Source organism: Geotrypetes seraphini, chromosome 1 (assembly GCF_902459505.1).
Source record: "Geotrypetes seraphini chromosome 1, aGeoSer1.1, whole genome shotgun sequence".
Taxonomy (NCBI): domain Eukaryota; kingdom Metazoa; phylum Chordata; class Amphibia; order Gymnophiona; family Dermophiidae; genus Geotrypetes; species Geotrypetes seraphini.
Window position 1 is genome coordinate 326,962,438 of NC_047084.1, and position 72,089 is coordinate 327,034,526.

At 42.3% G+C, this 72,089-nt stretch overlaps 1 long non-coding RNA gene across 1 annotated transcript; it reads left to right on the forward strand.

Annotated features, from left to right (window-relative positions):
• The first annotated feature begins 17,273 nt into the window (after positions 1–17,273).
• Positions 17,274–56,716, forward strand: LOC117369174. Its single transcript, XR_004541096.1, has 3 exons — positions 17,274–17,316; positions 53,417–53,513; positions 56,262–56,716. It is a non-coding gene; the product is annotated as an uncharacterized LOC117369174 (long non-coding RNA).
• Positions 56,717–72,089: the final 15,373 nt, after the last annotated feature.

The window sequence follows — 72,089 nt, forward strand, 5'->3', positions numbered from 1 at the left end:
ATGACTTATTTACGATTTTGACCAAGGTCCTAGAATGGTTGGTGTTCTTTGCACTACAGGATTTTGAAGATGAAACAGAGATCTTAGAGCAGGGGTGTCCAACCTCGGTCGTCACCAGCATTGGGTTTTCAGGATTTCCCCCCAAATATGCATGAGTTCTATTTGCATACAGTGGAAATAGTGCGTGCAAATAGATCTCATGCAAATTTATTGGGGAAATCCTGAAAACCCGACTGGATTGAGACCCTCGAAGACCAACGTTGGACAACCCTGCCCTAGAGGATATCCAGTCATATTTTAAATGGAAATATAGCATAGATTTGGTACTTATGTCCTTATAGGATGAGATGTGCCATTATTTGGAAATGAGGGGTGATACTTTCACTAGATCTAGTTTCTGCTTTTTACTTAATGAACTGCTCCCAAAATGATGGACTGGGTCAGGAACTGATTGAGTAGAAAGCAACAGAGGATAGTGGTCAATGGAGATCGTTCTGAGGAAAGGGATGTTACTAGTGGTGTGCCTCAAGGTTCAGTTATTGGGCCTGTTCTTTTTAACATTTTTTAAGTGATATTGCTGAAGTGCTGTCTGATAAGATTTGCCTCTTTGCAGATGATACCAAAATCTACAATAGAGTAGACACCCCTGATGGTGTGGTTAACATGAGGAAGGACCTAGTGAAGCTTGAGGAATGATCCAGAATTTGGCAGCTAAGATTTAATGCTAAGAAATGCAAGGTCATGCATTTGGGTCGCAAAAACCCAAAGGAACGGTACAGTTTAGGGGGTGAAGAATTTATGTGCATGACAGAGGAGTGGGACTTGAGTGTGATTGTATGTGATGATCTTAAGGTGACCAAACAGGTTGAAAAGGTCACGGCGAAAACTAGAAGGATGCTAGGTTGTATAGGGAGAGGTAAGGCCAGTAGGAAAAAGGAGGTATTGCACCTGTATAAGACTCTGGTGAGACCTCATTTAGAATATTGTGTACAATTCTGGAGGCTGAACCTTCAAAAAGATATAAAAAGGATGGAGTCAGTCCAGAGGAAGGCTACTAAAATGGTTTGTGGTCTTCATCATAAGTGTATGGGGACAAACTTAAAGATCTCAATCTGTATACTTTGGAGGAAAGGCGGGAGAGGGGATATATGATAAAGATGTTTAAATATCTACATTGCATAAATACATATGAGGTGAGTCTCTTTCAATTGAAAGGAAACTCAAGAGTGAGAGGGCATAGGATGAAGTTAAGAGGTGATAGGCTCAGGAGTAATCTAAGGAAATACATTTTTATAGAAAGGGTGGTAGATGTGTAGAATAATCTCCTGATAGAGATGGTGGAGGAAAAGACTGTATCTGAATTCAAGAAAGTATGGGTCAGGCACGTGGGATCTCTTAGGAGGAGGAGGAGATGGTGGATGCTGTGGATAGGCACCCTGGATGGGCCATTTGGTTCTTATCTGCTGCCATAATTCTCTGTTTCTCCCTTTTATTGTTGCATTGTAGGAGAAATGGTGTAACTGGATTAGCCTTGAAGTGGATTAGTTCTTTTTGGACATGACAGACAAGTAAAAGGAATAGTATCCTGGATTTCCCTGGGCTCTTGTCAATCCCCATTTCCTTTAATATATTTTAATGCCCATTAGGCTTCCTGATTAAAAACTGGGTGTGATAGACTTTGTTTATGCAGATGATGTACAATTATTTTTTCTCTTGGGTAGAAAGAGTTGAGGTGATTACTGAGCAACTGAAACTAATTTTACAGGCTACTGAACACTGGTTATCTAGGAATGGTACTAAATAAACAAGACTGAAATTTTAGTGGTAGTGGTGGGAGGGAAGCCTCCTTAGTTCCCTTGTTGCTTTCTCTTCACTGGGATGCTTCCATAGTGTCCTTGGAGGTGAATGATTTTGTATGGAGGAGGAATCAGGCCTTTATGAGTGAGGTGCACAGTCAGATCTGTATATTTTAAACTAAAAACTCTTCACTGGTTAAAGCTCTATTTAATTATGGAACTATTTACATTGGTAATGCAGCTATGAATTAGGAGTCACGACCTAGGGAAAGGATCTAGGTGTCATTGTTGAAGATGCATTGAAACCCTCAGCTCATTGTGCAGCAGCAGCTAAAGAAAATAATAGAATGTTAGGAATTATCAAGAAAGGAATGGAAAACACAGATGAGAGACTTACAATGCCTTTGTATCTCTCCATGATGTACTGTACGTGCCTGCACCTTGAATACTGTGTGCAGTTCTAGTCACCGCATCTCAAAAAAAGGTATAGCAAACTTACAAAAAGGTACAGAGAAGGGCAACAAAAATTCTAAAAGGGATGGGACAACTTCCCTATGAAGAAAGACTATAGCAGCTAGGGTTCTGTAGTCTGGAGATGAGATCGCTCATGGGAAATAGGATAGAAGTCTATAAAATACTGAGTTTCAGAAGAACACATAGATGTGAATCTCTTGTTTACGCTTTCCAAACATACTAAGACTAGGGGGCATTCAATGAAGCTGCTAATTGCAGATCTAAATCAAACCAGAGAAAATATTTAATAATTCTGGACTTCGTTGCCAGAGAATGTGGAGAAAGCAGTTAGCTTAGCAGGGTTTAAAAATGTTTGGATAATTTCCTAAAAGAGAAGTCCATAAGCCATTATTAAGATGGACTTGGGAAAATCTACTGTTTATACCTAGGTTAAGCAGAATAAAATGACCTGGGTTGGCCACTATTGGAAATAGAATACTGGACTTGATGTACCTTCAGTCTGCCCCAGTATGACAACTCTTACGTTCTTATGTCCTTTATCTAGGATTGGTCAGATTAGTCCAGAAAGTGATTTCTAGATTTTTTTGGGGGGTGGGGGGAGGGGTAACACAGACAGCAGCAGCATATCCACTACAATCCCATTCATGATTTAAAATACCGTGCATGGTATTTAGAGCCAGTGGAGGGGGGGGGGGGGTTACTGGAAGTCCCATCATTATAAATATTGCAGTACACTCAGTGGAAGTACAGAGGTCCGGTGCTATTTGGAGACTCTGGTGGGCTATACCCTCCCCTCACAGATAGAAGGGATTCTTTTTTTTGGCTAAGGGTCATCTGGGCGGGCTTTCTGCGGGCGATAGTTTGCTTATCCATAAGGGCTATATTGTGGGGAAGAAGTGCATCCTGAATCATTGTCTTCAGGACTTCCCGGAGAATCCCCACCCACCATCTGATATTGGCGCAATAAATTTCATCTTTTAATGGTATGGGAATCTTTGTCAGTTCAGTTTTCTTGTTCCAGGAGTAAGCTTTTTTTGACCGTTTGAGCCTCTTATTTGGATACTTTACCCCCTATGATCAAAAGCCAAGTGGTCAATAGATTGTGGAAGCCAGTGTTTCCTTTATTGCCAGTGGGTTGAGGGTGGGTTTTGTTTTGGGGGGTGAGTGGCGGTTGGTGGGAGGTGACAGTGTTAGGGTAGGGGTGGGGCTTTTACCGGGGTGAGGAACAGCTGGGTCCAGGCTATAAGAACACAAGCCTGGACTCCACTTGTTTCTGTGGTTCTATTTGTTGGTTGTTTTGTATTCGCTATATATTGGAAAATGCTATATCTGCTCTTTTGCGTGTATTTTGTCTTTTGAATAAAAAGTTACATAATAAAAAGATTCAATAAATGAATGAAAAGAAACGCTGCTGATATCTTGTCAAAGTAACGGACAGTTATAATGGAGGAACATGGTGTAAATGGGTTTGGATTATTACTAATATACTGAATTTATTAAGCTTATATGTGGGAATTTTGAACTGTTATCGGTGAAATTTTAATTCTGATAATAGTGCAGTAACACAATTTTCTTGTTGTACGTGAAAGCTTTGTATGATGAAACATATCGGCGAGAGTCCCCAGCCGGCAGTAACTTTATAACAAACTTGAATACTTATCTTTCATTAAGGTTGATAAATGCAAGTCTTAAAGCAAGTTGATAATGGAAATATAAAATATAAAACAGGAGAATTAAATGCATTAAATGGATCAATGATGATCTGGTTGCAGTTTCTCTAAATAAAGCTTTGCAAAATATGACACTTAAATGTACAGATGTTGATATCTGCACGTGTAAGCCAAAAAACTGTGTTTCTGGATGTGTAGAGTATTACACATGTACCGTATTTTCACGTAGATAACGCGCACCCGTGTAAAACGCGCACACGGGTATAGCGCGCGGGAAACCCAAATATATGTTTTAAAAAATTGTATACCGCGCACACCCGTATACTGCACATGCTGCCCGACTCTCCCGTCGCCGCCCGACTCTCCTTTCGCCCGCCCCGACTCTCCTTTCGCCCGCCCCGACTCTCCTCTCCCCCTTGAAGTCCTGTCCCCACTCTGAAAGCCTGATGCCCCCCCTGACGTCCGATTCACCCCCCCCCCCCGCAGGACCGCTCGCACCCCCACCCCGAAGGACTGCTCGCACCCCCACCCTGAAGGACCGCTCGCACGTACCCGACTCCCCGACACGATCGGGGCAAGAGGGAGATCAAGCCTTCTTGCCCCAGCCAACCGCGGCACCCCCGACATGATCGGGGCAAGAGGGAGCTCAAGCCCTCTTGCCCCCCCGACTCCCCGACATGATCGGGGCAAAATGGAGCCCAAGCCCTCTTGCCCCGCCGACTCCCCAACTCCCCGACAATATCGGGCCAGGAGGGAGCCCAACCCCCTACCCCCACCCCCACCCCGCACTACATTACGGGCAGGAGGGATCCCAGGCCCTCCTGCCCTCGAAGCAAACCCCCCTCCCCCCAACGACCGCCCCCCCCAAGAACCTCCGACCACCCCCCCAGCTGACCCGCCAACCCCCTGGCCGACCCCCACGACACCCCCACCCCCCTTCCCCGTACCTTTGTGTTGTTGGCCGGACAGACAGGAGCCAAACCCGCCTGTCCGGCAGGCAGCCAACGATGGAATGAGGCCGAATTGGCCCATCCGTCCCAAAGCTCCGCCTACTGGTGGGGGCCTAAGGCGCCTGGGCCAATCAGAATAGGCCCAGCCTTAGGTCCCTCCTGGGGGTGGGGCCTGAGGCACATGGGCCCAACCCGACCATGTGCCCAAGGCCCTGCTCTCAGGAGGGACCTAAGGCTCCCGTGCCTATTCTAATTGGCCCAGGCGCCTTAGGCCCCACCAGTAGGCGGAGCTTTGGGACGGATGGGCCAATCCGGCCTCATTCCGTCGTTGGCTGCCTGCCGGACAGGCGGGTTTGGCTCCCGTCTGTCTGGCCAACTTCACAAAGGTACGGGAAAGGAGTGTGGGGGTGTCGTGGGGGTCGGCCAGGGGGGTCGCGGGTCGGCTGGGGGGGCGGTCAGAGGTTCTTGGGGGGAGCGGTCGTTGGGGGGAGGGGGGTTTGCTTTGAGGGCAGGAGGGCCTGGGATCCCTCCTGCCTGTAATGTAGTGCGGGGTGGGGGTAGGGGGTCGCCAGGGCCAGGAGGACTTGGGCTCCCTCCTGGCCCGATATTGTCGGGGAGTTGGGGAGTCGGCGGGCAAGAGAGCTTGGGCTCCCTTTTGCCCCGATCGTGTCAGGGAGTCGGGGGGGCAAGAGGACTTGAGCTCCCTCTTGCCCCATCGGTCCTTCGGGGTGGGGGTGCGGGTGCGGGTGCGTGCATGTGTGCGGGTGCGTGCGAGCGGTCCTTCGGGGTGGGGGTGCGAGCGGTCCTGCGGGGGGGGGGGTGAATCAGACGTCGGGGGGAAACTATGTAAAAAAAATTTTGTACAACGCGCTCACGCGTATAATGCGCAAGGTTATGCACGGTTTGTAAAATTGTGTATAACGCGCGCGTTATATGCGTGAAAATACAGTACTCCTGTGTATCTTTATATATAATTTCAAAAAATCTCTGGGCCAGATATTCAGGCCGGATATTCAATGTCAGGCCATTTCCAGTGACCGGCATTGAATATCCAGTCTATTTTAAGTCACTATAAACTTAGCTGGCTAAATCAATATTAAGCACTGACTGGCTAAGTTTATAGCAGTCAAAGATAAAGCAGCTATTTAAGCGGTCTGATTTGGCCATTAAACTTAGCTGACCAGCCCTTTAAAAGTCATGTGACATAAATGGCTATCTGCTAGCTATTAAGTGCTAATATTTAGCAGCCATCTTGTGTCCTTCTAACCAGTTGGGAGCCATTGCTGGCCAGTTAAATAGTGTTGAATATCAGGCAGTCTATGTGTAAAAATATACAGGCCAAAATCTTTGTTCATTTTCTTAGATATTTTTTTGTGCAAGATTGTTTTTTCACTTGCAGATATTTGTGGTGGTTGGTTCTTTTAACTTTTTTTTTTGTTTTGAAGGCAGTATTGCACAAGCATGTGCCCTATTGTTCAGTGTGTACCCTATTACTTAAAAGTATACACTACTGCTGAACAGTGATCATTATTATGTATTAGTGTACTTATTCATAAATTGTGTGCATTATTGAGCAATAGTAAATGCTTTTGTGCAATTATGCATACTATTAGCATCGCAGGGAAAAAACAAGCTAAATTTTGGATTTAAAAAAAATTTAATTTAGAAGTTAAAATCTACATGACACACCCTAGGAAATGTCATTTCAAATAAATTTGCATCCTGTCCATTGAACAATTCTTTCGTGAAATGTCTAGGACTCTGTGGATGTCCCTGCTTGGATAGTTCATTTTCTGTGAATAGGCCCAATGGAAAATAGATCTTTAAACAAGATTACTGTATTTCCCCATGTATAGGCTGCTCCATTATATAGGCCGCAGAAAATGCCAATTTATGTTTTGAAACTCTTAGATAAGCCGCCCCAATAGATAAGCCGCGGAGTTACTGTAGTAGCTGAACTTTTAAAAAATCATCCCCCATACCTTTTTTAATCCCCCTTATGGTAAATACCTCCTTCACTGGACCACTGCCAGGTGCCTCCAATCTCGCTGTGCAGGGCAGGAGCGATGTTTTTGATCTCAAGTCTGGCCCCGTGCTGCTTCCTGAATGACTTCCATCATGAGAACTGACGGCACTATTCAGGAAGCAGCGCGGGGCAAGGCTTGAGATCCTTTGCTGGTGAACTTCGTGGGGGGGGCTTCGCGGGATGGGGGATTTTCCGGCAGAAGGGGCTGGGCATCCTCTTGTCGGTGAACTTCAGGGGGGGGCTATGCAGGGTGGGGGATTTTCCGGCAGGAGGATGCCACTTCGGGGGGGCGCTATGCAGGGTGGGGGGATCTTGCGGCAGGAGGGGTTGGCACCTTCCTGCTGGCGATTGTCGGGGGGGATGGAGATCCCCTGCCGCGATAAGTGTAGCGGCCATGCCTAAAATAAACCCGGTTCTGTAATCGTCTATAACATGGTTGTCGGTTACAGAATTGGGTTTATTTTAGGTGGCCTTAGGCCCGATTCTGTATTAGATGCCCATCGAATTTTGAAACTGGGCGTCCCAAACAGAATCCGGGCCTAAATGCTAAGGCACCCATTATATTCTATGGCGCCTTAGCATTTAGTGCGCGCTAAATTGATTAGCTCGCTTTGGTAAAAGGATCCCTATGTCAGAGATTACATGTTTAGCTTTTATATCTGGAATAGTTTCTCAGGGAGATCAGAGTTTAAAAATTGTTTCATGATCATAAACCTGGTTAAGAAAGTATTGACATTGACATAAAATACATTATCTGCAGGATTAGATGAAAGAGATTAGTTTCTGTTGATTTTGATGTTGAAAATTATTGTATTATAGATTGTTTTCTCATTTAGAACCAGATGTGGAACCAAAATGTTTGGATCACAAAGTAATAAAATATAATCTAATTTGTCATTTGAATTAAAATAATATTTGAGGCCTTTGGATTTCATAAAAGCATTTCTTTACTAAACAATGGATTTCTTTTTGAATCACTACAGATTAGGATATTTTTTTCATAGACTTCTGTCAATCTATGGCACATTACCTACAATGAGTTAAATTCAAGAAAGCTTGAGACAAAGTACACAGAATCTCTGAGGGAGAACAAGGGATAGTATATTGCATGGATTGCATGAAAGGCCCTCTTTTACAAAGGAGTGCTAATCATTTTAGCGCTGATTTAGTGCACGCTAAATCAACACGTGTCCTGCTAACACATCCATAGGATAACATGCACGTGTTAGAGTTTAGTGCGTGTTTAACGTGCGCTAAAAAGCTTAGTGCACCTTTGTAAAGAGGGGGTAAGGGGGGAATTCAAGAAAGGGTGCTAAGCGTGTTTGCCCACATAATAGCATTAGTGTGCGCTAAGCACTAAAGATGACCATAGGAATATAATGCAGCCGAACTCCCAGTTCCTACTTCAAACTTAATCTTGTTCTTTATATATCTTCAGAGACCTCAGCGATACCACCCTTATCGGCTCAAAATTTTATTGCTGATAGAGATTTAAATATCTAATCGTCAAGTTAAAATTTCATGAAATCAGCTTATATATATATATAGAAAAGATAGAAAAGTCTTCTCTCACTTATCTTCAAATATATTGTGGCAAGAGACTTCAGTAGAACTTCAGTGAATTATATTCAAATCAGGGATCAAGTCACTGACATGACTCATGTTTCGTAGAAGCTGCTGTTTCAAGGTGGAATCCCCTCTTCTTACTGTCCATCACATCTTTAACCTAATTTAGTGGTTAGCGTGCAGCAACACACTTAGCACCCTTCCTTGAATTCCACCCTAAATAAGCCACATTCAGAATGTGGGAGTTAGGCTGACTCCCATAGTCGGTGCTGAGTCTGGACATTCAATGCTGGGCCATCTTTGATGACTGGCATTGAATTTCCGGTTTATTTTTGGCTGCTAAAATCATACCCAGCTAAATCAATATTCAGCGCTGGCCAGCTAAGTTTATAATGTTCAAAGATAGATCAGCTATATACGTGGCCAGCTATTGCTTTGGACAGCTGACTAACCCCCTCGTTTATGAAACTACGATAGTAGTTTCTAGCGCGGCGAGCCGTACTGAATGGCCGGCGCTGCTTCCGACGCTCATGGGAACTCAATGAGCATTGGGAGCAGCGCAGGCCTTTCAGCGCGGCTCCCTCATGCTAGAAACTGCTATCGCAGTTTCGTAAAAGGAGGCCCTAGTCTTGTGACATAGCCAGCTATGCGCCAATATTCAGCTGCTATCTTAGGCTGAATATAAGTACTTAGTTGGCTTGACAATATCTAACCAGCTAGAAACTGTTCCTAGCCAGTTAAACAGAGCTGAACATCATGCGGACTGTCTATCTGCCTTCATTTATCAATGTTCTATAATGGCACTACAACTGGTTCCCATGATAAAAGGTAGCAAACATTTACCCAGGAGTCTATGATGATCAATACCAGAGGCTCCTTTTATGAAGCCTCATTAGCAATTCCCATGCAGCAAATATGATTAAGCATTGTAAATGGAGCCCTACATTTTTTGTAAACATTTATATTCTGTAAGAAATAATGTATGAACATAATTTTAAATTTCAAATGTATGCATTTAAAGTTTATTATATAGAAAAGGAAAATGAGCATTGTACTTCAAGTGATACTGGATCACACTAAAAAACACATGCCACACTGCAATACACTATTTTGAAAAGTGCAGGGGTACTGGAGGCAATTTTAGAAACCTTACATAGCAATTCTACATGTAAATGTCAGCATTTACATGTGTGGATAGCATACATAGGGCTCCTTTTACTAAGCTGCGATAGCGTTTTTAGAGCGCGCAGAATTTTAGCGTGCGCTAAGCCCACGCTATGCGGCTAGAACTAACGCCAGCTCAATGCTGGCATTAGCGTCTAGCGCACGCGGCAATTCTGCACGCGGTAAGCATGCGCTAAAACCACTATCTCAGCTTAGTGAAAGGAGCCCAACGTGTCAGCTACCTGTTCATTTGGACCTAATTTCTACAGCTGTAATTGAGGGGGATAATGTGCTTATGATAACTTCAAAAATTCAAAACAGTTACTGTAGTAGGTTTTGTAACTGACTTCTACTTTATAAATATGTGTCAAGTTATGGTGGCTCTGCATTCTGACCTTCAGAAAGCATTTCTAGAATTGAGTGGTCAGGAGGACTGGAGAGGGTAGATGTGGTTCCTCTTTGCAAGAGCAGAAATTAAGGAGGATGTTGGGAACCACAGGCTAGTTAGTCTGACCTCTTTGGTAAATAAATGATTAGAAATACATCTAAAAAGGAGAATAGTGAGATTTCTGGAATCCAATGGACTGCAGGACCTGAGGCAGGATAGTTTTACTAGAGGCAGGTCTTTTCAGACAAATCTAATTAATTTCTCTGATTAGATGACCAGAGAGTTACATCAAGGGAGCACACTAGATGTGATGTACTTAAATATTAACAAAGTCTTTATCACAATACCACATAGATTACTTATAAATAAATTAAGAATCCTCAGTATGGGCCCTAAAGTGACAAACTGGGTGACAGAGGCTAGTGGTAAATAGAGCTCACTCTGATGAAAAAGATGTTACCAGTGGTGTGCCATTCTTGCTAACATCTTTGTAAGTGATATAATAATAATAATAATAATTTATTCTTATATACCGCCATACCCAGCGAGTTCTAGGCGGTTTACATCAGTTAGATTAGGATCCGCGTTGACAGCAGATTTACATCAATTTATCGGCTATATAACAAATTTAACCGAACTTGATAGAGGAGGGGGGGGAATGGGGGAGGTCGGGAAAGGAGCAGCTATCGTAGAGGAGGGTAAGATCAAGGGGCGAATTGGGGGGGCGAAGAGTAAAGAAGAATGGGGTTCCTTAGGGGTCATGTTCACTAAAAAGGTAAGTTTTAAGTGATTTTCTGAAGCCGAGGTAAGTGGGGGCCTCGAGAATCATTTGGGCAAGCCATATTGCAGAAGGCTGTCTGGTATGGGTTGCCTCTTTGTGGAAGTCACCAAAATCTACAATAGGGTAGACACTCTTGATGGTGCGGATAACATGAGGAGGGACCTAGCAAGTTCTGAAAAATGGTCAAGAATTTGGCAGCTAAAACGTAACACAAAAATAAAATTGCAGGATCATACATTTGGGTTACAAAAACCCAGGGGTGAGGTACATTTTAAGGAGTGAAATACTTTTGCTTATGAAAGAGGAGTGATATTATGGAGGAGGCCAAAAGGGTAGAAAAGGCTTTGGTGAAAGCCAGAAGGATGTTTGGGAGAATAGGAAGAGGAATAGCAAGGAGGAAAAAAGAGGTGATCATGCCTCTACATAAGTCTCTGGTGAGATCTCATTTAGAGTACTGAAGACCACACCTTCAAAAAGATATAAACAGGATGGTCATTCCAGAGGGCTGCTATTAAAATGGTCAGTTGGTTTTGACTTAAAGCATATGGGGACAGACTTAAAGATCTCAATATGCATACTTTAGATTAGAAGAAAGTCAGGAAAAGATGAGATATGATAAGAATCCATGGCTTAAATACACAAGAAGCTGTTCTCTTTCAAAAGAAAGTTAGGCTATGAGGGTCATAAAATGAAGGTGTAGAAGAACAGACTCAGGAGGGATCTAGGGAAATACATCTTCACTTTAAAGGTGGTGAATTCATGGAACAGCCTCAGTGTGGCAGTGGTGGAGACAGACTGTATCCAAATTCAATCAAGCTTGGGACAAATACACAGGACCTCTAAGGGAGAGGAAAGGATAGTAGATGGCATGAATGGGCATATTGGATAGGTCATATGGTCTTTTTCTGCCTTAATTTTTCTGTTTCTGTGCTTTTGCAAAATCCAGCACTTATACATTTGTTTGCTGCCACAGTAGATATGTATATTGCAAGATTGGCTTGTACATGAGTATTATATGTGGAAAACTTTATATGATGCCTCTATTTTTTTTAAGTGTGTTTCTTTGTGAAATCAATGCTTCCACTGTACATGCTGAAAAATGTGTGTGAATTTACCATGTCCTTATATGTAGTTTACAAAAGGCTCCACACTCAGAGGCTTAAGTCAAATAGTAGGGGAATTGTGAGCATCCACCCTGATGTATATTTCCTTATGCAAAATGAAGCTCTGTGAATATTAAAAAGCAAAAATGGGAATTCAGGCAGTCATAGCATTAGTTTTCATGAAAGCAAGAAGCTTCAACTACTATACAACACAGCTGCAAGACTAATTCTCAAAAGGAACCGATACGAGAAGGCAAGTCCACTATTAGAGCAACTACACTGGCTGACGATGAAAAGAACAATCCAGTTCAGGATCGCTTTGTGGACCATGCAGGCTTATCTATGGAGAGAATTCGGAGGGACTCACTTCTGACATTAAAGTCCCACATTCCTTCTTCAACTCATGTGCTATGAACACTACAAACTATCTATCCCATCTCCTCGACAAATATGGCAAAAGAAGATATTTGAAGCTACCTTTGAATATCAAGGAACCCTCATTTGGAACAAACTGCAAATACACCTAAGATAACAAACCAACTACCTTGAATTCCGGAAGAAACTAAAGACTTACCTCTTTTCACTATAGTCATTTTCTTACCCATCTTCTCTGCTTTCTAAACCAATGCTTCTCTTAACAATGCAACTTAAAATCCTACATCCTAAATCAATACTCCCCTTAACAATGTAACTTAAGAACTAGATCTAAATCTTATTGTAAACCACATAGATTCCTTGCAGAAAATTGTGGTATATAAGACACTGTATTGTATTGAATCGTCAAAGTCTTTGTAATCTATTATCGTTGTACAGTATGGTATGAGTTTTAAATAAGCAGCAATATCTCAATTTCCATAATTCATCAACAGATGGCAGCACTGACATGCTCACTGACATGGTGAGATGTCTTCATGAAGAGGCTGTTTTGTTATTGCTTGTGAAATGGAAGCATACGATGACCACTCGGTGGGATTTAAGCAACATGCCAAAATTTCTGACCATTGAAGGAGTTCCTCCAATTAAAATGCATCACCACATGCTGGTTGTTTATGGTGATAAGCCTGTTGATGTGAGTGCAGTGCCTTGCTGGGCCAAAATATGTAAAGACTATAGACTAGGAAGGACTTGTATGATCAAAAACAAAAAGGTTGACCTGTGTTAACAATGGATAACTCTAACAAAACAAAGGTTGACAAATTCATACAGGACAATCAAAGCATTACATTGCAACTCTGAAAATTTTGAAAGAATGATTACAAAAAGTTTGGAAGATATGTAGTTATTTTGCAACAGCTTTCAAAAAAACATTCATCATTAGCAAAATATGTGGCGACAATATAGAAAAGTAAATATATGTAATAAAAAAAATGTCAAGTACTATTTCCATTTATTATACAACAGTTATGGGGGTGGAGGCATGACTTTTATTTAAGCCTCATATCACTTAGGGAGGTGCCTATGGAAAATTCCTCTGCACCAGAGCATGTTATATCCAAATTAAATGAGTATAAAACATATACAATGTTTTAGTATTTTACAAATAATAATTTCTGACACAATCTTGTATTTATCACTCTAAAGAGAACATGCTTATCTTCATTTCATGGTCTATTCAAATCGATCAGCTTGATATCTCTCTTGGCAACTATAAACTTAGAAATGGCAATAAGGTTAATACAAGGTTTTCTAATCCTAATTTTGTAGACTCATGATCTGAATCCTAGTCATCCTTGTGCCCCTTTTAACTAGAAGAATCACTATCAATCTCTGTCAGTGGCTCCATTGGGCTTTGTCCTTTCTTTCCAATCTTTCAGTGATGTGGTAGTTGGCATAAATTTTCTTTTTTATAAATCTCCATTTAAAATGTTATACTGCAAGATTTTTTTCTGAAAATATAAAGGATTCTACTTTCAAAGGAGTTTTGCTATAGATACAGAAGGGTCTCTGTATTATTGTACCCCCATCCCAAGACAGTTTTTACTGGCCACAAGGCGATTGCAAGGTTGTAGATTTGCCCTGTAAAACCCTAAACGGGGGTGGAATAGAAATAAAACAAACTAACCTCATCCTGCAGTTTCTAAAACATGAGGAGGAAATAAACTAAGATTTAAGGAAAATAGTTAAGTATAATATTTGCTTTTCTTGTGTAAAATTCAAATGTATTGGTAATCAAAATAATCACAAAGTGTAAGAAATAGTTACAATAACAATTTTAACTTTGTGTTCTATGTTTCTTTACAGTAAACACTAAATTGTCAGAACTACTAATCACCTTTAGTCAAGACAGATCATTTCAAGTTTCAAGTTTATATAGTACTAGCTGATGCCCCGGCGTTGCACGGGTATTTAATTATAGCAATAACACTGTAAATGGAATCAAATAAAGATACTTTAAAGTGGTGAATGAAATTATTTTTTAACAGCTTTATAAAAAGTACAATATTCAAATTATAATGTGAAATATTTGACAAAATGAATACAATACAACTAACACAAAACTTGATTATAAACAACATTTTTAGTTTCACCTCCAGGAGCAAGAACATATAAATTCTTGGGTGAACCCACCCTTGAGCAAGCAACATAGAGTTGTCCATGGGAAAAACAGGGGGATCTTAAATGCACTCCACAGTCTGTAATAGTCTGTCCCTGTGATTTGTTGATTGTGATAGAGAATGCAAGTCTCACTGGAATTTGCAATCTCTTAAACTGAAAAGGAAGATCTGTTGGAATAAGTGGCATCCAAAAGTTCCAGTATTGATTAAAACAACTCAATATGTGGAAACTCAGGTTGAAAAGAAACTCCATGCAGTTGTTTCCCGGTTCAGAATGGAACCTGTGTTCCTAGTTCAGCATATGTGAGTACTCATGTAATGTAATAACATTATGAACTGAGGTGCATGAAGGAAACAGTTACAAACACAGTTAGAACATACAAACTCTATATGTATGGTGTCCGTGGTAGAATAGAAACGATGTCCCTAGTGGTTATAGTGTCATAGAAAGTGTTTTATAGTTGGAATTACGGTGAGAATGGCAGCTTTTTACATCCTTTCCATTGACATGAATGGGTGAAATCTGATTTTCTGTTTGTAGCTCCGCCCACGTGTGCAGGTGGGCAGCGAGACCCCCAGAACATATCACCCCAGGTAGTGAGGGATCTGCATACCAAGTTGCGTTCAAATCGGTCAAGCCGTTTTTGAATTACTGTGAGAATGGCAGCTTTTTACATTTTTTCCATTGACATGAATGGGTGAAATATGATGTTATGTTTGTTGCTCCGCCCACGTGTGCTGGTGGGCTGCGAGACCCTCAGAACATATCACCCCAGGTAGTTGGAATTACTGTGAGAAAGGCAGCTTTTTACATTTTTTCCATTGACATGAATGGGTGAAATCTGATTTTCTGTTTGTAGCTCCGCCCACATGTGCAGGTGGGCCACGAGACCCCCAGAACATATCACCCCAGGTAGTGAGGGATCTGCATACCAAGTTTCGTTCAAATCGGTCAAGCCGTTGTTGAATTACTGTGAGAATGGCAGCTTTTTACATTTTTTCCATTGACATGAATGGGTGAAATCTGATGTTCTGTTTGTAGATCCTCCCACGTGTGCAGGTGGGCCGCGAGACCCCCAGAACATATCACCCCAGATAGTGAGGGATCTGCATACCAAGTTTCGTTAAAATCGGTCAAGCCGGTTTTGAATTACTGTGAGAATGGCAGCTTTTTACATTTTTTCCATTGACATGAATGGGTGAAATCTGATTTTCTGTTCGTAGCTCCGCCCACGTGTGCAGGTGGGCCGCGAGACCCCCAGAACATATCACCCCAGGTAGTGAGGGATCTGCATACCAAGTTTCGTTCAAATCGGTCAAGCCGTTTTTGAATTACTGTGAGAATGGCAGCTTTTTACATTTTTTCCATTGACATGAATGGGTGAAATATGATGTTATGTTTGTAGCTCCGCCCACGTGTGCTGGTGGGTCGTGAGACCCCCAGAACATATCACCCCAGGTAGTTGGAATTACTGTGAGAAAGGCAGCTTTTTACATTTTTTCCATTGACATGAATGGGTGAAATCTGATTTTCTGTTTGTAGCTCCGCCCACATGTGCAGGTGGGCCGCGAGACCCCCAGAACATATCACCCCAGGTAGTGAGGGATCTGCATACCAAGTTTCGTTCAAATTGGTCAAGCCATTTTTGATTTACTGTGAGAATGGCAGCTGTTTACATTTTTTCCATTGACATGAATGGGTGAAATCTGATGTTCTGTTTGTAGCTCCGCCCACGTGTGTAGGTGGGCCGCGAGACCCCCAGAACATATCACCCCAGGTAGTTGGAATTACTGTGAGAATGGCAGCTTTTTACATTTTTTCCATTGACATGAATGGGTGAAATCTGATGTTCTGTTTGTAGCTCCGCCCAGGTGTGCAGGTGGGCTGCGAGACCCCCAGAACATATCACCCCAGGTAGTGAGGGATCTGCATACCAAGTTTCGTTCAAATCGGTCAAGCCGTTTTTGAATTACTGTGAGAATGGCAGCTTTTTACATTTTTTCCATTGACATGAATGGGTGAAATCTGATTTTATGTATGTAGCTCCGCCCACATGTGCAGGTGGGCCGCGAGACCCCCAGAACATATCATCCCAGGTAGTGAGGGATCTGCATACCAAGTTTCGTTCAAATCGGTCAAGCCGTTTTTGAATTACTGTGAGAATGGCAGCTTTTTACATTTTTTCCATTGACATGAATGGGTGAAATCTGATTTTATGTATGTAGCTCCGCCCACATGTGCAGGTGGGCCGCGAGACCCCCAGAACATATCATCCCAGGTAGTGAGGGATCTGCATACCAAGTTTTGTTCAAATCGGTCAAGCCGTTTTTGCGTGATCGCGGCACATACACACATACACACACACACAAACATAAATACCTCCGATTTTATATATATAGATTTTGATTACTTCGCATAGTCCAAATCCAAATGCGATTTACACAAGTTTCCAAAGTTATGTAAAACGTTAAAAACTAACAGACATAATATACATTACCAATACAATGGTATATGTAAGGAGGGAAAGGGTTAACAACAATAAACATAAATACAATTCTAAAAAAAACTAAAAGTATAAATAAAACCAGGGGAGGGTTAAGACACAAAAGGTTTGGGAACAAATACCCGCTTTATTCTATTAGATCGTCTTCCTGAACCTATTGAAGGCTATGACAAATCTATTGGAAAGCGTCTTTGAATAGCCACCTCTTTAGGAGACTTTTACATTTTAGCACTGAACTCAATGTGAAAATGATACCATTAAAAGTGATTCTTTCTGTTGGTTTTCTTCTTTTTCAGGTGCAGCTGAAGATGGAGGTAATTAACAGGACGTCCAGCCTAGGTAAGTATCCCCCTTTTCTCTCTTCTTCTGTCTTGTGTGAGTAGGGTACCTGCTTGATTGTAGTTCTTAATTGATGCCTACTGACCTATATTTAATAAATCATTAAAACAAAACCCTATATCTTCCTAAAGAAAATACTGAAAATATATATCTTTTCAATATAGCTGTTCTACTGACCCTAACTAATTAAAAATAAACAATTAGGGAACCCTAAACTGAACCACCCTCAGCAAGTACAAAAAGAATCCCAATATTTCTTTTAAATACAATCTCAGGTATTAAATAAGACTGTTCTAATTAATTCAATAGACAGTCTAAGGGCTCCTTTTACAAAGGTGCGCTAGGGTTTTTAGCGCATGCACAAAATTACCGCGCGCTATAGCATGTGGTAGCCAAAAATCTACCGCCTCCTAAAAAGGCGTTAAGGCCCTAGCGCCCCTTTATAAAAGGAGCCCTAAGTATTCAGCCTTTCAAATGAATTAATATTTTCAAATTTAAAAAGGCTTTTCAGGCTTCTGTATATACCACCAAATATATAAATATATATATATATATTTCCTTATAACAGAAGGAAGGGAGAAGCCAAGTCACCTTGGCCCTTTTAATATTTGGAACAATACAAAGAATACCCCCTTAAAAGGCTCTTGATCAGAAGCTGAGTAGCTTTTACTTCAGGCTAAGAAAAAGAACTTAACATATAAGAGCTTCCTTTAACAGACAATGAAAAGATTACTTAAAGGTCTGTTAAATTATATGGTTTCAATTTTAATGGAAACTGAAATCATTGATCAAAACCTCCATACAGACCAGCAGCTTCACAAAAACTCAATTCAGTAGATAAGCTTTTAAATTCGCACTCACACACTCAGAGCCAAATAACCCCGTGAGCTCTGTATTGTTTAACTACACAAAATCTCAAAATTCAAGTTTTACCTACAAAATATAACTTTGACTAAGGCAGTTTTTCCAGTACACAGCTGCCTCTCACAAAGTCTCCCTCCCCAACAGCCTCAACTTTCAGCTCTAGACTCTTTTTTTTTTTTTTAATAAATCTTTATTAATTTTCAAAACTAGTACAAAGTACCATAAATTATACATACATCTGTTACAAAATAAGCACTTAAATTCCATCCATAATAAAGAAGATAATAAATATCCCTCCCCTCCCATCCAACAATTTGATCGCTCTAGAATCTTAAGCCACAGTAAAAACAAATACATAAACTTATTTTCTTTTGTTCCCTACAAATACGTAAACTTATTTTCTTTTGTTCTTATTTTAATTTTCCCCATGAGCCCCAGGATTCATATATTTTTACCCCTAAGGGGTTACATTACATCACAATAAAGTTAAACAATTCCCACAAAAAACAATCTTATTTAAGCAATAGTTTCAAAGTTTTCATGATTGATACTAAGAATTGGGTATGCAAAATAATGACAATATAATGCAATAATTATATAATGTACCTAATTTAGAATGTGCATTGAAAGAATGACAATAACATTGGTTATACCTATCTTTACTTGATCTACAGTTACTCTTTGAGTGTCCCATATGGGAACCAGTAGGCATGCCCTAATCTACCTGCTGATATCCTATTAAATCAGCCTGTGTACTTACACACACTTCGACTGTCCTGCCAAGATGCTGTTAGGTGAACTGGAGACTAACTAATTGATTCCTAAATTCTCCAAAAGGAGGGAAACCATGGACATCCGTGATCTTTATACTAGGCAGGTCATTTCTTCCTAGCCTACCTTCCTAGTAAGGAAAGGAAGTTGTGAGGCTCTCATTTTCTCTTTGTCAGCAGTTAAGGAAGTTGAGAGCTGGTGTGGAACCTTTCTTCCAGATAAGGAAGAGGGCCACTTGAAGGACCCTAAACTTTCCTACGTCACCTTATATAGAGAGGAAGAAGAGACCAAATAGGTCTGCGCCTTCTTTCTAGAAAAAGAGACCAAGCAAGCCTAACAGGCCTCTATTGCTCTCTCATTACAAGGAGAGATTGTGAGTTAAACTGATAAATTACGAGTTTATCTAAAAGTAAGCTAAGCACTAGAGCAGACCAAATGTCTCTCTTTGTCTATTTTTCCATATATTTAAAAAAGAAAATCAAGCAGTGCATGTTCAGAGCCAACCACCCTCAAATTCTATAAAGTCCATCTAAAGTTAGGCGTCCATGTCCATGCACCTACATAGACACCAAACTTAATTGATTAATGGGCACATAGTGGGGAATGTGCGACACAGTGGTTAAAGCTACAGCCTCAGTACCTTGAGGTTGTGGGTTCTTCAAATCCCATGCTGCTCCTTGTGACCATGGGCAAGTCACTTAAGCCCAAATTCTATAAGCAGCGGCTAAAGTTAGGCGTCGACTTTGGAGGCGCCTAACTAGATAGGCGTCTATCTAAATTGAATAAGCATCTCAATTAAGCGTTTTAATCAGCATTGATTGAAACATAGGCGCCTATCAAGAAAGCGCGATTCTGTAACAAGGTGCCTATAAAAATTTAGGCGCCCTTCAAAAAACTAGGCACTATGCATGTTAGGCGTGGGCGTGGATCCATGTTAGGCGCCTTGTTGCAGAATCGCTGCGTGATTCACTAAACAGCACCCAATTGTGCTTCAATCGCACTGAATGATGCCTAATTAGCGCCTAACTTTTAGGCGCTGCTTATAGAATTTGGGCTTTAATATACAGGCAATGTGAGAGACAATATCTAATCAATACCAAAAAATACTCTCTTCACTTATAAATTCTTCTTCTATGTCTTAGAATAATGAAAATATAAGTGAGATAGCATGATCACTATTTTTATGTTAGAGCCACAACGTTCCTATGCTTTAACAAAATGGAGGGAAAGCCTCAGATCCCAGTTTGCTGCCAGCTATTTGACTCAGCCTGCAAACATAAATGGGACAATCCTCATTGGTTTAAAAACCTCCAGCCTCCTATTTGATATCTTTACTTGTCTTAAATCTCAATTCTGGACAGTTTATGTTTTGTTAAATAATATTTTTTTAAAGTACTTAGCTTTTCATGCTAGAGTGCCAACTGTTCCCTGTTCACTAGTCAGCTGTCCGTTGCCAATGTAGGCTGCCCACATTTCGCTTTTGCTGCGGCAGGGCATTGGGCAAGAAATCAAACAAACTGGTGAAAAGAAAACATTATATAAGCTGTCTATTCTTTTTTTAATTAGAACACTCTATTCCACTTACATCAGGGGTCCCCAAAGTCCCTCCTTGAGGGCCGAATCCAGTCGGGTTTTCAGAGGAAGTGATAGGACAGGGTACGGTATTGGAGTTCAAGAAGGGATTGGACAATTTTCTGAAGGAAAAGGGGATAGAATGGTATAGATAGAGGGCTAGTATACAGGTCCTGGACCTGATGGTCCGCCGTATGAGCAGACTGCTGGGCATGATGGACCTCAGGTTTGACCCAGCAGAGGCACGGCTTATGTTCTTATTTCCCCAATGAATATGCATGAGATCTATGTGCATGCACTGCTTTCAATGTATATTCATTGGGGAAATCCTGAAAACCTGACTGGATTCGGCCCTCAAGGAGGGACTTTGGGGACCCCTGACATACATAAACGCTACTTACTTTTAGGGCTCCTTTTACTAAGCTGCGATAGTGGTTTTAGCACGTGCTTAGCGTGCGCAGAATTACCGCACACGCTAGACGCTAATGCCAGCACTGAGCCGGAGTTAGTTCTAGCCGCATAGCGTGGGTTTAGCGCGTGCTAAAATTCTGCATGCGCTAAAAACGCTATCGCAGCTTAGTAAAAGGAGCCCTTAGTCGGCAGCTACTTCTCTCTGTTCACAACTCTAATGGCCGCGGACTGAAGCAGCCTCTTTATGAATGGAATAGTGACATCACTCAACTTTCTTTTTTTTTTTTAATTCTTTATTTTCATTTTATAGTATTGACATAATATTAGTCAAAATAAGAAAATAATACAACTCAGTTCAAACATTAAAATGAGACAATAGGTAATAATGACAATATACAGTTGAAATACAAGAGCAAAACAAATTTTTTTCTTTCTCATACGGCAAAAACATTAGACCCAAAGTGAATTTTTACTGGTTTGTATCATTAGACCTCAATCAAAGGGGGAGAAAGCTTTACAATGGCTGAAATCTTTATCAAATAATACAAAGGAAATAAAAGATGGTAGCAGAAGAGAACTAAACCCAAAAACCTTATACTTGAGCTTTTTTTTTTTTTTAAAAAAAAATTCTTTATTTTCTCAACTTTCTTAACTTTATCTAACCAAGACATGCACAACAAAGTGCTGAGAATGTCATTCAGTCATTATGCTTACAACACTTAGGGCTCCATAGAACTTGTGTTAGTATTTTTCATTTAGCGCGTGGTTTGCACGCGCTAATCTTTAGCATGCACTAAAAATGCTAGTGCACCTTAGTAAAAGGAGCCCTTAATCCCCCGTTGCCCCAGATACATTAGATAGAATGTGAGCCTGCCAGGACAGATAAGGAAAAAATGCTTGAGTATCTAAATGTAAACCACTTAGGCTATAAGTGGTATATAAATAATAAAATAAATAAATAATTGGTGCCAATAATTGGCAATTCACAACTTATAATTGATATTAATCGGATTTAATTGAAAGTTAGGTGCCTAGCACAAAATGGTAGGTGCCTAGTCGAAAGTGCCTACCTAAATATTGGCATGGCTAGGGGCAGATCGTGGGGGTGTTTTGGGGTTAGGCTTCTGTTTTTTTTACTTAGGTATCATTATGCACATGACTTGGATGTATACATTTAGGCTAAGAAAACCCTGATGCATTAATAGGGTGCGCCTAAAAGTTACTATGCCTAGTAATGCCTAGCATCACTTCAGCAGTACTATGCATGATTCTTTATTGTGCACCTAACTTTTATAGAATCACAAAGCGCCACACTAGGCGGCACTGATTTTTTTAGATTTTTTTGTGGAAGATGCCCACAGTGCATGAAAGGGGTTCAGCACAGGATTTAACTTGCATGGTACACAGGAGAACACTGCATGGTAATGAGATAATTAGGCATTCTGTGGAATGTGAGAAATTCATTGCTAGGTCTGAGAAAGTGTAGAAGGGTTAGTTAAGAGGATCTTATGCCATTGGCAAAAAATAAATAAATAAATAAAATGGGGGTTTTAGCTGTCGGAAAAAAACAACAGTTTAGACATGTCAGTAACTGTGTTATTGGGGGGGGGGGTTTCTGGAAGTGGCAGAGGACAGCAGGGACAGGAGGGAATGGGCATCCCTCCTGACGCATCATTGCCATGCCGGGGTGGGGGGGGTGGAATCGCATTGGCAGGAGGGAGTAGGCATCCCTCCTGCTATTTTTGCTGCTGTGGTAGTGGTGTGTGTGTGTGTGGGGGGGGGGGGGGTTGATGCCCTAACAGCAGTGATAGGAGGCTGCTTCCACTGTCACGGATGTTAGGGCTCCGTGCATTGGTCAATCGCTCATTGAGCGATTGATCTGTCGAGTTTGTATGCAAATGATTTGCACCTCTCTGCAAATCATTTGCATGCAAACTTGGTAGTGCATTGATTGCTAGTTCAGAATCAGCCAACAGCGATCCAGTTGGTATTACCGACTATCTTTAGTACATCTAGGCCTTAGTCTTATTCATGTATACAAATGAAACAATATGATGTTTCTCGCAGGATCCTACACTCAACCTTTTAAGCAGACTAGGGGTGTTTCCCTTTTGATTATTTGACTCCACCCCCTGGATGACATTAACTCCATGTCATCCCCCATCCCCTGTTGATAACCAAAAAGAAACAACACAAAAACAAAGAAAAACAGTGCTGGCTCCTAAGCTCTTCCCAGCACTACTGTATTACTTCTGCATTGTTGTAACAGTTTCTGCTCATACTGACAGACCGTCTTTTGACTATCTCTGCTTGTATAACTGTGGATCAGCAAGGATTTCTTCATCTACTCCAGGCAGACTTCCCTTCTTCATCTGGCTGTGAGCTCAGGCTAGTCCGTTCATGTCTCCTCCCCCCCCCCCCTTCTCTTCAAATCCACCTGCTTTTATCTAGGAATTGAGAAAATTCTGGAGCAACTCCTTCCAGGGACCCACCCCTGATTACTTCAGAAATCCTCTGCTGGGACCTCCTTCTCCCTGAGGTGACGAAAAGGTTCTATTTCCTCTTTCCCCCAAGGAAATTAGAGAATGATGTGGAGAAAAGATTTGTCAACTCCTATAACTTTCTCACTTATATTCAAGCAACGATTTACTTATGCCACAATTTAATTGAAAGTTTCATGCACATCACATCTGAATGAGGGAAGAGCCCTCAGAACCCCCTGCGTAATAATGTCAATTACTGCACTAGAAAGGGAAAAGATCTTCACCGGCTCTTGAGCCCCTTCCTACCTACAGCAGACACAGTAAATGTTTCAAAATGGTGTCAGAAAAGTCAAAACTACTTAGCTGACGGAAGTTAGGCTAGCTGTCGTTTCGCTAGACAAGCTGTGTCAGGGCTCCAGACAGCATAGCAGCGTACTGATTCACACGCTTGCTCAGACAGAGAGGCTGAGAAAAGATTTGTCCCCATCCCCATGAACTTTGATCCTGTCCCATCCCTGCATATCCCCCCCCCCCCATCCCCACCCCATTCCCGTGAGCTCTGTCCCTGTCCCCACGAACTCTGCCCTCATCCATACAAAAATTCAAATGTGTAACCAATGGACTTTCCTGCTCTCTAAAATTTCAATACTTCAATACTTTTCTCTGCCTATATAGTGGGTCCTCAAACCTGATTGGCTGGGACTTGACGTAAATAAGGCAGGAAATTTTTTTGGTCACCTATTTGAATATTGCGGGATTTCAAATTGGTGACCAACAATAGGTGACCAACAGACTTTCTGTCTCATTCACCTCAAGCCCCAGCAAATGTTTTGAGAAAGCTTAAGAGAACATACACATTTTCCATACACAGAGCTTAATCAATTTTGCATTTTATGAAACTTGACAAAACAGTTAAATTTAACCATTCAGGTGCATATCTGCAAACATGTGTGAAATGAAAATGTTTCCTTTACACATAGATTTTTTTTTTAGAAGCCATCCTGAAAATAAGGCAGTGGAATCCTGCGAAAAAACAGTTCTTTGGGTTATTTCTTTAACACAGATGAGTGCAATGCATTTCACTAATCTGTGTTTTAGAAATAACTCATTCAACCCTTTATGTGTGTCCAGATTGCAGGTTCCCCGCCATGTGGCTTTGGTGGATGGAAAAAGCACAGGTCAGATACTAACTGCCTTTCTTTCACCCGCAGCCATCCAGCCACATCATTTTCAGCAGGGTGGGGGGAGGGAGAGAAATGGGCAGAAGGAAGGAAAGAAACATTTTTAATTAAAAAAGCCACCTTACTATAAGGGATGGTCAATAATTTATCTACCTTAGCATGAAAGAAAGTAGCAAGCATGTTGAAACAAGTTTGTACATGTTGTGATATGTCTCAAGGTCCTCATGAACAGTTGCGGCTCAGTGCGAGTCTAGCATTCCAAGAAACAGGATGTCAGGAAGAGTCATCGTGCGAATCAAGTAAGAAACTGTCAGATTTGGAGCACCGTTCAGTGATAATATTTCTCACAAAAGAAGGGAAAAAGCCAAAGGAGATTCATGAACATATGACTGCAGTTTTTGGTGAGTCTGCCTCATCATCCTACAAAGTAGAATTATGGAGCAAGCAGTTTAAGTAGGGTAGAGAATCCACTGAAGATGACCCTCACACTGGACGGCCTGTGGAAGCATCCGAGAATTTGCTTTTTTAGCTGCTGTTCTACAATGAGCTGAGGGTTTCAACGTATCCTCAACAATGACACCTAGATCCTTTTCCTGGGCAGTGACTCCTACCATAGAACCCTGCATCATATAGCTATAGTTTAGATTCCTCTTTTGTAAACCACAAAGTTCTGCACGTCACTTTTGTAGCGGTATAATAAGTGAATAAATTATATGAAAATAAAATTGTTTATAAAATAAAAATATGCTTTATTATAAATCATCTTTCAGGAGTCATGTGATGTGTTGAGCTGAGCAGGACATGATTTGCTCGAGCTCCGGGGCCCCGGGATCCTTCCCACCTCGCCTAGCCTCACCTAGCGTCAATATTGAGTCCTCGGGCTCGGATCGGTGTATGGACAGGTTTGTCCAGCACGTTAGCCAGGCGATGAGTGGGAGGACCACCATAAAAGAAAAGGATAGAGAACCACGGTCTTCCAAAGTTGACTCCAAGATGGCGGCAGCGGAGTCGGGATCCACGCTGCTCCTCTCTGATGCGCTCATTGAGATCTTATTGGCATCGGTGGTCCTTGCGCTGGACTCGCGTTTTGAGCACCTGTCTGGGCAGCTTACCTCACTGGAAGCCCTGCTCACCGAGACCACCAGGCGCACGGGAGAGCTCGAGACGCAGGTGGCGCTAGTGGAGGAAGCGCACACAACATCGGCAGCCGACCTCCTGTCTCTTAAAGACCAATTACGGAGCCAGGCAGAGAAGATTGAGGACCTGGAGAACCGATCGTGGCGTGATAATCTGCGGTTGATTGGTCTCCCTGAGTCGGTACATGATTCTCGCCTTTTGTCTACTCTTGAATCCTGGCTGAATACTGAGTTTCCTTTGCCGCCTGGAGTGGGGCCCTTGCGTCTCGATCGGGCATACCGCTTGGGCAGGCGCTCGGAGGATCACACCCGCGCCCGAGTCACTATCATAAAAGTGCACAATTCTGCGCACAAAGCTGAGCTGCTGAGATCTTATAAGCAGAAGCATAACACTCTCACCTATGAGGGAACTCCGCTCCAAATATTTCAGGACTACTCGCCTGCTTTGCAAGCACGACGGCGGAGTTTCTCCAGGGTGGGTTCTGCACTCTTCAATTGCAAACAGTGTTTTATGTTGCAGTACCCGGCACACTTGAAGATCTGGACGAATGCCGGGTGGAAGAGTTACTCTACGGTGGAAGACGCTCATGCCTTTTTGGATGCATTGCCCGTTGAGCCTGGTCCCTCCTCGGCAACCTGATTTTGTTTGACTGTGGGTGCTTTGACTTTTGCGGTGTCTTATTTGGAGCTTGGCTTTTGGCTCTTGCACCTGCAGTGTGCATGTTCCCCTTTTCCTTGGGACTGCTATCTTTGAATTTGCTGTTTATTCCTTTAGATAGTGTGATTGTTGGGGTTAGGGGTGTTTGGGGATTGTATGATTGGCTGTGGATGGCTGGGCATAGGTAGCTCTTAGAGGTGTGTGAGTGGTGTGGTTGGTGGAGTTCGTGAGTGTGTGGGGTTTTCTGATTTGAGTCAGGTTGGGGAGTGTTGGGTGGGGTGGGGGGGGTCTGGGGCCCTGCTCACATCTGATCGTGATTTCCTCTCTCGGTCCCGCTTTTGTGGGATGGGGTGTGAGTTTGTGGAGGGGAGTATGAGGGGTTGGGTTTGGGGGGTGGGTTGGTTCTCCTCTCACTGTTTTCTTGGTACAGTTTCTGGGGTTTTGTTGTTCTGCTTACTTTTTATGGGGACTTTGGGACTCCCTTTGTGTTTTCTCCTTCTTTGGGGTACTCCTCTACAACATTTTTGGGGAGATGGCTTCTTGGCCCTCTCCCCCTTCCTGCTCAGTGGTGTGTGAGTATATGGGGCTGGGGGGGCTTTATCTTCAGGCAGTGTGTTCTTTATATGCTAATCCACGGGCTTCCTTGCTTGTAAATGGCACTCACACAGATTCTTTTCCCATTTTTTGAGGCATGCGCCAGGGCTGTCCTCTTTCTCCACTACTCTTTTTGCTCTTTTTGGAACCGTTGCTCTGTACTTTACGCCTTTTTGATGAGGTGCAAGGTCTCCGGGTTGCGGGAGAGTCTTTGAAAACATTGGCTTTTGCAGATGATATGTTTTTGATCCTCACTGATCCTGAGGTTTCCTTACCCCGTGCGTTGGATCTCATTTCTGAATTTGGCTTCCACTCCGTCCTCTCTTTGAATTTAGGCAAGTTCATGGCCTTGCCCTCTTGTATGGCGGTTCGCACTGCTTGGAGGGGGACGTTTCCCCTGAGATGGGCGGAGTCAGAGTTAAAATACTTAGGGGTCCGTATCCCTCTTGATCTTTCCCGATTATATTCTTTGAATGTGGACCCCTTATTTTCTACATTTGGGAACTGGCTACAGTTGTGGAGGGGTCTTCTGCTTTCATTGTTGGGCCGGGTGAGTCTCTATAATATGCTTATTGTTCCGCAGTGGTTGTATGTCTTTCAGGTTTTCCCTCTTTATCTGTCTTCCCGTGATGAAAAGCAGCTTGGGCGTATGGTTCAAAGGTTTCTCTGGAAGGGACGACGCGCTCGCATTGCCTATCGGATAGCGGCCTCCCCTTGGTATAAGGGAGGATTGGGGTTGTTAAATCTTTGTTTCTTGATGATTGCTTGTGGCATGCGTCATATTAATGATCTTTTTTGCAGCACCTCCACGTTTACTAAAACTTCCTTAGAACTTTCTTGTTTTACTGCTACTCACTTTAGTGCCTTTCTTCACTCTGCTTTACTTTCTAACTGGGAGCCTGCACCCAGTGCCTTGTTGCATTGCCCACTACGACAGGTTTGGCACTGGGTTTGCAAATTTCACTCACTTAGCCCCACTATATCTCTCTTTTTACCACTCCGCTTTAATGTGCATTTTCCACCTGGGATTGATAATGCTAGTTTTGTGCATTGGGAAGCAAAGGGGATTCATTATTTGTTTCATCTAGTCGATGATGAAGGCAGGATAAAATCTTTTGACCAGCTATGTGAGGAATTTGTTCTTCCTCCTTCAGATGGCTTTGCCTATCTGCAGATCCATGATTATATCTCCTCTCTACCTTGTAATCATTTTTCGACTTCCAATAGGGAGTTATTGTCTACGGCATTCACATTTGGCTCCCAACAGCTGGTACCATTAAAATTTTACCATATACATTTGAAAGACGAGTCCCCTTTCCTTGACTATATTAGATTAAGGGATGCTTGGGTTCATGATTTAAATGTGGAATTGTCTGAGGATGTGCTATTGACTGCTATAAAAAAGTTACCGATTTATGGCAAATATACTGTATTTTGGGAACAACATTACAAATTAGTTCTCTGATTGTATATATCTCCACAGCAAGCTCATTTGGTGGGGCTTCGCCCAACTGCAGCTTGCCAGCGCTGTCACGCCTCTGACGCTGGTCTAGGCCACATGTTCTGGACTTGTCCTGCAGTGCAAGCCTTTTGGGACTCTATTTTTCTCTTTGTGGACCGCATTTGGAACATTACTGTGCAGCGCTCTGCTTTGTTGTTGTTGGGTGCCTCCCCGCACTTTCATCCTCGTTGACCTGGGGCAGCAGCATTCCTTTGTTGGCTTGTTTTGACAGCTATACAGTGTATCTTGCTTAAGTGGATGGAGGTGGAGGCCCCGGACTATTCACTTTGGCGCTGTCGCCTGATTACGCTCCTCTCCTGGGAGCGCAGAGGTGTGCAAGATATTTCTTCTTTGCCTGGATGGGTCTTCCAGGGCACTTGGGAACCCTTTTGGTCTACTATGACACCAGTGGCCCCTAGCCGTCTGTTGAATTGTTAGCCTTGTTACCTATGTAACTCTGTTTTGTTTAATATCCTTTTGTCTATGATTGTTTTCTTTGTATGGAGTACCTCATGGTATATGTGTGAGGGGATTGGGGGCTGGGGGGTGAGGTGGATTAGGGAGGGGGTGGATTGCTTCTGGGAGAATTCCTGTGCTGATCTTGTGGTATTTTGTATATCTTTTTTTTGGTTCTTCTGTGCTCAATAAAATATATTGAACAATAAATCATCTTTCAGTGTTCTTATGAAAAAGTATTTCAAATGAACAAAATGGTCTTATTTTCCTATTAAAAAAATGTATTCTAGCAGTTATATCTTGAGAATGGAATGAAATGGTTACTGTGACTTGTCATTATATATGGTTTAAAGATTATCTCTTCATTGGGATAGGTGTGAAGACAAGGTGCTTCTTTTTCTCAGTAAGACTGACCTTTTTTCCCACTACTGTTACATAAAATTATATTAATTTCTAAAAGGGGCTAAGCTGCAGTCACCCACACAACTACTATCACTGAGAGCTAATAGAATAAATCCATTTTTTAATTAATGTTAAATTTCATTTTCAGTCACTCAAGAATTAGAGGAAAATGGATGATCTCTTTATAAAACCAATGGCAGACTTTAATTAACAAGAAGAAATCTAATAAGAAATAAGCCATTGATTATGGCTCTAGTTATTCATGTCATTGAAATACAATATTTTACTCAGTGACTGGTGGACAATCCCAGCTGAGAATCTTGCTGGTAGTTCTTAGTTTGCCTTTCAAAATACCAGGATACACATTTAAGAAATATGATATGAAATGCAATGAAAAGTGTCACGAAAAGTGTGGAATAACTTGTAAGTTTCATGGCGCCACATCATTCTCTTCGTGGTTGGGCTGAGAACTTTTCAGCAGTCACTCATAAATATTCTGCATCATCATCCTCAATTCATACACTTTCACTTAAAATGCCTGTGGTTGAGTTCATTTCTTGCAGCCACATAATGCTGGCAGGGATAGGCTGGTTATTCTTTTGTAGCTAATTCAGCTCCCTCCTCAGTATTGGTTCTTCAAGTTCTACTGCTTCAAGAAAGGATAATTTGTTATTGTGGCGCATGCAGCTAGTCATGAAAACGGGACAGACTTTGCAAGGTCTATAAAAGAGCTTTCTCCCCGAATGGTTCAGGCACAGTAATCAGCTTTTCAGGAGGACAAAGGTCCTCTCTATGATGACCCTGGTTTGGTAGTGAGACCTATTGTACCACTCTACTTGGGGTAATTGGTCACCTTCTTTGAGGGTAGCCTCTTTCACCTGTGTAAGAGAGGTAAAACAAGAAAACAGTCAGGTATAGAATAACACACTGTGGGCCTGATTCTATAAATACGGCCTAATGGTGCCTAAATTCTACATAGTAACATAGTAGATGACGGCAGATAAAGACCCGAATGGTCCATCCAGTCTGCCCAACCTGATTCAATTTAAATTTTTTTTAATTTTTTTTCTTCTTAGCTATTTCTGGGCGAGAGTCCAAAGCTTTACCCGGTACTGTGCTTGGGTTCCAACTGCCAAAATCTCTGTTAAGACTTACTCCAGCCCATCTACACCCTCCCAGCCATTGAAGCCCTCCCCTGCCCATCCTCCACCAAACGGCCATACACAGACACAGACCGTACAAGTCTGCCCAGTAACTGGCCTAGTTCAATCTTTAATATTATTTTCTGATTCTAAATCTTCTGTGTTCATCCCACGCTTCTTTGAAATCAGTCACAGTTTTACTCTCCACCACCTCTCTCGGGAGCGCATTCCAGGCATCCACCACCCTCTCCGTAAAGTAGAATTTCCTAACATTGCCCCTGAATCTACCACCCCTCAACCTCAAATTATGTCCTCTGGTTTTACCATTTTCCTTTCTCTGGAAAAGATTTTGTTCTACGTTAATACCCTTCAAGTATTTGAACGTCTGAATCATATCTCCCCTGTCTCTCCTTTCCTCTAGGGTATACATATTCAGGGCTTCCAGTCTCTCCTCATACGTTTTCTGGCGCAAGCCTCCTATCATTTTCGTTGCCCTCCTCTGGACCGCCTCAAGTACCTTCTAGGTACTGATTGGCACGATTGTCAATCAGCTGCTAAGTGTCATGTATAGAATTGCGTCTAGCAGCAACTAACTTGACTTAGGCATTGCTAAGCATCGTAATAGTAAGCGCCAGTATATTAGGCTAGGATTTTCCTGGCCTAATATACCGGCACCTATCTCAGACGCCTAAGTTATACCACACCAAGATAGCTAAGATAGAAAAATAGGAGTTAGATCGAGAATAAGGGGTAAAAGTCATAAAGGTACATGCAAATAATTTCAATGAGGGTAGCAGTAGATAAGCATGCATATTTTGTTATTAAATATACACATAAATCTGCATATGCTCAATCCACACTCTACCCCTAAACTTGCTGCCTAAACAAGTATTCACCAGCTTGTACAACATATAATTTAAACTGTGAGTTATCTTACACAGGGTGCTATTAGGACCTTGATAACTTGCTTATCACTTGCAGGTCTTAATTATTATTTATTTATTTTAGCATTTATATGCCACTTATAGCCTGAGATTTATGTTCAGGTACTCAAGCATTTTTCCATATCTGTCCTGGTGGGCTCACACTCTATCGAATGTATCTGGGACAATGGGGGATTAAGTGACTTACACACAAGGAGCAATGTGGGATGTAAACCCACAACTTCAGGGTGCTGAGGCTATAGTTCTAACTCCCTTTGTTTCTATATTATTCAATATGATCCTGACCTTTCTTGTAACCCTCATTCAAAACCTAATTTAAGTTTTAATGCTGATTTCTACACTAATTATATCTAGACTGTAGCATTCACTAAACAAAATGTCCAGACCTAGTTTCTTTCAGTTCCTGTCTCAACACAGTTGTCATGTGGCCAGCAGATCATAAATTGAAGCTTAGCCTATCCAAATCAAAAGTCCATCTGGATCCTGTGGCAAAACACACATCTGGTTATTTCTTGACTCATCTTGAATTTTACAAAGGGAGTTTTCCTGAATGCATGCCTCACCTTCAATGTTCAAATTTCTGTAATCTGCCAGATCAAACTCTGAATTCAAATTCAGCACCAGAGTGATGATGCTTTTATCTGACTCAAGCCAGGCGCAAATCTTAATAAACATGTCCCCCGCTGTAGTACAGATTCTGTATTAAGTCCAGTCCAGAAGCCTTAATATCTAGATGTACAATACTAGTCCTCCTGTGTATTGTAACAGAAATATGATAATTGTTTTAGGTTATAACTGTTATTATCCAAAGGTAGCCTATAAGAATGAATTAACATGCATTTTATGAAACCAAATATGTTGGATGAAAAGCATGGAGCATAAGCTCAAGTGGTAAACTTGATCAAGTGTTACCAAAACGAGATAAACAACTATTGGTCAGATCATCAACACTGGTTATTATTTAAAATTCTCAATTAAGGATGTCATTAGCTGAACAAGAAGAAGAGCATAGTGTAGGCCTGAATTTGAGCATAGGTATTATAGTCAACTACTTATGGTGCCAAATTTTGAAGACACAAAATATCTGCGATTAATAGGAGCCTGACGCCACCTGCTTTAGGGCCCATGATCTCAGATCTCTCCTTTCTACTGCTCTCTGGGTCTGCTTATGGGTGGCAACATCTTAAATCCAGCCTTCAAATGCTATTCTAATGCCTGATGTCAGCATTTGAAAGAATTATCTTGAACTTTGAAAGGAAGCTCTGGAATGAGAGGGCATAGGATGAGGTTAAGAGGTGATAGGCTCAGGAGTAATCTAAGGAAATACTGTTTTACAGAAAGGGTGGTAGATGTGTGGAACAGTCTCCTGGTAGAGGTGGTGGAGACAGAGACTGTGTATGATTTCAAGAAAGCCTGGGATAGGCACGTGGGATCTCTTAGAGAGAGGAAGAGATAATGGTTACTGCGGATGGGCAGAATGGATGGGCCTTTTGGCCTTTATCTGCCATCATGTTTCTGTGTTTCTCTTCAATACAGTAAGACCACTTTAAGAGTAAATAGAAGCAATTGATTCAGGAGATATAAACATGCTCTGATTACATCTTTAAGCACATGTTCTATTAAGACCCTAATTGCCTGCAGTTTTCAGTTACACTGCTTCAGTAGGAAACCTCTGTAACCTATCTTAAATTGTGAAGCATCAAATAGGAAATTATAATCTTAACCCTGTACCATTCACTATAATTATATCTGTGCAACATGTTATTTTAAAATTATATGTGTCATAGAAAGTGAATGGGAATAGATTACAAGACCATTATATTATGCACATAAGAAATATGTAGAAAAGATGAGTAAGAAATGCAGAGAATGATATGGGATGATCTGTGCTAAACTAGTTTTCTATACTATAAAATACCAGCTTTGCCAATTTATGCATGCAAATATAGCCAGGGGTAGACTTCATGCTCCAGGGAGCTAGGAATATTGGTGCATGAGTCTCATCTGACCACGGAGATAGGATCATAAGAATTGCCATACTGGGGCAGACTGAAAGTCCATCAAGTCCAATATCCTGTTTCCAACAGTGGCCAAACCAGGTGACAAGTATCTGACAAGATCCCAAAGAGTACAACAGATTTTCTGGTGCTTAACCTAGGAATAAGCAGTGGATTTCCCCATGTCCATTTTAATAATGGCTTATGGACTTTTAGGAAATTAGCCAAACTTTTTTAAACCCTGCTTAGCTAACTACTATCACCACATTCTCCAGCAATAAATTCCAGAGTTTTATTTATTTAGGGTTAACAGATGTCCAGGAAAACCCAGATATGGCCTATTTTTAGAGGACTGTCCAGGTGCCCGGACTAGGGTTACCAGATTTCCTCTTTTAAAAAAGAGAACACTTGGCCCTGCCCTATTCCACCCCAGACCCACCCAGCCCCACCCCCACACAAACCTCTTGTTTCCTTCCCCGAGCTCTGGGTCGTGTCTAGAGGGCCACTGCACATGCGTGGACGTCAATGCAATAACATCAAGCTGAAGCATGCATGCGTGTGATATCATCACGTCAACATCTGCACATGCAAAGAGGTCCTCGAGTTGTAGCCCCGAACTTGGGGCCTTCCAAAACCTGGATAAACCCGGCCCATGTGCTTAAGACCCGCCCACAGGAGGGGCCTAAGGCTCCCAGGCCTATTATGATTGGCCTAGGCACCTCAGGCCCCCACCTGTGGGCGGGGTTTCTGCTGCCTGGGCCAATCCGGCCCCATTCTGGACCCGGCTGGCCTGCCGGACGGGCAGGCTTGGCACCTATCCGTCTGGCCAACGTTAAAGGTACGGGGCGCTGTATCCATCACAGGAGACTTCTAACCTCGGCCTGCCTTGGAACTCTTCCTGCAGCAGCCGCCCGCCTAGGCGGGAACAGGAAGTCACTGTTGCAGGAAGAGTTCCGGGGCAGGCCGAGGTTAGAAGTCTCCTATGATGGATACAGCGCCGCGGCTGCCATAACATTTAAAATAATAGCGATCGGGGGGGGGGGGGAGCAGGTGTGGGGAAGTCCGGAGCTGCAGGGCCAGCGTTAGAGGGAGTAAGAGCTGATGATGCTGCAAGGGGGGAGGGAGGAAGGAAGAAGAGGAACCGAAGCATCGGCAATTTTGGGGGAGCAGGTGTGGGGAAGTCCAAAACTGCAGGGGAGAGTGTTGCTGTACCCAGCTGGAGGGAGACGGAAGATGAGGGAGGGAATGAAAGGAGATGCCAGGGCTTGGAGGGAAGGATGAAGGTATGCCAGACTAAGGGAAAAGGAAGGGGGAGATGTCAGAGCATGGAGGGGGAGGGAAAGATAGAAGAAAAGGAAAGGAGAGAGATGCCAGAGAATTAGGGAAGGGAAGATACCAGACTGTGGGGTGCGAAGGAAAGAAAGGAGAAGAGAGAGATGCCAGAGCATAGGGGATGTGGTGGTGACAGAGAGAAAAAAAATGGAGAGGTGGCAGAGCTGAAATTAATCATGTACAAAGGAGAGAAGGGGCACAGGATAGATAGTTATGAAAGGAGCATAGAAAGAAGGAAGATGTCATATGGGAGAGAGAGAGAGAGAGAGAAGGCAGACATTGGATGGAAAGAGCAAAGAGGGCAGTGACTGGAAGGGGCAAAACAGAAGGTGAACAGTAGATGGAATGGGTAGAGATAGGGACAGACACTGAATGAAAGTGGGGAGAGGAGGGACAGCCACTGAATGGAAGTGTGAGGGAGAGGGGGAGCAGACGCTGGAAGGAAGTGGGGAGGAGAAAGAAAAAAGGGCACATGCTGGATTGAAGGACGAGGATAGAGTTAGATACTGGAAGGGGTAAGGGAAAGAGGTGGCAAGCTATAGGTAGACACAGTGAAAGAGGGAAATTGAGAACTGAATAATAAAAATAATTTAGACAGAGACAGAAAATAAATTGAGAAGGAAGACCAGGGAAGGACAGAAGGAAGGGAACGGAGAGAAAGATGCCAGACCTAGGAGGAGGAAAAGAGGAAGGAGACAGATACTGGATCTGAGGGGAAAAAAGGAAGAGATATGCTAAAATCTGCTGGGATGGAGGAAGGAAAGAAGGAGAGAAAGAGGCAGAGAAAGGGGGGGGGTGTTGTAAGCAGGTTAGAAAGACTACAGAGAGAAAGGCCTGGATGAAAGGGGAAAGACAGGAGGAAGATGCAGGACTGTGGGAGGTTCAGACAGAGAGGGAGGAGGAGAGGGAGACCTGGAACAACGGTACAAAGGAGAACTGACACTGGATCTAGGGAGGATAATAGAGGGAAAAGAGAGAAAGACCTGGACCCAAAGGGGATGGGGCTGGATTGTGAAAGAAATGTTGGATGTAAAAGAAAGAAAGAAAGATTGGATGCACAGTCAGAAGGAAGTGCAACCAAGAGACTCATGAAATCACCAGACAAGAAAGGTAGGAAAAATTATTTTATTTTCAATTTAGTGATCAAAATGTGTCTGTTTTGAGAATTTATATCTGCTGTCTATATTTTGCACTATATGTGTCTATTTTTCTATAGTTACTGAGGTGACATTACATATTTTAAAGTAATCTGTTTGACATCTTTGAAAAAATCCCTGAAACTCGTAAATGATAATTAACATTTTCTCTGCATACCGTGTGCTTTGTGTTTTTTATGTTTACCATTATGAATTAATAAGATATTGTGTGTACATGAAAATGAATGGAAGAAATTGGGGCGGGGCTGGGGGTGGGGCTAGGGCAGGACCGAATATTAATAGATGTCCCATTTTGATGAAAAAAATAAATGGTCACATTAGTTTTACCTCCCCGCTGCTGCTGCTAATCGCCGACAAGAAGTCTTCTTTCCGACGTCAATTCTGACGTCGGAGAGGACGTTCTGGGCCAGCCAATCACTGCCTGGCTGGCCCGGAACGTCCTCTCCAACATCAGAATTGACGTCAGAAAGAAGACTTCTTGTCGGTGATTAACAGCAGCAGCTGGGTGGTAAAACTGCAGCGGCACGGACCGGAGGAAAGGAAGGAGAGAGGCTTTTTTTTTTCTGCAGCAGGGAGGGAAGGATGTAGGCAGGCAAGCTGGCTAACTTTAACGCGGCAGGGAGGGAGATAGGTAGGCAGGCAGGCTGGCTGGCTTTGGGGGTGGACAAAATATGGAAGGCAGTGGGGGGACATAAGAAGGAGGCACTGGGGGCACTAAGAACATGGGAAGGAGGCACTGGGGGCACTATGGACACGGGTAGGAGGCAGTGGGGGCACTATGTACAGAGAAACTTTAACTAGGACTTCAGCAGAACGAGATTTAGGAGTAATCATCAGTGCAGACATGAAAACTGCCAATCAAGTGGAGAAGGCTTCATCTAAGGCAAGGCAGATATTGGGTTGTATCAATAGAAGTTTCGTCAGCCGAAAGCCTGAAGTCATAATGCCGTTGTACAGGGCCATGGTGAGACCTCATCTGGAGTACTGTGTGCAATTCTGGAGGCCACATTACAGTAAAGATGTGTGCAGAATTGAATCGGTTCAGCGGACGGCCACCAGGATGATCTCTGGGCTCAAGGGTCTCTCGTACGAAGAGAGACTGAACAAATTGCAGCTCTACACTCTCGAGGAACGTAGGGAGAGGGGAGACATGATCGAAACATTTAAGTACCTCAGGGACGTGTCGAAGTGGAAGATGATATTTTCTTTCTCAAGGGACCCTCGGCCACAAGGGGCAGAAAATTTCATGGCGACACCAGAAAGTATTTCTTCACAGAGAGAGTGGTTGATCATTGGAACAAGCTTCCAGTGCAGGTGATCGAGGCAGACAGCATGCCAGACTTTAAGAATAAATGGGATACCCATGTGGGATCACTACGAGAGTCAAGATAAGGAAATTGGGTCATTAGGGCATAGACAGGGGGTGGGTAAGCAGAGTGGGCAGACTTGATGGGCTGTAGCCCTTTTCTGCTGTCATCTTATATGTTTCTATATGTTTCTATGATGGAGGCCCTGGGGGCACTATGGACACAGGACGGAGGCACTGGGGGCACTATGGACACGGGAAGGAGGCACTGGGGGCACTATGGACATGGGACAGAGGCACTGGGGGCACTATGGACATGGGACAGAGGCACTGGGGCACTAAGGACACGGGAAGGAGGCACTGGGGGCACTAAGGACACGGGAAGGAGGCACTGGGGGCACTATGGACATGGGACAGAGGCACTGGGGGCACTATGGACATGGGACAGAGGCACTGGGGGCACTAAGGACATGGGAAAGAGGCACTGGGGCACTAAGGACATGGGAAGGAGGCACTGGGGGCACTAAGGACATGGGAAAGAGGCACTGGGGGCACTAAGGAAATGGGAAGGAGGCACTGGGGACACTAAGGATACAGGACGGAGGCACTGGGGGCACTAAGGACACGGGAAGGAGGCACTGGGGGCACTAAGGACACAGGACGGAGGCACTGGGGGCACTAAGGACACAGGAAGGAGGCACTGGGGGCACTAAGGACACGGGAAGGAGGCACTGGGGGCACTAAGGACATAGGAAGGAAGGAAGGAGGGAGGGAGGGAATTGAAAGGGACAATTGTTGGGCCTGAGTGCAGAAAGAAAGAAATGAAAGAAAGGATACACAGTCAATTAATAGATGTCCCCTTTTGATGAAAAAATAAATGGTTACATTACCTCTGACTTACTTTCTCTGCAGCAGAGTCGGCAGCCGCGCTGAGGTGCAGGAAGGTCCCGCGATGACTCATCTGCTGGCTCTGCTCCGGAAGAAGTATGTTACGTCAGAGGGGGTGGACCCGGTAGACACAGTCATTGTGGGACTTTGCCGCAACTCCCTGCTTCTGCCGGGTCCACCCCCTCCGACGTAACTTACTTCTTCCAGAGCAGAGCCAGCAGACGAGTCAGCTTCCAGCATGCGGCTCCCGAGTCCGCTCCAGAGCAAGTACGTCGGAGTGGGGTGGACTGGCAGCCGACAGCTACAGCCATCGTGGGACCTTGCTGCATGAAGGGAGAGAAAGGAGCAGGACTGCTGGAATGGAAGAGTGGTGGAGGGAAAGAAAGGGGGTATGGAAGGGTGGTGCTGATGGAATTAATGTATAGAGAAAGGGGAGAGACTTAAGGGGGAAGGATATTGGAGGGAAAGAAAGGGGGCAGATGCTGATTGAAGAGGGGTGGATGGAGAGAGAAAGGGCAGACATTGGATGGTAGTGGGGATCCTATGCTGGATGGAAGTGCAGATGGGAGAGATAAAGGAGCAAATGCAGGAAGGAAATGGGAGGAGAGAAAGAGGGGAGCAGACGCTGGATGGAAGTGGACAGAGAGAGGAGAAGGTACTAGATGAAAGGGTTGGAGAAAGAGGGTACATGATGGAAGGAGGGGATAAATAAAAGGAGGGCACATGATGGGGGAGAAAAGGATTGAGTTAGGGAAACACTAGAGAGGTGAGGGAAAGAGGTGGCAAGCTTTAGGTAGACAGTAAAAAAGGACATTGATGAGAGGGTAGTAAGAACGTAATCTAGACAGATGCAGAAAATAAATTGAAAAGGAAAATGGGAAAAAAGGGAAAGGGATTGCAGAGGAGAGGTGTGGGAGAGGGAAGGAGAGGAGAGAGATGTCAGACCAAAGGGGGTGAAAGGAGAGATGGAAGGGGGAGGCACACAGTTTCTGGAAGGGGTATTGAAGGAGAGAAGATGCCATATAGGGGAACAGAGACGGCAGACAGTGGATGGAAGGAAAAGAGTTACAAGAAGATGAGGAAAGCAGAAACCACAGAAGACAAAGATAGAAAAAAATTTTCTACTTATTTATTGTTTTATGAGACATCTGTCACTGTTCTGTGGAACAGTGTATGCAGAGTCCAGCTTCTTGCTGGTTCAATTTAACCTTTGTCTATGTATTTCTATTTTATCCCCCCTTTTACAAAACTGTGGAGCGTTATTTAGCGCCAGCTGTGGTGGTAGCAGCTCTGATGTTCAGAATTCTATGAGCGTCAGAGCTGTTACCTCCGTAGCTAAAATCCACACTACAGTTTTGTAAAAGACAGTTTGTGATTACATAATCCTTACTAGGCAAAGGTGTTTTCTGTGTTCTGTGTATTCGAAAGACATGTTTTTTTTAGGATTGACTGCAGGATTGATTTGTACTAGTCTGGCTTGTTTAGTTTTACAATGGATGTATTGATGTTGTACTGCTCACTGCAGTATGTAAGATGCTGCCTTTTCCTAAGTACTCATGTGTGATGTGTGGATTGTTACTAAAAATCATGTTTTCACACAGATGGGGGGTGTCAAAAAATGATGGGCCCTGCGTGTCACATATGCTAGGTACGCCACTGAAGAAATGAAAAACGTGTTACTACTGAAAAATATAAATGCAATTCTTACTTAATAAAACTTATATTATAAAGAACTGAGCATCAACATTATATTACATTAGTGATTTCTATTCCGCAATTACCTTGCGGTTCAAGGTGGATTACATCCAAACTAAAACAAGAATTACATTCAAAATTTGAAGGAATAGAATAAGCGATGACATAAAATTTTTAATGTAATAAAACGTTGGGTAAAGAGTTACCAACAGGAAGTAGAGGTCTTTAGGAGATAAGAATAGGGTGAATTATGGGGTTTTAGATAACATTTGGTAGATAGAAGAATATTAGATAGTACTAAGGGTATAGAGAGTGTTGGATGTTGGGTTGGGAGTGGTCGTGCTGGATAGGTTTTATGTGTTTTTTGAAGAGTATGGTTTTAATATCTCTCTTGAAGGTTTTGTAGTTTGTAGTTGAAGAAAACAGAGTGGTGATTTGTCTGTCCAGTTTAGCTTCTTTGGAGGCTATTAGGTTGTTATAAAGTTTTTTTCGTTTGACATTTTTGGATGATGGGTGAGAGAATAGTGAGTGGGTTCTTTTGTGTCTGGTTGAGGATGATTAATTTAGTCGGTTATTCCAGTAGGTTGGGCTTTCTCCGTTCAACATGTCTTTACTGACGCCTTTACTTTTGTACCTTTTCCTACTAATGAGTTCTTTATGAACTCTATGATCAGGTTTTTTCAAATTCATTTTTTTTTTAGCTTCCCTTAGGGCTCCTTTTACGAAGCCGCGGTAGCGGCTTTAATGCACGTGTCTTTTAATCATGTGCTAACCCTCACGTTAGCCGAAAAACTACCGCCTGCTCAAGAGGAGGCGGTAGCGGCTAGTGCATCTGGCAGTTTAGCACACGCTATTGCGCGCGTTAAACCGCTACCGTGGCTTCGTAAAAGGTGCCCTTAGTCTTTCTGTTTTAGAATAAGAGTGTCCTTTGAGTTGATAGGAAGGGTAGACTGGACGTCACCACGTTTTGATGTGTTGATGCTCAGTTCTTTAAAATTAGCTGTTTGTCGGCGTTTCTCCTGTTAAGAGACTTGTGAGCTTCTGATTGAAGATTTCAGCTGCTTTAAAGGTAACCAGCGTGTTGAAATGCCATTTTTACTCAAATCTATATATATATATAAAATCGGAGGTATGTATGTGTGTATGTGCCGCGATCACGCAAAAACGGCTTGACCGATTTGAACGAAACTTGGTATGCAGATCCCTCATTACCTGGGATGATATGTTCTGGGGGTCTTGCGGCCCACCTGCACACGTGGGCGGAGCTACAAACAGAAAATCATATTTCACCCATTCATGTCAATGGAAAAAATGTAAAAAGCTGCCAACGCAAAAACGGCTTGCCCGATTTGAACGAAACTTGGTATGCATATCCCTCACTACCTGGGGTGATATGTTCTGGGGGTCTCGCGGCCCACCTGCACATGTGGGCGGAGCTACAAACAGAAAATCAGATTTCACCCATTCATGTCAATGGAAAAAATGTAAAAAGCTGCCAACGCAAAAACGGCTTGCCCGATTTGAACGAAACTTGCTATGCTGATCCCTCACTACCTGGGGTGATATGTTCTGTGGGTCTCTCGGCCCACCTGCACACGTGGGCGGAACTACAAACAGAAAATCTGATTTCACCCATTCAAGTCAATGGAAAAAATGTAAAAAGCTGTGGGACCGATTTGAACGAAACTTGGTATGCAGATCCCTCACTACCTGGGGTGATATGTTCTGGGGGTCTCACGGCCCACCTGCACACGTGGGCGGAGCTACAAACAGAAAATCATATATCACCCATTCAAGTCAATGGAAAAAATGTAAAAAGCTGTGGGACCGATTTGAACGCAAATTGGTATGCAGATCCCTCACTACCTGGGGTGATATGTTCTGGGGGTCTCGCTGCCCACCTGCACACGTGGGCAGAGCTACAAACAGAAAATCAGATTTCACCCATTCATGTCAATGGAAAAAATGTAAAGAGCTGCCATTCTCACAGTAATTCAAAAACGGCTTGACCGATTTGACCTAAACTTGGTATGCAGATCCCTCACTACCTGGGGTGATATGTTCTGGGGGTCTCGCGGCCCACCTGCACACGTGGGCGGAACTACAAACAGAACATCAGATTTCACCCATTCATGTCAATGGAAAAAAAGTAAAACGCTGCCATTCTCACAGTAATTCAAAAACGGCTTGACCGATTTGAACGAAACTTGGTATGCAGATCCCTCACTACCTGGGGTGATATGTTCTGGGGGTCTCGCGGCCCACCTGCACATGTGGGCGGAGCTACAAACAAAATCATATTTCACCCATTCATGTCAATGGAAAAAATGTAAAAAGCTGCCATTCTCACAGTAATTCCAACTACCTGGGGTGATATGTCCTGGGGGTCTCGCGGCCCACCTGCACACATGGGCGGAGCTACAAACAGAACATCAGATTTCACCCATTCATGTCAATGGAAAAAATGTAAACAGCTGCCATTCTCACAGTAAATCTAAAATGGCTTGACCGATTTGAACGAAACTTGGTATGCAGATCCCTCACTAACTGGGGTGATATGTTCTGGGGGTCTCTTCACCCAAGAATTTATATGTTCTTGCTCCTGGAGGTGAAACTAAAAATGTTGTTTATAATCAAGTTTTGTGTTAGTTGTATTGTATTCATTTTGTCAAATATTTCACATTATAATTTGAATATTGTACTTTTTATAAAGCTGTAAAAAAATAATTTCATTCACCACTATAAAGTATCTTTATTTGATTCCATTTACAGTGTTATTGCTATAATTAAATACCCGTGCAACGCCGGGGCATCAGCTAGTAATTTATAATATAAGTTTTATTAAGTAAGAGTTGCATTTATATTTTTCAGTAGTAACACGTTTTTCATTTCTTATTTAGTCTTAGAATATTCCCTGCCGCCCAGTATGCTCAGTTGAGTGCAGCTGTATTCTAATGCTGTTTGGTTTCCTGAAGCAGGAGCACGAAACGTGTGCACGTTGAAACCAAGAAACCAAGTTTTAAGTTAAGCAATTTTTTGTTTTCTAATATTTATTTGGTATGAATTTGGCCAAATTGGCACTATTTATTGCTTTAAAATATGAAAGATTCAGCAATGATTGGGTGGTGAGGTGGCATAATAGGGGGGTTTTACCTTCTGAAAAAGCCCCTCCATGTCTCTGAGCTGATCTTTACATATGTATAGCTTTATTTAGGTAATTTTTTGGGCAGTGCTCTGATATTATTATATACAAAGTTTTATACTGCCTATTTTCTTTTTGACGTATCTTTACACCTTTACCTTGAATCTTTTTTGACTATATCCATCTTTGGCATTAACTTTTAACATTCAACTTTATGTCATGTTTCTGCTTCCTCCTCAAATCTATCTACTTTTCCATGTCTCCCCTTCCCATCTATCCATGTGTACCATCTTCTCCCTCTTTCTTCTTCTCTATTCCCATCTATCTATAAAAAGCATTTCTTCCAATTTTTTTCCTTCCCCACTCCTCCCAGCCTTATGAACATCTCCTCCCTCGTTCTCCCCTTCTCCTTCCCCACCCTCACATACCTGTGTACCATCTCCTCCCTCTCTTTCCCTCTGCCATGGTCTGGGATCTTTATCCTCTCCTTATAGTCTGGCATCTCTCTGTCTTTTCCTTCTTCCCCTCCCTCCTCCTTCCTTTCCCTGGTCTGACATCTCTCTCTTCTTCCCCCCATCCCCATTCCCCATCCAGTGGTCTGACATCTCTCTCCTTCCCATCCTCCTGTGGTCTCATATCTCTATCTACCCTTTCTTCTCCTGGAAGTCTGGGCATCTTTCCTTCCCTTTCCTCCCCATCCTCGTGGTTCAGCATCCTTCTTCCTGCCTGATGCTATGTTTGCTCACCCGGTGCTGCTGTAACCCTTCAGTCATCATCAGCATCAGTGAACTAAACATGCTACCTTTGGCAACCCAGAAGCTTTTTCTCTGCAGAAAGAAAGCTTCCAGGTCATCAAAGGCAGCCCAGCCCCACCCCGTTCTGCTTCCAGCTCCACACTGTTCTGCCCCCAGCCCCACCCCCACACAAACCTACCCAAGCTTGGGGCTGTATCTGGAGGGCTTCTGCGTATGCGCAATTACATCATGCGTGTATGTACGTGCATGTGACATCATCACATAAACGTCTAAGCTTGCGCAGAGGCCCTCCAAATGCAGCTCCGAGCTCAGGAACTTCCAGAACTTGGACAAACTGTTGGGTTTTGGGACTCCCTCCGGGCACCCAGACAGTACTCTAAAAGGAGGACATATCTGGATTTTCTGGTAACCCTATTAGGAGCCCCTCTGATGATGTCATTCATTGGTTTCTTTCAATCCACCATTCAGAGAGATCCAAGTGCTTCCTGGGTCTGATTCACTGCATGTTTTCCAGAAGTTGCTTAAACCCAAAAGGCTGGGTTTCCAACTGCCTTCTGAACTTTATTTACCCTGCATTAACAGTGTAGATCAGATGTCACATACTGTGGCCCACTGTAGCCCAGGAGAGGGCTCAATATCACTCACAGTAGTAACCACAATAAAGCACTCTGACGTGTGACCCAAAATGGAGCCACCCTGCAGGACCGGATTCCAAACCGGAATCAACAAAAACAAAGTCACCAGAATTGTAATTCAAAGGAAAATAATACCATTTTATTCATTCCTTCATCAAGGTAAGTAGTCTTTCAATATAGCTGCCAAACTGGTCAGAATGTCCCCAAACAGCAGCAAACAAAAATATCAAAACAAGCAAGCAAACAACCAGCCTACAATAAAGTTCTTGGCTTGTTCTCAGCAAGGATTTAGTCTCCGCTGTGTCTAAGAATTCAGCTCTCCTCAGAGCCAGTTCTGACTGCTCCCAGGCAGGCAGTTTCAAAAACACAAAAAACAGTTCATGGCACTTATTCAGTAGCACTAGTGCTCAAAGTTCATTAAAGCCTCTGGCCAGTTCAATTCACTGCCAGGACAAGAGAGTGTCAGGTTTTGCAAAATAAAGGCCTCAAACAGGCTTTCAAAAATTCCCTGCCAGGGTGTTAGCAAAACCTCTCCCAAACAATTCACACTCCTAGCTTAAAAAAAAACAAAAATAGTCCCAAACAGTAAAGTGCAAAATCAACTCACTGTTTGCAGGCTGAGGCCCAGTCCACCTGCATGGCTTCAGGAAAATCAGGAGCACCCTCGGTCAGACTTTCTTCACATTCCATGGGTTGTTCATCTTCTGGAATCAGTAGCTCCTCAGCTTGTCCAGCCTCTAACAGCTCCATGGGTGTAGGTTGGTTGCTCCTGCTTGTCCCAGGGGACTCCCTAGGGAGAAAAGGTTTAAACCTTCTCCCTAGCTGGCCTGCCTGTCTGCTCTCCACTGCTGGTTTAAGTACTCTGGGGCCACACCCTACTCTAATCGAGTCAGCAGTGTTCCTGGGACCTCTTGGGCTCCCCTGGTGGTGACTCGGGGATAGATCACCTACCTCTTCCTCAAACACCTCAGGCTCCCTCTGGTGGTCACAGGGTAAATTAGCATTCTCAGGAACCATATTCCCCTTCCTGATTTCACCCCGGGCTTTCCTTTTTACAATTTCCCCTGCCCTAACTGGGACCTTGGCAGGGAGAATACCTGGCTGGTCACAATACCTACCACCTTTGGCAGCCCTACACCTAGGGACTGCTATTAACCATTATAACTAGGGTTACCAGATTTTGAACGTTAAAAAAAGAGGTGCCATTTATAGAATTCAGCCTTAAATACCTTATGCTTCTTGAATTGATTGGAAGAGCTGGGCACTGTACCAAGTGTTATTTTATGATTATTTCTTGTATGTTATATGTTGTTTGTTTTTATTTTTATGCATGTTGATTTTAATCTGCCTAGATTGGTAGGTAGATAGTGCTTAATATAAATTTTTGAATACATAAATAAATGAACTGCTGTTTCAGCTCCATTTTAAGGCTTAATATCCATTAACTCCCAATATCATGCCAAAAGTGCTTAAATTCACACTTAATGTATTCACACTATACAGAATTACCCTGGTTGTTTGTGATCCTCTCCATCCTGGTGTAGTACCAATGGAATGAATGTCTGCATGCATCAACAAGGGGCATAAGGATAACAAATTCAAGCATTTATTGATGTGTGTGTTTAGGAGTAGAACTGTAAGAGCTGAACTGGTAAATCCTAGCAGGAAGGAAATGCTATAATCACTAAATAACGCTCATTTATTTTTCCTTATGTTCTCCACCTCTTTTTGTAAGTCAGTCTCTGGTGGGAAGAGAATACGATGAGAAGCATTTTTGTGCCTTGCTATAAATCTCAGGCTCAATCTGATAAAGGGGGTGGAACTCTTTTCGTATGATGAAAGACTAAAAAGGTTAGGGCTCTTCAGCTTGGAAAAGAGACAACTGAAGGGAGATATGATTGTAGTCTACAAAATCCTGAGTGGAGTAGAATGGGTACAAGTGGATCGATTTTTCACTCCGTCAAAAATTACAAAGACTAGGGGACACTCAATGAAGTTACAGGGAAATACTTTTAAAGCCAATAGGAGGAATTTTTTTTTCACTCAGAGAATAGTTAAACTCTGGAACACATTGCCAGAGGTTGTGGTAAACCTTTTAAGAAAGGTTTGGACAATTTCCTGGAGGCAAAGTCCATAGTCTGTTTTTGAGAAAGACATGGGGGAAGCCACTGCTTGCCCTGGATCAGTAGCATGGAATGTTGCTACTCTTTGGGTGACCTGGATTAGCCATTTGAGAACGGGCTACTGGGCTAGATGGACCATTGGTCTGACCCAGTAAGGCTATTCTCATGTTTTGTGTTCACCTAGCTGCTGTTATTTTCCATAAACCTACCTGCTCTATGCAAGTTTAAAATCTATATGCCAGTGCAATCAAACCATTCAGGGAAATGAAGGGGGCTGAAGGGAAAGAAAAATTAAAAGTAATTTATGGCTAAAGCATGTTCCCTGCAAAAAAAAAATGCATAGTTCCATAGTTCTACTTTTCAAAAATTGATCCAGATATTTTAACCCAACCCTTCCCCCTCCTCCTAGATAAATTCTCCCCCAAAACCTCCACTTAAATCAGGGGTGTCCAATGTCGGTCCTCGAGGGCCGCAGTCCAGTCGGATTTTCAGGATTTCCCCAATGAATATACATGAGGTCTATTTGCATGCACTGCTTTCATTGTATGCTAATAGATCTCATGCATATTCATTGGGGAAATCCTGAAAACCCGACTGGATTGCGGCCCTCGAGGACTGACATTGGACACCCCTGACTTAAATAATCTCTTCCTCCCCAAAACACCAACCAAGTATTCAGATCCCTAAAATGTAATGTAATCTTATTTATACTCTAACTGTAATCTATTTGTTATATCACACAGTAACGTACAGTCAATCTAATATCCAATATGCAAGTTCTTCCGGAATTAATCCAGGTACCTCTCCTCCCTTATAACCAAAAAAAACAAAAACCAAAACCCCAAAGCTGTTGTAACTTCACTGGAAATATCCAGTTAGCTCTTTTGTAATCCGCCTTGAATTACAAGGTATAGGCGGAATAGAAGTCCCTAATGTAATGTAATGTAATGTAAAGGTTTTCAGTAAAAAAAGATAAGAACTGAAAATGTGAAGAAGCACATTGAAGGTAAACACATAAGCTACCCGTTTCTCATCATCTTTCCTATAAAATACTTCTCACTTTCAAAACAAAAAACTCTAATTAACCGGCGTTCATAGACAAACTTTTGATCCCGTACTCATCATCAAGGGTCCTCTGATCAAATAATCAAAATTTACTCTCTATACCCTCAATACGGGAATTATTTCACCACACCACTCGCAAATATATCTTCTCAGTTACCGCCTCCTCTTTGTGGAATGCCCTCCCACTAGACATTCGATTGGAGAACTCCCTCAGAAAATTTAAAACCAAACTTAAAACCTTCCTCTTTAAAGATGTTTTTACTCCTTAGCATCAGCCTCCACCTTTTAACCCCCTGATCCATATGTAGCTTTGTAACTGCTAACACTTCTTCTGAAGTAATCTCCCTTCCTAATGTTCTTACCATTCCTCATTTACCGTCCTTTTTTTATTAATTTTACTTCGATGTATTTTAAACAACCTCTCCCTCCCTTACTTTCCTTCCGTTTCATGTATGTTAATTTTAATTTGTCCAATATTTTTTTTAATAATATTTGATAAATTATTGTTTTTATTTACTTATTTTAATTGTTTTCTATAATTTTTTATAATGTACACCGTCTAGACATGTATTTTTATAGACGGTATATCAAAAATAAAGAAACTTGAAACTTGAAGAAAGCTCAGCTCTGTTTTGTCTTGCTGGACACCACGAACGACCATGACTGCCTTCAAGTACATTCTGCAGCTGGAACACTGGCCGTCCAAAGTGACTGAAATGGGGTTGCCTGAAGTGTGGCATTCTTCTTCCCTCATGAGTGATCCTCTCCTCCTCCAGTTAGACAGCAGCTGAGGTTACCTGCTCGTCAGAAACTACTATAATATATAAAATATCGCTTTGAAAATAAATAAATATGGGGAACCAGGAGCAATTATTGTAATGATGTTGCTGGAGAGTAAGAGCTGTTCAGTTTTGCTGGATCGTTTTTGCAGTGCATTACAGAAGTGTTATTGTCACTTTAGAAAGAACATAATTTGCTTCCATTAGAGTTACAAGGCTGCTAGTGCCAACAGAGCCTGCTGCTGCTCGAAGCTACATCAGAAGCTGCAACAACAAATTCATATGAATAATTGCCCTCAGAGTTCAGTTTCAGAGGAGATTACCATGGAGCTGAAACTTTTATTCAGTGCACATGTTTTACAAAGTGTCACTGTGTACAAATCTTCTTTTGTGTCTTTTAAGTACGAGCATAAACAGTGAGAGGGGGAGAAAATGTCCCTTGTTTGCATGGATAGAATCGCTTGTTTCTCACGTGTATTTCTTAGCAGCTATAACCCGCAATTGGCCACTTATTCCACCAAGATAAAGCACTCTGCAGCTTCAGTGCACAGAAGACAGAGTAGTTACTAAAACAGACAATGTCAGGCAAAGGGTGACCCGCTGCTAATAAATTTTCCAGAGCAGGACACAGCAAAACTGTCATGAGCTTTGCAATCTGTTTTGGTTGGTTGGTTGGTTGTTTTATTAAAAAACAGCTAATTTTACTACTATAGATTCTGACGGGTACTTCTTTATAGGAGCATAGCAATACATGAAAATTAAAATTTATTATTCGACTGTCCTTGTTCAACTAGTATTATGAATTACCAGTGGTGCAGTAAGGGGAGGGGGGGAAGCACCCCAAAAAATTATCAGGAAGGAAATACAAAACTTCTAAAACTAATAAATTATGCCCTATTGGAAACCATAGGAGGGACCTACCTAGACACTACCAGGTCTACCCACTGCACTCATACAAAGACCCACTCATTCACTTAACACACAAAAAACAAGAAAAAAAAAGAAAGAAAGAAAAAAGTGGAGAAAAAGCCTCAGTTCATCTTCATATGGCAAAAAAACTCCACTTATAAACAACCATTAAGCAAGGTCCAAAATGTATCAGTTCACTCAGCAGTGAGAAACACTATGGTAGCCCTCGTAGGAACCACCTCAAAAAAACTCTAGCACACCAAATTACAAAACTTCCAAAAAATGTGAGTAAAGCAAGCAGCACATATATGAGTCTCAAACACAGTCAATGGTAAGCAGGAAAAACAAACAAACGCTTAGCTGCAGACGGTGTCCAGGCTGTCTTCCATGCATCCAAAAAGTGCAAGCCTGCCTGGCCGCGCAGCCACTCTTTCCCAACAGGGAAACCTGCGTTTCGCTGAGCTGCGTCAGGGGAATGAGTCCAGCCTACTCCACCAGCAACTGTAGAGGCTCTCCAAGTGCTCCAACTGCTCACATCCACACACATAAAGCTTCCTTTTCTTCTTGTTTTTTGTGTGTTAAGTGAATGAGTGGGTCTTTGCATGAGTACAGTGGGTAGACCTGGTAGGGTCTAGGTAGGTCCCTCCTATGGTTTCCAATAGAGCATAATTTATTAGTTTTAGGGGGGGAACCACCCTGGGCACTATCTTGGTGGGGGTGCTGGCACCTCTCTGCCCCCCCATGCCACTCTCATGCCCTTCCTTCCCTTCCCCCCCTATACCTCTTTAAATCTTCTCCCAGTGTGAGCAACTACTCTGGCCTGCTTCTTGCGTTGGTCTGCCTCCCTTTGAAATCACTTCCGGGTCATAGGGCCAGAAAGTGACATCAGAAGTAGAGAATGACACGGAGACAAATTTGTCCCTGTCCCCACAGGAACTAAATTTCCCCGTCCCATCCCAGCAAATTTTGTCCCTGACCCTGTCCCATTCCTGTAAGCTCCGCCTTAACCACACAAGCTTCAAACACTTATGATTTTAAAGTGTTTGAGGCGTGTGCAGATGAGGAAAGAACTCGCAGGGACGGGACAGGAAAATGAGTTCTCGCAGGGACGGGGGAAAATTTGTCACCATGTCATTCTCTAATCAGAAGGAAAACCAATGCCAGTGTGAGCAGAAGCCGAGAGAAGGGCAAAGATTTAAAGAAATACGGGGGTGGGAGGGCAGGTATGAGTGTGTGGAGTGTGGAAAGAGTGAGAGGGTGGCGCAGAAGGAGCGGGGAGGCACCACCGCCCTGTGCGCCTCCTACCACTGTGAATTGCCTTCGCCACTGTGAATTATAAGAACATAAGAACTGCCATCTCTGGATCAGACCTTCGGTCCATCAAGTCCGACGATCCACACATGCGGAGGCCCAGCCAGGTGTACAACTGGTGTAATTTTAGTCACCCATATCCCTCTATGCCTCTTGTAAGGAGATGTGCATCTAGTTTGCTTTTAAATCCTAGAACGGTGGATTCCGCAATAACCGTCTCTGGGAGAGCAATCCAGGTGTCCACCACTCATTGCGTGAAGCAAAACTTCCTGGACTTGTCCCCCCTTAGCTTCAGTCCATGTCCTTTGTCCGTGTCACATTGGATATTGTAACTAATTTTTTTTCCTGCTCTATTGTCAATTCCTTTCAGTATTTTGAAAGTCTCAATCATATCCCCTCGCAGTCTCCTTTTCTCAAGGGAGAACAATCCCAGTCTCTTAAGTCGTTCCTCGTATTTCAAGTTCTCCATACCTTTTATTAGCTTCGTTGCTCATCTCTGCACCCTCTCCAGCAGTTTTATATCCTTCTTTAGGTTGGGAGACCAAAGTTGGACACAGTATTCCAAGTGTGATCTGACCATTGCTCTATAAAGCGGCATTATAACTTTCTCCGATCTACTCGTGATTCCTTTCTTTATCATGCCTAACATTCTATTTGCCTTCTTTGCCGCTGCCGCACATTGTGCTGACGGTTTCAGGGTCCTATCTATCAGTACACCAAGGTCCTTTTCTTGTTTGCTCTTACTCAGAGTTGCACCTGATATTCTATACTTGTGTTCCTTGTTCTTTCTGCCTAAATACACTACTTTGCATTTTTCCACATTAAACTTCATCTGCCATTTCTCTGCCCATTTCTCTAACTGACACAAGTCACTCTGGAGTTCCTCGCTATCCTTCTGCGATCTGATTGCCTGGCATGGCTTTGTGTCGTCTGCAAACTTGATGATCTCACTGGATGTTCCTTTTTCTAGGTCATTGATGAAAATATGAAATAAGATGGGCCCAAGTACCGAGCCCTGGGGAACACTGCTACTCACTTTCTCCCAGTCTGAGAACTTCCCATTTATGCCCACTTTCTGCTTTCTGTTCTCCAGCCATTTGCCTATCCTTCTTAGTATATCTCCCTCTATTGCATGGATTTGTAGTTTCCTGAGAAGTCTTTCATGTGGAACCTTGTCGAACGCTTTCTGGAAGTCCAAGTATATTATGTCCACCGGTTCTCCACTATCAATTTGTTTGTTCACGGTCTTAAAAAATTGAAGTAAATTTGTCAAACATGATTTCCCTTTCCTGAAGCCATGTTGACTGGCTCTCATCAGGTTGTGTGTATCCAAGTGCCAGACTATGCTATCTTTAATCAGTGCTTCAACAATCTTTCCAGGGACAGACGTAAGACTCACAGGTCTGTAGTTACTCGGTTCTCCTCTTGATCCTTTTTTGAAAATTGGCGTGACGTTCGCTATCTTCCAATCGTTTGATATCTGTCCAGTTCTAATTGACAGGTTGGCAAGTTTTTGCAATAGCTCTCCGATTTCAACCTTCAGTTCTTTTAAGACTCTCGGGTGAATTCCATCAGGTCCAGGGGATTTGTCGCTTTTAAGATTGTCGATCTGGTAGTATATCTGGTCCAAGTCCACTTCTACTGTGGTGAAGCTGTCCTCTATTACTCCTTTGAACACTCTCACTGCTTTTGGTATTGTTGCGATGTCCTCCTTCATAAAGACAGACGCAAAGAAGAAATATAGTCTATCTGCAATTTGTTTGTTTTCCTTGATGTTTACCCTTTTCTTCCCTGGTCATCCAGCGGTCCCACCGCCTCTTTTGCAGGTTTTTTTCCTTTTACGTATCTAAAGAAGGGCTTGAAATTTTTGGCCTCTTGCGCTATTTTCTCCTCATAGTCCTTTTTGACATTCCTCACTGCCTTGTGACATTTCTTCTGATCATCTTTGTGTTTGTTCCAAGCTTCTGTTGTTTTCGTGCGTTTCCATTTTTTAAAGGAGTCCTTTTTTTCTTTTATGGCTTCCTTCACCTCTCTAGTAAGCCATGTCGGTTCTCCTTTGCCTTTAGTTTTCTTTTCTTTGGAAATCCAAGGAATGTAGAGATTTTGTGCTTCCATGATAGTATTTTTCAGTAGGGACCATGCCTGATCTACCATTTTAACTTTGTCCTTCTTTTTCTTGAGCCATTGTATCACCATGGCTCTCATGCTATCGTATCTTTCCTTTTTAAAGTTTAAGGTCGTGGTTAAGGTTTTGGTACGTTTCCCTTTCCCGATGTCAAGTTTAAAGTTGATCATGTTGTGATCGCTTGTCCCCAGCGGGACCGTGCCTTCTGCTTCTTTTGTCGGTCCCATAATGCCATATAGGACCAAGTCTAAGGTGGCGTTTCCTCTCGTCGGCTCTCCCACCATTTGTTCCAGGAAGCAGTCCCTAGCGCTTCCAGGAACTTGGCCTCCTTGCCGCAGTTTGAGGTTCCCAGGTTCCAGTCTATCCCCAGGAAATTGAAGTCTCCCATGATTATTACATTACCTGTCTTACATTTTTATTTAATGTCCTCTATCATTTCTGAGTCTGTCTCCTCCATCTGTCCTGGGGGTCGATAGTAAAGGCCAATTTTTATGTCTGCACCATTGTGTCTAGGAATCTTGATCCAGAGGGACTCCAGCTTCTCTGTCCTTTCCGTCGTAGCCTCTCTAACAGTTTCTACTCCATCCTGAACATATAGGGCATTACCTCTACTTTTCTGCCCTACTTTATCTCTTCTGTATAGTTTGTATCCCTGTAGTACGGTGTCCCATTTGTTTTCATCATTCCACCATGTTTCTGTTATGTCAATGATTTCCAGTTCATTGTGTCTTGCTATTGTCTCAAATTCTCCCATTTTGTTTCTCAGACTTCTAGCATTCGTGCCATAGAAATACTACAGTAATGCTTACATCAGGCCAGAAAGAAGAAGCAGAGCTCACTGCCAGAAGCAGAACAAATCTCTGGTAACACCAAAATGTTAATTCTTTGCTATTAGGTCATAGTACATTAAGTACTGTAAAGGAAAAGTTGCTGTCATCTTCATCTTCCTTCAGTGGATATGATTAAATGTTATTCAGAGCTCCTTTTACTAAACTGCAGTAAGAGCTGTCATGCACTTACCATAACTTAAAAGAGCTTATTGCAGGAATTGTGTGTTATAAGTGTCTGTAAAATGACATACAAATAATAATTATAGCAATCATAATAACTTTCTTTTTAATATTGGAGAGAGGCAAAATGTGGTCATCAAGATGAAAATACAGCCAGTGGTGGTAAGGGAATTTGATTATCTGGTATATAGATAATGTAATCTGTAACTCAGATGCTGAAAACCCATATGGTTAGTAGTCTCCTGGGTTCTTGGATGTGGCATACTGCCCAGAGTGACAACTGATTTCTGTGAGTACCAGGAAGGAACAGGTGGTCATGGCATGTGCTGGAACAAATGTCATAGAAAGGTAAAAGAGAAAAGTCCTTCAGGCTAATCATAGTTACTAGGTGCCAGGTTGTAGACAAAGATTTCCAAGGAAATATTTTCTGAAATACTACCCCGGATTATATAAAGGGCACCCAAATATGTCTAAATTAGTGAGGAGATGGCACAAAAGCATTGGACTTTCAAAAATGAAAAGTTCTGTGAATTGCCAAGTAACAAACACTCATCAAAAACGCAAATAAAAAAAATGTTTTCGTTCGTGTGGCTGTGTTTCCATGTGAGAAAAACAGCGTGAGAAGTGAAAGGTTGATGTGTATGTTTCCTTCCCCACTTTTTTGTTTGCAGTGGTTAAAACCCACACTGCTCCTTGTGACCTTGGGCAAGTCACCCAATCCCTCTATTGCCCTAGGTACAGTGTTCCCCTGTGAATTTGCAGTTCACGAATCGTAGACTCACTAATTTGCGGTATTCTCCAACCGCCTCTGTTCCAGGAACCCCTGCAAATTTTGAAAAACCGCAAATATGGTTTTTATAGGTAGGAGAGAACAGCTGGTGCGCCGGCGGATGCAAAATCACTTGCGGTATGCTCCAACTGCCTCTTCCTGTTGCTAAATTCAGGCTACACCAATCAGGAGCTGCATGTCAAAGCTACATTACATTACATTACATAAATTCTTATATACTGCAGCTACCTTGCGGTTCACTGCGGTTAACAGCTAAGACATGTAGTATGATCATAATAAATTAATCAAAATATTTACCAAACAAGTGGGTTTTCAGCGATTTTCTAAAGACTAGAGAAGAGGTTGAGATTTATATATAAGTACTAACTTGTTTGTCCCACATAGCTACCAAATATGCCAGTTTTACTAAGAAATCATTTGTAAACACATCTCTTTACGCAAGTGTTTTCTAGTAGCAAAATTGAAGCAATCTAAAAGATAGCTGGATAAAAGTCCATTCAAGGCCTTAAAACATACACAACCAAATTTGAAAACTATTCTAGCTTCTATAGTCAACCAATGCAGTCTATAATAATACTGTGACACGTGATCTGATCTTTTCAGTACGAAAATCAGTCGTACCCCAGTATGATCTGCAGTTGCCCTTTCATCAATAGCAAAACAAAATACACCTGCTGTTTCATAGAGAATTTGGAATGGATTTTAGCTGATGCCTTTTCAGGGTTCAAGCTGAGCCTAAGAATATAACAGCTTGTGCTACTAATATATGTAAATGCAATTAACACACATAGTACTTAGGTTGTATGGTACAAAATGGGGCATGAGGTAAAATAATACACATTAGTGACTCTAGTGATTTATACCCAAGATAATAGAGGGTTGCAAAACTTACTAAGTTCATAAGCAGTGCTAGTGAGATTTGACTTTGCTGTTGGGGCTGATTGCCCTAATCATTAAGGGGCCCTTTTATAAAGTCAAGTGCTGGGCATTCCTACTTTTCTCCCTCAAACACACTCCCAGGACCAAAAACTACAAAGTACAGTCAAACCTCGGTTTGCTAGTAACGCGGTTTGCGAGTGTTGACTCGATTTGCAAGCCCTCCCCCCCCCCCCGAGAACCGGCATCACCCCCCCCCCCATCCCCCGATCTGGCACCGGCACGCAGCACCAACCCACAGGACGTGCTAGTGCATGAAGATCCTACCTCTTGCCGCTGGCCTGGGTCTTGAGCATCTGCGCATGCTCAAGGTGTTCTGCCTCCCGCTCTCTCTGAGATTCTTGGGGAAAGCGGGAGCCAGAAGGCCTTGAGTATGCGCAGATGCTCAAGGTCCAGCCCAGCGGCAAGAGGCAGGATCTTCAGGCACCGGCACCGGCATGTCCTGTGGATTGGTGCTGCGTGCCGGTACCAGATCAGGGTAAGGGTTTGGGCGTGCGGGTGATGCCGGTTCTAGGGGGTAGGGTGGAAGCGCATCAGTGGCCTCGGGGGTGTGGTATGATGTGGTTGGGTGGAAGCGAGCAGTGCCGGTGGCCTTGTATGTGTGTGTGTGTGTTTCCCTTACTTCCTATGGGGAAATTTGCTTTGATATATGAGCACTTTGGTTTACGAGCATGCTTCTGGAATGAATTATGCCCACAAATTGTATTTTGTATTTTTTAGCTCATAGTTGGTGCCATGGCAAGCCCAAAATTAGCACATGGTACCTGAGCACACCCCCAAGCTCATGGGTTTTAACCAATCAAAGCAATGTGTTAGCTTTGCTTGGTAAAAAAAAAAAAAAGCCCCTAACTTATTCTTCCCTTTCTTTTGCTCAGGACAGAGTATACTCATTGGTGTCCAGGCCACATGGATAGATCCAGAACAGTACAACTGAGCTGACTGAACTGGGTTCATTTGACTTTGAAGTTCTTGAGCTATGTCGAGAAGTGCCAGAGTGTTGTGAGGTATCATCTTTCTTGGACTCTGTCCTTAATTCTGCATTTTTGATGGTCTCTATTACATTTCTTTCTCCCATCTTGAACAGATTCTCCTGTATGCTCTTCTCATATAGACTATCCTCTGTGTTGTTTTTTTTAAGAACTTAAAACAGCTCTCTGATAAAGCAGTTATTATGCAAAGTGAATACTGAGATTTGAAGGGAATTCAAGTACTTCCTCTGTGAGTTGTTCTATTTTTGCCATTTCCTCTCCAATGCAGGGCTGGATTCCAAAAACTCACCAGTAAAATCTGGCAGGTCGATGTAGTGGCTATAGTGGGAGAGTTTTTTTTATTTTACTGGCAATTCTCAGCATAAGGCCCTGATTGGCTGAGGTGCTTAAGGCCCCTCCCTATTCCACGATACACTGGGTAGGAGTCTAAGGCTCTGATTGGGTCAGATTGTAAGGCTCCTCTCAGGGGAAGGGCCTTAGGTACCAGAGCCAATCAAGGCCTTAGGCCCCTCCTAGTGCATCCCAGGATGCACTGGAAAGAGGAACGTCCACCATTTTGAAGAGGCAGGCCTGCTGGCTAGAGGGAATGGACATCCCTCCTGCCATCTTTCAACTTAAAATTATGGGGGGAAGGGGCAGGGGCCCAAGTGGCAGTAGGTAGTGGGCATCCCTCCTGCCAATTGTTTTTTTTTTTAAGTACTGGGGATGGGGAGCAGGGGGCATTGAACAGCACTTGGGAGGGAGATCGGTGGGAGGAAGAAATCAGGGGTCTTTTTTTAAATTTGTGGGCAGGAAGGGATTTTTTTGAGGTGGAGTATGATCTGTCAAGCCTTACTTTCCTGTCAGTGCCTGAGACAATCAAAGTTTAGCAGGGGTCAGACCCTGCTGGAAAATTTTGTCTGTAAAACGTGCGCTAAAAGTTTAGAGAATCGCCCAGATTCCTTGTTTAATATTAATGACCTCGTTGTACTACTTTTGCATAGTACAATCGGAATCTGCTAGGAATAGAGTTTGGTGAGCCATTCAGAGAATCGGCAGGTAAAATACTTGGACGTTAAACTGGCTAGAACTGGTTTAGCATCCATCATTAAATGCACAGTGAGTTTTGAGAATCTAGCCCTCAGTCAGGTGTTTTTGTTTGTCTGCTGTGTAATTCTGCATAGCTTTGACCGTGAGCCTATAAAGTCTGTGGAGTTTAGTCAACTTATTTCCACTCTCAGAAGTATCTATTCATGTGTGTGATTCCTCCTCTGCAGTGGCCTGTGATTGGTGTTCTGTCAGCTCACTTACTGCAGTCTTTACTTGCCATCATCTGCTGTCAAACTGGCAGAAATGAACCTTTTTGGTTTTCTTTTGTAAGCCCTGTACACTTACTAGTTTGGCTGGGCTGAAATTGTTACGATGTATGTTGCCAAGGTAGCAAAGATGGAGGCTGCTCACAGATTCCATATATGGCATACACTGCTTCCAGATTCACTGACAAGACTTTGATCACATTTTGAATTATTAAATTAACTTTATACTGCATCTTAATCCTCTCAGTCCCACATAGATCACAGTTAATACCAATTAATATCTTTAACACTGACTGTTTCTGATACCAATTCAATGCCTTTTGAAGCAGATGAACTCTCAATGCAGGCACATCGAACATCTCTGGCAGAATTGTCTGCTTTATAACTGTGGTTTCTCAAACTGATTCCCATCAAACACAGCATTAAAAGAGTGTTTTTACTCTTAAAGGTCTTTGCTTGGCCATCTACCTGTTAAAGCATATCCTTGGAGATAAACCTGTGGTGGTACTGAGGCTGTCTTCTATTAATGAGAGACTCCAAATCCTTAATCGAAAATTCACTTTTAATAATTGATGACAAATTAAATAATCAACAGGTCATAATAGATCTCACGGTCCCAGATATCAGTTACCAACATACATTAAAAACACTATGGCCTTCTATGTTTGACAGGGAAATAAAACAGCTGGGGCATCTGCCTGGATGTGGAATGTTTTTGGCACTCAGACACATTGGAAGCTAAGAGTCAGTTGTTTTGTCTTTCTGCTTTCTCCTCAGAGATCAAGCAGAGGGGAGGGGAGGGGTGTGGGGCTCAGAGGTAGGCATCACAACAAGCTTCAGGCCCTGAAAACAGCACAGGTGCCTATACAGACTATTCTGTTACATCCTTTCCAGATTCCATACGCTAGGGGGCTCATAATTGAAACAGAAATATGTCTAAAAACCAGCCTAAATCGGCACTTAGACGATCAGTGAGACAAGTTGACCAAGTGCCGATAATAATCGAACTGGGTTTTAAACGTTAGGCCTTCACAGTGCTGCAGTACGCCAAGAGCTAAAAGGGGTGTTTTAGAAGGAGTGGTGAGGGCGGGATTTTGGCAGGACATGGGCTGTCCTAGACTTAGTCGTATTGCATGTATAACGGAAAGTTTAATAACACTGCCTAGACGGAACTTGGATGTTGTGACTTAGGGCATCTAAAACCAGGTCTAAGTCACAAAAAGGTATCCAAAGTAACCAGATAACCACTGCAGGGACAAAGTACAGACCCCTACACACTCCCTCGGTGATCACTGATCCTCCCCTCCCCACCATAAAATTCATAATAAAAACATCACATATCTGCCTCCAGAACATCAGCACCTGGCAGCCTGGCATAGGAAAGCCTAGTAGAGCTGCACAGAGGTGGCTTAAGTGTTCTGGGGTGGGATAGTGAACCATGGAGTGGAGGCGCCAGGCCCAAAAGCCACTCTAACCACTACATGCATGGTGAAACATGTGCACCCCCCCAAAACCCTTATGTACTGCCATATAAGTGGTACCTGCAGCCATAAGGGCTGTTGGGGTGGTTAACAGGTGGGTCTAGTAGGTTCTGGGGGTGTTTTGGGGGGGCTCACCATGACCTATAAGGTTGTTGAAGTGAGATGTGTATGTGGCACCCTTTTTGTGAAGTTCACAGTAGTGCCCTGTAAGGTACCCCACTACTCTGGTGCAATGTTTGGGTGTCCAGTCCATCACTTTGCTGACCCCTCCCATGTCCAAAAGGTCTTTTTCTAGGCATTTTTGACTTGGACAAATTTTTGGACAAAAATGGGGTATAAACATAGACGATTTGGTGGTCTGGACGATCTGACGGCTGAACGTACAGTTATATGATTTTCGAAAAAAATATATATATATTTTGGATGGATTTTTCGAAAATGGACTTTTTTCATGTCCGACTTTGGCCGACTAGCGACTTAGGCCCAAAACGGACTTAGATGTATTTTTTGATTATGACCCTCTTGGTGTTCAATTCCAACCTGCAATCCGGTAGTTGCAGAAATCCAACAATTTTCTGAGCACATGCTCCTCCCCCCTTAGACTAAGAGCTAGAAACATATCCAGTTTCAATTTCTGCAAGCAATCCATGAAGAAGTCTTTTGCAGTTGCTCTGTTTCTCATCAGTGCCTGGAGACCCCTTTCCAGTGGTCCCCCTATTGGAGGAAAGGATTTAATCCCACGTAGTCCCTCCCATGTCCAAATAGGCTTGATTTGACATTTTTAATTTGAATGTTTTGATTTTTCAAAATGACCAAAAAAGACATCCTAAGGACCAGAACTTCTAGATGGGCCATTTTCGAGGAGGGGGAAAAATCTGATGTCTGTCTGTGGTTTTGAAAATGGACATTTCTTCACCCACAACTTTTGGACATCTTGTGAGAAATATCTAAAGTTGGACTTAGACGCACTGTCGAAAATGTTCCTCCATGTAATAAAATTTTATTTTTATTTTGTTCCTGGGTAATAAGTGTTCTTTCTTAATTGCCTATGCCACAAGACATCCTAAAGTCGGACCGGGGAAGCATTCATTTTTGAAACTGCTAGATGTCCAATTATTTTTTTTTAATGATCTATTTGGAAGATTTAGCTAACAGGATGTCCAGCCTTAGGATGCCTAACTTTGTTTGCCATTTTCAAGCACCAAAATGTCCAAGTTCAAAACATCCAAATCTAGACCGTTTGGATGTGGGAAGGGCCAGCATTGTAATGAACTGGCCACATAGACATGCTAACAGAGAAGTGGGGCACCTTAGAGGGCACTGCTATAAACTTCACATAAAGGGTGCCAGAAGTACATCTCACCATAATTCCTTTATAATTTATACTGAGTCCTCCAAAACTCCCCTCTACCTACTGTACCCATCTGTCTAGCTCTCCAGTAGCCCTTATGACTGCAGGTGGCACCTATATGGTAATATAGTAGGATTTTGGTAGCCTCACACTTTCTACCATAAATGTGGTTAGAGTGGTGTCAGCCTCAGCATTTTCGGTTGGCCTAACCAATGTCAGCAAAGGCCTATGGGAGATCATATCATTCATGTATGATCTTAGGGCATGTCATTGCAAACAGCCTTAGACATCCTAAATTAAAGGTAACAAAGGACCTTGGTACAGCTAAGAAGTGCGAAGAGGTGCTAAAGACAGCTAAGATGTACTAAGATATGTTAATGTCTGGTGCTTACTATAGACAACTTAAGATATATAGTAAACTCAGCTGCATGTTCTAGCACAGATAGTTAAGGTAATCAGAAACCATTATCAGAGGCATACTGGAAATTACATTTGACTCCTGTTGTAGGGTCATGAAATAGTTAACTGTTGTTTAAAATATTGCTCTGGCCTACATAGCTGAAAACAGTGTATAATCTATTGACTGCATCTGCCTGAAATGTATGTCCTTGCCTTACCACATTGTAAGCTGAATAGATAAGAGTTTGAGCCATGATGTGCCCTGCCCTTCTGTACATGTAGCATTTAGACCTGTAAGATTTAGATAAGCAGAGAAATGAGCTAGTTTCCTATAGGACTATAAGTTGTACCCCTGAACCTATCATAAGTGCTGGCTTAGGACCAATAATAATTGTAGAAAGTTATAGAAGTAACAAATGAAAATTGTAGTTTTTGCATATATTAGTTTGCGAAAAGGGCATAAAAGTCCATGTATTTCCTGTTTCTGACACTCTAGTAGGCAGGCTATTAACTGCACTAGAGTCCCGGCATGCTGTGAATAAAACTCTTGTACTTTCTTCACGCCTCTGACTTTGTGTATCCAAGTGACCTTTCACTGTCTGTAAGGGACAGGTTCTCCCTCTATTCTTCTCCAGTTTCTCACACCTAACTCACTTTATTCACCATTGTTTCAAACAGTTTACAAAAGATAGGGGTAGATTCTATTTTTAGAACAAGCCTCAAATGTATAAATATGGGAGATTAGAACCCCCCCTCCCCCCTCCGCCCTCTCTCTGCAACATCTCTGCCGGAACATCACCTTCTTCTCTGTCTTTCCTCTGGACTCTGTAAGGCAGGGAAACGTCTTTTCTCTCTCATTAATTTTAATGCTTGATGTATCTTTATGAATCTTGCTTTTCTGTAATATTAAGCTTATTTCTGCACAATATATATATTCTTTATGCAAGCACTCGTAGCGGTCTTTGTCAGTAATTTTACTTCCTACTGAATCTTTTACGAGGGTATTGAACCCGGGACCTGGCGGATTGTAAGGCTGCCTCAACATTACCCCTCCAAACCTTACATTTGGGGGGGCTAAACCTTACAAGTGGCTTATGGGCATGGGCCCTCATCTCTACGGTTCACTAGCCCACCCACCAGGCTACTTAAGACACCTGTGTGATGCTATACTAAGCTTTTCCATACTAGGTGCTGATATTCTAGAGACCAGTTGGTTTTATTTTCCTTCAGTGAAAGTGTGCTGTTTAAAGAAAGTTTTAGAAAGGACTCTTGCTTTTCAAGCAGGAGTAATGAATTCATGTTTGAATGCTCTTATAACTCCAGCCCTCACTTACCATCAATTTCGGAAAGATTTTAAAACTTATCTATTTAAACAATACAATATTTAATAGATTTCAAAATTATTATGATAGTCGGATTTTTTATTATTTTTATGGAGTAAGGTTTAAAGTTGCTTATCTATTATAGTATAAATAATTCTGTATTGCGTATATTTTATTTTGAATAAGTTAGGGTTGTACTTTGTTAGTCAGTATCTTTTATTGAATTGTGTTATTTCCTTTTATAAGACATTGTTATTTGGATCTGTATTTTAATTACTTGATGTAATCACTATTGTGTAAATCGCCAAGAATTGATGGTTTGGCGGTATATAAAAATAAACTATAATTATTATTCAGATCTTTGTGGGATGGGAAGGAGTTAGTGATCACTGGGGGAGTGTATGTGTATGAAGATGGAGGTCATAACTTAATCCATCCAAGTTTCCAGTTTATTAGGATTTTATATACCACCTATCAAGGTTATCTAAGCGGTTTTTACAATCAGGTACTCAAGCATTTTTCCCTCTCAGTCCCGGTGGGCTCACAATCTATCTAACGTACCTGGGGATATGGAGGATTAAGTGACTTGAACCCACAATCCCAGGGTGCTGAGGCTGTAGATCCAACCACTGCGCCACACACTCCTCCTGATCAGCTGGTCAATTTGGGTTCCTTTCTGGCACTTAAGTTGCTTTTAAAACAGGTTTAGCTCCAGACATCTAAGTTCTGTCCTGGACAACTTAGGAAATGTTTGATTATGACTTCAAGGCATCCAAGTGCTAAGCACACTCAAAGCCTTCTCATAACATGCCCCCTTCTTTGGACATACAGTGACTAAGAAGCCTAACAAAATATCCAGAAAGTCAGCTTCAAAAATCGACACATGGACATCTCGTCCAGTAAGACGTCCAAATGCCACTTTATGACATTTTTTTGGATGTCTTTCTTTTTTGAAAATGTGCCCCATAGTGATTTATATGAGCCTAACTGCATTGTGTGCCCATGAAGCTATTTTATTAGAGATAAATGCTCTAAAAAAACCTTGTATAAAATTATAGCATATGATGCTATCAAACTGTTCACAGTCCGATTTCACTATAATTCATCTAGTCATCAAGCTTTCAATAGTTGCTCCAAATTGAGCTTCTGTATAAAACATAGAAACACAGAAATATGATCTGCCTGAATTGGTTCAAATCTTTAGTGATGAAATGAGATTAAAATTTACCAAATCAAAATGGTTCTCTACTGAAAACAAATTAGTTTCTTATATTCCTTAGAGAAGTTATTTTCCTGTATTGATCAAAATTTTAAAAGAAAGTGGCAACATCATGCTATGTTATAGCTAAGGAATATATAGGACCAGTGGTTAGAATAACTTTATTTGTAAACTTCCTATTAGAAGCAACATTATACTATTAACAGTTTACTATAAGGGTAGAAAAGATAGGACTTTCTTGCATTAAAATGAAATTGTCCCCTCTGCCAAGTGTTGCTCCCTGGCAAAGTCACTCCAGAAGCTCTGCAGGCTATTTTTTTAATTCACACTTAAAATTTCCAGTTCAGGAGACAAGCCAAAATAATGTATTCTTCTATAAAAGACAACATGGGAACAGTTCCAGCAACAATTTTATAATTATCTCTATTTTTCCATTTCTCTCTCTTTCTGCTCCCACCTTTCTGTCTTGATATGGTTCACTTGCTAGTACAGGGTTGTTTTTGCTTTTCCTCTTCTATATAATTGACAGATGCCAACTTGCTGACCCACTGCATCCGTCAGAATTGTATGCTTTTGTTTTCTATGCAAATCCGTGTCCCATAACTAGAAGCAGAGTAGGAACATTTTTAGATGAAGCCCAGTAATCAACATTATACAAATAAAATGGAATTCACAAGGTAAGCTCACTGTTGATGGAGTCGTGAGTCCCGTTCCCCCCCTTCCCCCCCCCCCACACTGGACAGTTTGGCTGCTGTTTTGATTTCTTTTCTTTAGTATTAAAGTTGTGCTTTTTCAGGGAAATTGTATAAAATATATGCATACAATTACATGTGTATAGTGAGCACATATGCAAACACATGCAAAAATTCCACCTAAGTGCTATTCTGTAAATGCATGCATCCTCTATAATAAAACCCTAAGCACGCATGCGCACTTATGATGCTGTGACACCAACACTCCAGACTATCGATTGCAGAGTAAAACTCCTGCTTGTTACCACTCTGTGAATCAATAGTCTGGAGTGTTGGTGTCACGGCCCTGAAGCAGTTGCTTAAAAGCCACAAAACGATCATCGGCCTGGCTCTTTTCTAACTAGCCTGTTTTTTTCTAGTTAGTTCTGACTATTTTCAGGGAGGAGCCTGAGGTGCCTCAGCCAATCAGTGCCTTAGGCCCCTCCCTTTGCATCAGATGATGCACCAGGGTAGGGCCTAAGGCCGCTATTGGGCGTCAGCCAGATGGAGGAGCAGGAGCAGGAGGACTTTCCTCCTGCTCCCAAAGATGGAGGGAGCCTTGTCCCAAGGAGCAGGAGGGACCGGACACCCCTCCTGCTCCCAACTATTTTAAAGGTACCATGGTGGATGGGCCGGGCACCACCACCTGGGTAGGCCGGGAGGTAGGAAACCTAGGAACTGGAGGGACTGAGCGCCTCTCCTGCTCCCAACTTTTTTGTGCCGGTGGTGGGTGGACCGTGCCGGGAGGGGGGCGAGGGCTGTGCCAGGAGGGCCATGCCGGGAGGGGGGGCGATGGCCGTGCCATGCCAGTCACAGGGAGGGAGGGCGAGGGAGATATCGGGGAAGAGCAAGGCAGGCAGGAGAGATCGGGGTCTGGAGGGGGTGTCAGGCAGGGCCGGTGTGTCAGGCCGGTGGGTGGGGCTAGTGTAGGCTCTCCTGCCTGCCCTGCTCTGCCCCGATCTCTCTTGCCTGCTCGCCAGATTCTCCTGCTCTCTGCCGCTGTTCCCCACAGTGCAGGCCTGCTTTAAAACCACAGGCTTGCACTGCAGGGAATAGCGTCAGAGAGCAGGAGAGTCCAGTGAACAGGCAAGAGAGATCGGGGCTGAGCCCTGACAGCAGTGACAGGAGGCTGCTTCTCCTGTCACTACTGCCAAGGTGTGTGCATGAGCGGGGATCGCTCTCTAGTGATCCTGGCCGTGGGTAGGGGGCGTGTTAACGGTCGTCCCCATTTGCATGCAGGCCTTTAGTGAATTTGTCTGCCTGCATGCAAACAAAAACGGATCGCACACGGTTTGGAGGGTTAGTGAATCTAGGCCATGGACCAGAACTAAACAGAACCTTTCAACAGGATGTAGATCAAACATAAGCCTCTCCACCAAAGTCATGTCTGGTCTGCAGGATCAAACAAGAGCCCTTTTCACACCAAATCCATCTGTGGGCTACTCCAATCAGCAAAAACAAAAGAAGCTCATCACTCCATTGTAAACTACTCAGACATAGATACAAGTGACAATACCCTGTATTGGGGCATCCTTTCAAGCCATTGTAATTCAATCATCTCCACTAAAGACCTAGGATTCTATTTTTAGAAACAGGTCTCAGCCCTATAAAAATGAATCTCAGTAGGGTAAAGATGGACACACACACTCTCCCTCTGGAACCAGCCTGGATCAAGCTACAATTCTTCTCCTGGATCACCATGCGGCTTCTCTAGATCATGCGGCCTCAGCTCCATTTTAAAGACTATTCCCATCTTAAGTGACTTTTTGAATCCAGATAAATTATTCCTTCTGCTTTAGCAACATTTGTATGTGTATGTCTTAATTCTTGCTTAAAGATCCCATCTGTAACCACTGCTTACCTTCTTGATTAAAGTTTCTGTTTGCTTATATAATTTCTGTATCATAGTCTTGATTAAGTAATTATTATTACAGAGCTGTTTTAATGAAGCGAGCTAACTTCCCCCCCCCAAAAAAAAATACATAAATTAATAGTTCTTTATAAAATATATTCCTCTCTATGAGAGTGATATATTTTATTGATGGAGATAATTTTTATAACATATTTTAATAAAGAGAACGTGGACAGTAATTATAACATAACACTATCACACACCAAGGGCCATAGGAGCCAACTTTTCAAAATTATTGGGGGTGCCCAATATCCTCTCTCCCCTGACCACCACCAAAAAAAAAATAGTGGCCTAGTGGTTAGAGCTTATGCCTTGGCACCCTTAGGCTATAAGTTCAATCCCAGCTTGCTTCTTGTAACTCTGGGCAAGTCACTAAACCCTCTATTGCCCCAGGTACCACAGTTAGACTGTGAGGCTGCCAGGACAGATAGGAAAAAGTATCTGATTACTATACTTTGTATTGTAAACCATATTGGGTGAATCTCTTCATGAAAAGGCAGTTAATAAATTCTAAATAAATAAAATATTAAGTTACAATTGAAAAAGTGAGAGGTTACCAAGAAACCAGACCTCTAACTCAGTGGTTCCCAATCCTGTACTGGAGGACCACCAGGCTAGTCGGGTTTTCAGGTTAACCCTAATGAATATGCATGGAGCAGATCTGCGTGCCTGGCACCTCTATTATATGCATATCTCTCTCATGCATATTCATTAGGGCTATCCTGAAAACCTGACTGTCCTGGTGGTCCTCCAGGAGAGGGTTGGGAACCACTGCTCTAACTCACCTCCAATAATGACAATTTCTGTTTTGTTATCATGAAAAAAGCTGTCATTCTAATATAACTAAAGTAAACATCAACTGATACCTTGGTTATATTAGGAGAGGGATGTTGAGAACTCAAAGAAGGATTGCTAGCAATCTATAAGAGATGATTTTTTTTTTTATTGTTTGGTAGTATGACAAGGCAGATGGGCTCTGCAGTGAAAACAGGTTGCTACTGTATGAAGCAAGATGGACATTCTCCTTAGATATTTTCAGTTAGATTGATTGCTAAGCTAAAAATCTTGCCAGAGGTTGGGAGAGGGAGACAGATGGTAAGCAGAGAGTATGTTTGCTTCACTCGTTTCTAGAGAAAGGTTTCATGCTGTTATAAAGAAACTACCAGAATTGGTTTTCTGTGTAAAAGCATCCAGACCCCCGTTAGCCCTGCATGGCGTACATATAGATCTGTGGAGATCCCAGACCTCCTACAAAGGGTAAGAACATTAATCTCAGCTGTTGATTTAAACAACCAAGAATATGAAAGCAGATAAGAGCTGTAAATGGCATCAAATCTGCCCATTACTTCCTATTACATGCTAAAAGATACTACAACTACAAGGAACAGAGAAGACACCTGCATTTAATATATATGACCTGTTTTCCTTCTGCTACAGAAAGGCAGCATATGACTCCCTAACATTTTTGGCTTCCCTTAAGGTCCTCAGATCTAAGGGTCCCTTTAGCTTATCTCAGGCTAAGGTGAACTTTTGCTGCTACAATCTTCTCCTGGCTTAAGTGATTGAGACATTATGAACTAAATTCTATACATGGTGCTGAAAATTTGGCACCAGAAAATGAATACTAAGGGATGGATTCTGTAACTGGCATTGTGGTTGGTGACTGCTTTAAAAGCAGCCACTGATTTCATGCACATCACGCAGTAGCACCAGATACAGAATTGTGTCTCCAGCAATGATAGGCACTGGAAATGTAAGCCAGAGTTTTCCAGGTCTACATTTTCGGGGCCTACCTATGATGTGAATCGCACTTAAGGAGGCACCTTAGGCCGCCTAATGCCACTTCTGGCATTACAAGCCAACACTACCAGGCTCAAATGTTTCAGACCTCTTTTAATATAAAGCAATAAGTGACTAGAAGGAGTCTTTCAACTTAAGACATTTAATAGTTGTTCAGGCTAACAGACCTCAGAAGTACCATACTGTATGTCTATAAGCTTTTAAGATCATACAGACTCAATTGGCACCCATGGTCATCATAGGCCTCTATAATACTTTTTTTCGTTATCGATTTTTATATATATGAATATAAATACTTTAAATATAAAAATATACTCATCTTCATCTACGCGGGTGGGGGTAGGCACTCCGACATAGACTATGTTTCGCCCCGAACAGGCTGTATCAAGGAAAATCCCCCTGCAATAGTAAAATAATATTATAATTTATCACCCTTATATCAGTTATAATCAGTATAGAAAGATAAATATATAAGAAACTTTCAGCAGTACCTTACATCCAACGGCTCATGCTTCCCGCGTTAGACTTTTAATCCAGGAAACATGGCCGCGGCGTTCATGGCTATAAATAGCCAAACCTTTTTTTTGAAAAGCGGGATGACATCAGACTCCACGTGAGACACCCCCCCTATCTAATTGGCCAGCCAAAAGCCCATTTAAATTAAAGTAGACCACTCGATTTCAGCGTTCAAACCCAGAGGTATAACAGTATTCAGCATGTATATCCATTTTTGTTCCTTAAAATTTAGCTTTTCTTTAGTATCTCCACCCTCCCACCCACCCATAACCTGATCTATGACCCTCCATTTCAGATCTGTAATTTTGTGCTTTTTCTCCCTCCAGTGTTGAACAAGGGGAGCCTCTAAATTCCCTGTATTGATTCTAGATTTATGTTCAGTTAGGCGAACATTGATCTTTCTACTCATCCTCCCTATATATAGCAATTGGCAAGGGCATTGGATCATGTAGATGACTGAAGAACTCTGACAGGACGTATTCGAGCTAGCCCGATAGATCTTATTGGTCCACGGATTACACCACGTGGGACCTTGCATGGTTAGTTCACACCATTGACATTGAGTGCAAGCTCGATGATTGAATATAGTCCTATCGTCTCTTTTTTTGATCTCAAAACGATGAGTAGATAGTAATTCCCCCACAGTCCTTCCTCTCTTATAGGAAGCAATAGGGTAGTTCTGAAATTGAGAGCTCAGCTGCAAAATCTGCCAGTGTTTTTTAATGATATCAAAAAAAGCAGCGCTAAGTGGTGTAAAAGGAAGCACTGCTATAAGGTGATCATCTTGTGTTTCCTCATTCTTTTCTTTAAGAAGAAGGGGTCGTTGGGCATACTTCGCCCGGAGGTACGCCCGGTGAACAGGTTTTTTAGAGTATCCCCTCTCATAGAATCGATCACTAAGTATCCTAGCTTGTTTTTCAAACTCTTCTTGAGATGAGCAGAGTTTCCGAATACGTAAAAATTGGCTCACAGGGATATTAAATTTCAGAAAAAAAGGGTGAAAATTAGAAAAGTGAAGGAAATGATTTCTATCTACTTCTTTTCTGTATAATGTCGTCCTAATCTGTTGATTTTTATCTCTCATCAATAGAATATCGAGAAATGATATTCGGTCTGTATGGTAAGTCATAGTAAAAATCAGGCAGGGGTTGAGAGAGTTCAGCCAAATTAAGAACATCTCCAATTCAGGTTCAGATCCATCCCAAAAAATTAAGATGTCATCCAAATATCTCTTCCAGAGTGTAACATGCTGGAAATTAGAAGCAGGATAAACTTGATATTGTTCAAAATGAGCTACATACAAACTTGCCACCGATGGGGCTAACGTAACGTGTATAAACAAATTCAGGGGGTTGCGATGGGGTTCTGCAGTTAGATTGCAAGCCCATTGGGACAGAGAGGGAAATTCCTTTAAAGTATATGATTAGATTTTTGGCTATTGTATAAGTTTAGCTTTTATTTGAAACCGCTTTGAAGCCAGTGAGCTGATTTAGTGGTACACAGTATAAACTCTGCATTAAATTAAATTAAAGACTTCCATAGGCCCGGTTCTAGCACAGATTTTTTAGATGCCTATAAGTGCCTTAAAACTCAGTTAAAAACACTATTTGAACAGTGTTTTTAACAGACTTTGGGCAACTACCAGCACCTAAAAATTTGTTGCCAGTTTGAGAATCCAGGCCTAAGTGCTATTCTATAAATGATGCTCTGAACTGGGCCTGTTATAGAATAATGCTTAATACTGGGATTTGTGCCTAACTTATAGGTATGAAGATTATCAATACCTGAACCATGGTGTAAATCCTCAGCCTAAATTAGGCATAGATCAGGCATATTCTGTAGCAGTGCACATAAATTGTTGGGAACACTCATGACCCATCCATGTCACTCACATGGTCACATTTTCTTTTACGATCTACATGTACAATGCATACATGTTTATTGCATAATGCCTAGCAAGATGTGCACATAAATTCTAAATGTCGCCAAGCAACATTGATAATTCATCATTAGCGCCCATTTGTCAACACTAATTATCTCATGAAACAATTAAATTGCTTGTACAATTTGGGTATGTGCCCAAATTTATGCACACAATTTTGAGTGCTAAATATAGAATTAGGGGGAATATTTATGAGGGGGTGCTAAAAGGTTCTTAGCCCAACCAACCAAACTTCCTAAATTCTGAGCGTTATTTTGCTACTGTAGCTGAAAAGAGTGTTATCTTATTTCATTAAGTACCAATCTGCAGAAACAAAATTCTATGTTTTTACATTGTTTCATATCATTGATTAAACCATATCCATGTCATTCCCTTCTTGGTTGGCCTGAGAACTTTTCAGTACCCCATGTACTTTCTAAAGTGTATATGATCCAGAAATTCAAATTTTGATTATATGCTCCATTGACAGTTGTAATTTATCTTTATGTAGAATGTACTCAATTCTGAATGAGTGCATGAACGACTGTTCATATAGAGCTCAGCCAATTCCCTTGTCGTGTTTGTTCAGTAATTCTAGCCAAAACCGACGATGGCCAGCCAGCATTTCGCTGTAGCTGTGTCAGGCCTTAACAGGCTTAATCCGGCACATATCCTCTAGATTAAGCCTGTTATGCCCTGATGCAGCTACAGCGAAATGCTGGTTGGCCATCATCGGTTTTGGTTAGAATTGCTGAACAAACAGTTGCATTAAGTTAAAAAAAATCAGAGAACATGATGAGCAAGGGACATCGACGCCTTTGTGAAAGCTTCAGGTTTGAAAATAATAACATATGCAAAATGACACCAGCGCAAGGCTTTAAAAATTAATTAACATTTATTGAATTATTGTTTCTATTTTTCCATTATGAGATCAAAAGCGTCAGCATAATTGCTTAACAGTTGCGCTAATGGGAGATCGTTAGAGTTGCCAAATGCTGGCCTTCTCATAATGATCTCAATCTTACTAGCTCCGGATTTTCTATTATATACTGTTGGCTTTTCGTGACATCATCATCATAACAACCAATAACAATTCTATGGGTGGTCTTAAAGTTGGACAAAGAAAAAATTCCTCCACGTTTAAAAGTTAGACAGAGTTTTAGAACAGCACATTTGATTTCTGAATTAACATTATAACATTATAACACATTCAAGAGAATCTACAATTATTAACATGGTGCTGAGAAATTCTCAACCTCTCCCTAAATTGACAGGTTATAGCCTTACACAGTAACCTTAGTCTGGAGGAGGAAAGCTGACAGCTTCATGTTACACCGACACAGTGCTAAGCGTGGGCTTCCAATGCCCCCCTTCCTATGCTTGAGACTGAAATAGCAGTCTCTGACTCTAATTACTTCCAGATGCTGCTGTAGGATTTCTTTAGGTTGCAAAAATATATAAATATGTTTTTCAAACCCTATGCTTTTGTTCAACACAGTCACAGAAATCACTCCAGTCACACAAATCACTCCAGGGGCCCCATTCATTCATAACTCGGTCATTCATACTTAATGCATTTTATATCTTAGTTTAGGACACGTTATCTTCCTAGCCAGTCTACAGCACATGTGGTATTAATTAAGACCACGATGCTGAGAGCAAAGACCTGGACACACAAAATGGATTCCAAAAGACAGAAAATATAGCACAGACAGAGAACTCAAAACAAATTCCTTTGGTTTCCTTTCTGATCTGACTCAACAGCAA